This window comes from Labrus mixtus, chromosome 17 (genome assembly GCF_963584025.1).
Source record: "Labrus mixtus chromosome 17, fLabMix1.1, whole genome shotgun sequence".
Lineage (NCBI taxonomy): Eukaryota > Metazoa > Chordata > Actinopteri > Labriformes > Labridae > Labrus > Labrus mixtus.
In genome coordinates, this window is record NC_083628.1 from 16356315 (window position 1) to 16428403 (window position 72089).

General features: G+C 38.7%; 4 protein-coding genes across 6 annotated transcripts in view; 2 read left to right on the top strand and 2 right to left on the bottom strand.

The window, feature by feature from the left end:
* LOC132992587 (putative cytochrome P450 120) overlaps positions 1-3874 on the bottom strand; it is a 21900-nt gene extending 18026 nt beyond the window's left edge. The window contains exons 1-3 of one of the 2 annotated variants that reach the window (XM_061062014.1): positions 3453-3874; positions 2434-2511; positions 612-696 (exon numbers count right to left, since the gene is read on the bottom strand). In XM_061062014.1, the coding sequence (XP_060917997.1) occupies positions 612-696; positions 2434-2511; positions 3453-3642 (353 nt within the window). In that variant the 5' untranslated portion in view covers positions 3643-3874. Of the gene's footprint in view, positions 1-611; positions 697-2433; positions 2512-3436 lie in introns of both variants that reach the window. The other variant, XM_061062015.1, reaches the window with a different exon arrangement.
* Positions 3875-8089: 4215 nt separating this feature from the next.
* si:dkey-247m21.3 (5-hydroxytryptamine receptor 4) lies at positions 8090-52171 on the top strand. Its single transcript, XM_061061632.1, has 7 exons — positions 8090-8250; positions 24515-24596; positions 24877-25050; positions 26091-26291; positions 26398-26551; positions 27426-28090; positions 50207-52171. Exons 2-7 carry the CDS (start codon positions 24574-24576, stop codon positions 50298-50300), a joined length of 1311 nt encoding a protein of 436 aa, XP_060917615.1. The 5' UTR covers positions 8090-8250; positions 24515-24573; the 3' UTR covers positions 50301-52171.
* Positions 52172-57000: 4829 nt separating this feature from the next.
* Positions 57001-68120, top strand: slc26a1 (solute carrier family 26 member 1). Of its 2 annotated transcripts, none has more exons than XM_061061138.1 (8): positions 57001-57138; positions 62169-62640; positions 62907-63113; positions 63722-63968; positions 64189-64420; positions 64742-64925; positions 65406-65693; positions 65811-68120. In XM_061061138.1, the coding sequence occupies exons 2-8, from the start codon at positions 62233-62235 to the stop codon at positions 66390-66392; spliced, it is 2148 nt and encodes a 715-aa protein (XP_060917121.1). In that variant the 5' UTR covers positions 57001-57138; positions 62169-62232; the 3' UTR covers positions 66393-68120. The 2 variants fall into 2 exon arrangements, with proteins under 2 accessions (XP_060917121.1, XP_060917120.1); XM_061061137.1 differs by lacking the exon at positions 57001-57138 and adding an exon at positions 58800-59008.
* Positions 68121-71499: 3379 nt separating this feature from the next.
* The window catches only part of LOC132992588 (progestin and adipoQ receptor family member 3-like), a 7156-nt gene continuing 6566 nt past the window's right edge, over positions 71500-72089 (bottom strand). Inside the window, exon 7 of the mRNA XM_061062016.1 lies at positions 71500-72089. This exon is cut by the window's right edge and continues 1952 nt beyond it. The gene's annotated coding sequence lies outside the window, so the exon portion shown is untranslated.

Sequence of the window (72089 nt, forward strand, 5' to 3'; positions counted from 1 at the left end):
AAGACAAAATGGTCCCTCAGCTGGAAAGTATCTGCGCATGCAGGTGCGTCACCGCTTGACAACCTGGACGGTGATAATGCTCGTAATAATCGATGTAGAACACTATGCTGGTGACAGCCAAGAAAGACTGCTAGGATTAAATGCTATTTGACTGGTGAATAAATCTAGTAATATTGGCACATATCTGCGATAAAATTAGCCAATACCAATAGTCACTGGATTTGCTTATAATGGCCGATATTACTGGCTGGCCGATTAATCGGTCGGGCTCTAATTAACATTTACAACATTCATTTGATGTTCAATTATTTGGACAGACAGACAGGTTATCAGTTTTTGCTAAAATAATATTCAATATATCAGACGTACATTTTGCTTTGTCATGACCAAAGATCCCTCCAGAGATGCTGTTTTCAATTGGATTTATTTTCTGTTACAAAGTATCAATTAATGAATAAACTCTTTACATTTCAAAAACTTTACATTTGTGTCACCATCATGATCATCAAGCGGGACCAAAACACACAGCTAGAGAAAGATAAGACACAGCTCGTGTGACTCTCCAGGTTACAAATACACAACGATGATTTTAATAACATTCGTTTACCTACCTATCGATGTAATCAGTGGAGGAGTCCAAACAGCTCCCAGTGAACAGGCTTGTGAGAGACAGACGGAGTAGACATGCCTCCTCCCCTAAAACAAACAGCTTACTCAGACTATTCATTGTTCATACTCGTGGAATCATAGTTAAGCAAAGCTTGTTAGTCAGCATCTTAACTTAATAAGTGTAGGGTTTGATTTATTTAAATCTTCTGTGTATGTGTGTGTGTGTATGCGCTTATATATATTATCTTGAACATAATGTGGTATTAGTTTCTTTGTCCATTGCACATAAAAGTAACTGTGCAAAGGACAGCAGTATTGAAATGATTTGTGTTCCTTGAACTAGCAGAAACTAGAGACGGTTGTATCTCTTTACACCTTTGGCTGCCTCTGCCCATTTTTCCTTTTTCTGGCTCGAACATAACCGTATTCGTCCTTCTGGTCTGGTTGGATAGTTTTACGAAACCACATCTACTGTATCAGTTGCAATGAGGACTCATGCGAGGATGGCCTGAAATGTCGTGTGATGATGGCAGAGAACAGCTCAACTGTGTGTGCCATTACAGAACTTCAGTCTCAAAGGAAATTAGAATACTTTGGTAATGTTAGCTGCCAGGTTCTGGCAACTAATGTTACTGCAGTGTTTTGATGAGGTTAAAACACAACACATCGTATGAGCATCTTCTTTTCAACTTAAATTCATCCCTAAGTTGTTCTTTGTCAATACAAATAGAATAAAAGAACAAGGATACCTCTATATAGTTTTCTAATTACTATTATTAATCATTTGGTAGGATGTCTGTTTTTTATGAATGTATCTCAAAACGTTAAACTTTACCTAAAAACCGACAAATCATGTGACCCCATTAAATGTGACCGCAAGAATGAATTGCATTCATATTTGGGTACTTTTCAAAAGTGCTTGAGCCACAGCCTTATATGTTTGTCCCTGAGTAGTTCATGCACATCAAAGGGGGATTTAGCAAAGCAAGTGTTAAAGAGATAATTTAACAATAACCCTGATATAAAGGTTTTTTTCTCTTCCCCCAGTTCTTATGACATTCCCTCGCAGATCATAATGAGCATGGTTAACTTTCTTTGGCTCATAATGAAGACAGGGATTAAAGTTGTTGTACCACTTTCACTTTAAATAAAAGTCCAGATTACAAAATGATGCAATGCAGAAGCTCACAAGTTCTGGGAAAGAACAAAGGTCAATACAGCTTGCACCAAACAAATACTGTATGTTTGTCACAGATGAATCCACCAATTATTTATCTAACTCGTCTTTTTTGGCCAATAAATGTTCCAAAAATTGTGAAAAGAGTCTAAAACCGAACACTGAGCTATTGAAGAAGAATCAGAGTCTCAGGAATGGATCATGGACTTGGGCTTGTATATCACTTTTCTAGTCTTCTGACTACTCAAAACACTTTTACAATGCAGGTCACACCTACCCAATCACAACCATTCACACACTGATGGCTGACGCTGCTGTGTAAAGTGTCCACCAGTATGAACTAATTCCATTCATAGAGCAACTTTTGGTTAAGGGTCTTGTGGCTGCAGGAGCTGTGGCTCAGTTGGTAGAGCCGGACCGTTTCTTAACCGGAAGGTCAGGGGTTCGATCCCCTGCTCCTGCAGCTATATGTCTGATGTGGGCAAGACACTTAATCCAAGCTGCTCCCACTGATTCGGCGGACGCGTATTGTGAATTGGATTAGTTGTTGCTCCAATGCTTTCAAAGCTGAATATCTACAATCTATTTGTGAAGCTTTGGTTTGTATTATTTGTGGTGTTATTGTGCGTGTGTGTGTGTGTGTTTACCATTCGTGGTGACAATAGTGTCACCATACATGTTGGTCATCAAGTCCGTTGGATCCTTCAGAAACAAGTTTGACTTCTCTGAAACACAAGATGTTTAATAAGCACACATATGAATACACTCGTATGTGCGTTCAAACAAACAAAGCACTAAAGCAGCGTGAGGGGAAAGACACTGAGGATGATCTCCTTTCAGTGAGTGTAGCAGCAGTGTACAGTTTCAAGGTGACAAAATTCCATAATATAGTAATGCTTATAAGTTCCCATTAATATGTTTGACATAAATTGATTTTTTTTTCATCTCATTCACAGTTACTACTACAAATAAAAGGATGAATAAAACACTGATGAATTTGGCATAATTTGTTGACTGAAAAGAAAGGGAACAAAACACGTTTATAACATTTTTCATCATGACGTCATGGTGAGCTGATGTTTAGGTTTTCAATGTTATCTGAAATTTCCAATATTCCAACAACTTTAAATATTTTACATTTTTAGGTTCGCAGTCAAGACTCAGGACAATAATAAAAGTATCCTAAGGTTGTTATATTTTAAAAGTGTTAATACACGAGCAAACTAGTGTAACAAACTATTAACGACTAATAATAATTAAAAAAAAACATCTTACAACCCTCCTCCTCCTCTTTGCAGCAACATCACGAGTCTCTCCCATGACAGATCACACTAATCCCAGGGATGATTTTACTCTATGCAGAGGAACATTTCTTTTTTGTTCCCTTCTGACTCATTGTCTTGAGGCAGAGGGGAAAAGGTCAATTTAAATTTAGACTTTTCATAGAGACATTTCCTTTTAAAAGTCTATATCTCTGTAGTGATACACCTTGTAATATCATCAAGTTTCAATAAGTAGCCTCAACCTTAAAGGAGGCTTAACAATGAATATTTCACCCCAATAATATATTAATGACCTTGTGTGACTTTTTTTTGTAGTTTGAAACATATTCCTTCAGCTTCATATTAAGATTATGGTGCATTCACGTACATAAAACACAGCCTACCACACAACAGCTCTCTCATCCCTTGCACTGAGCAGATGAAGGCGGTCGGTCTGTTCAGCAGGCGGCACTGAAACACTCTGCTGTGGTGTTTCTCGATCCTCTGCCGGCAGAAGCTCACCGGGTCCCGGTAAAACTCCAGCGACTTGTCCCCGAGCACCGACACACCTGCATTTCCTGGTAGTTTCGACATTCAGGGCCGACGTGGAATACGGAGTTCTTCTTTTTTTTTTTTTTAGGTTAAAGGTTGAATTACTTTTGCTCACACAACAGTGACTTTAAACTTTATTTAGACTCGATCCTGGTTCCGCGTAAATCCTGTTATCATCGTCTGTTAATCATTCTAATCCGAGCGATCTGTGTATCAAATTGCTGCTATCTCATTGTTGGCAGTGGCACTGTTTTCTCTGAGGTGACTGAAACTATCCAGCTGCACCGGCGAGTGAAGCGTTCAGGTGCGATCCGTAATTCAGGACCTCCTGTTACTAATGCGGTCGTTACCGGTTGGTTAACACCTGCATTCCCTGCGGCCCCCTCGAGCAAGTCTAACGATAAACCTGCAGCAAATAAAGCGAAGTTTTAGTATTTTCTTCCCATTTTTCATTTTATTAAATGTCACTTTGTTGTTCTCAACCTTTCTTTTCAGTTCTTTTAAATACATTTAAGATACATTAAGATGGAGAAGTTGAATTGATGAGTGTTAAAAACATTTTAAGGTTCTTTGTAGGTTACTCAAAGATTATGAGGTGATCTAAATTAGATTTACTGAAATTTAATGTATTATTTTTAATATATTTTTCATTTATTTAAAAGTCTAGATTCAGATTGTGTCATATTGGGGTGAGTTTGTTTGGTGTCATGGGCTGTCCGGTTATTTGATTAAAGGCAGGGTTGGTAATTTTCTCCTTGTAGACTTTTTAGGTTTTGGTTGAAATTGTCTTTAGGTCCTGACAGAAATTAATAACTTGTGTGCTCTGAAAAAGGAACAAAGAAAATCAGTCATGTGTAGCAGTTGTAAGCATGTAAAAACCAATGTCTGCCACGAGGTACCCATTTGAAGAGCCAATCGTGCCTCGCTGTCTCCCTGTTAGTACTCTACCCCTTGCATGCACTAGCCCATCCTCAAGAGTGTCACAGGTGACTTTACTTACCGCTGAGACAGACGCTAATGCATGTAAGTGAGGGGGCGTGGCTTTTGAGGGTGCACAGAGGGGAAGGGGGTGTAGCAAAGCACTGAGGGAATGCTACTTTTAAAATCATGCTAGTTTAAGATAACTGCCAACCCTGCCTTTAATTTTCATCAAGCCACCAGAATCACATATGGGTTTTCAAAGCAATAGTCTGTATTTTTTCATTTGTGAAAGAAATGATAGATCTGATATTGATATGCCCTGATATTCTTCCCATGGGTGTTATGAATGATTGTTTTCTGAAAGGTTTTCAAGGTGAAAGAATCTGAAATAATTCCAAGCCTTCTATGTCTTTGGGTTTTTGTAAAATTGAAAATAGGATTCAAGGTTTTTCATGAGTGCACTCCAGTAAAATTTGGTGGCCATAGAGTCAAGAGTGTTAAACCAGGGTGGTGTTGGACTGGGGTCATTGAAAAGGGATTGCACACCTTCTCTTGTTCCAGCGGGTGAAAATAAGGGTGAATAGGTCTGAGTCGTCCGACAGCTTGGTGGAAATTGGACATAAGGTTGAAGACTTCAGTGAGAGATGTTGTTGGTTTTGTTAAATATAAAAGTATATCATCTGCGTATAAACGGTTTTATTGTGGAGGTTTTTTCCTGTTATAATAGTGTTTCGACATAAATGATGTGAGAGGTTTCATGATAACAGCAAGAAGTAAAGGAGAGAGTTGACATCTTGAGATGTGATGATTGAGACCTCATCACGCGATGAGGTGGGATTATTGATGATGACAGCTGCTGGATGTCAATTATAGAGTGTTTTGATTCACTCAGTGAATGATTCTCCAAAATGCATATAGAAGAGGTCTGACTAGTTAACTCTATCAAAGGCTTTCTCTGTAAGGTCAGTATACCTAAAGTATGTAGCTGCATTAAAAAACAACAGAAAATCAAACCAGTTAAACGCAGTGTTTTTTATGTAGCCTACATATAAGGCCTATGATATTAGAACAATGGAACAATGTACGATGTGTGATTACCAAATAAATATTTCAACGACGAAATGAAGTGTGGTTAATTGACGAAAATTAAAAAGTGTATATCAGTTATAACTGAACGTTTCTTTAAGGCGTAGAGTTATGCATACTTAGACAAAATAAGCAGCTGTTTGACTTAATAGTTGATTTGACTTACAGGTAGGCCTGTTCACCTGTTTGTTCACCATGTGGCAAGGCTTCACTTTAGATGCATCCTGTCACTGACCTTGAACTGTTGTCTTGGTTTTATGTTGTTTTTATTCTTTGGAATATGCTAGCTAAATGACAAGCTATAGATGCGCTTGATGGATGTGTTCCAGCAACCAAGATTCATTCTGCCTGCCTCAACACCAACTCTTTGCCTGCTTCTTGATTATAGCGGTAGCTGTAGTAAACATCCCCAATGTAGCAACGGTCATCGTTAGGCTTCATAACGCCTCTTTAGAAACTAGGGAGGGAGATCAGTGAGGATGTTTAATACTGTTTAAGAAGGTCACATTCAGATTTGAATTTAAGTATTTTTTTTGTATCACTCTACATCAATGTTGGATACATTTCCCTAGTATTGTGAGGAGACACTCAGATGTAGTAACCTTAACATACAGAACAAAATAATTTTGGAAAATAAATCTGTTCATGTGAAGCTTTTCACATCACTTTCCACCACTCCTGGACCTTTCTCCACAATCACTCAAGGAATCTTAAATCTAATGTTCGCCTTCCATCAGTTATTGAATCCACAGTCTACTGCTGCTGTTGTTAACTTATTGCAAAAATCGCTTCATTGTCATCGACTTTAAGAAGGCCAAACACCAGCACATCAAGGAGCAGTTAACGAATAGAGAATGATCAAGTTAGACTTGTTTCATTAAATGCAAGGCTTCACCACATCCTCTGCGCAGCTCCTTTTGCCATTTCATCTCTGCAGCATTCCTTGCTGCTATGACCTGCAGCAGCTGAAGGATGCTTACACTCTGTGGAACCTCTCCTGCTAATCCCACCAAGCAGCACTTCAGAGATCACTGCAGGACGAAGGTGCAACATCCAAGAGAGCTGCTGCAGAGAGTTCAAGACGTCCTTCATCCCTTCTAGTTGGCAATTGACGGCACTTCACTGTATTAGCTTACTGCAGAAGTTAATACTGTTTTGTGATAATATTTCCTGAAGGCAGGCGCATTATCTCTCTACGCTTGATAGCAACTAAAAAACTTAAATTTAGTCAAGAACTGCACTTGAATTGTGGTTATTTTCTATTACTTGAGTATTGTAGTTTTACACAACCTTCAGCATCTAAAGCAGTTAAATCCATCATGCAAATAATAGTTAAACACTGAAAGGGACCATTTAACAGTACTATGAATACTTCACATTTCATTCTTTTAGTAACTGACTATATATTATACTGATTGTATATTATGCTTTAAAAAAGTGTTTTTAATGCAGGACTATGACTAATAATAGAACATTTTTACATTTTGTTATTGTACTTATAGACTCGCATACAGAATCAGCACTATGTGTAAACTAGCCTATGTGTTATGTTCAATTGTATTCTATTTTATAGGCTATACCCTTTGACTTGCATTGTAACCACGCGGTTGACCTTTTTTCCGCCACCATATTGCTGTATTTAAAACTCTGAAAACCTATCTTTAGTATCCTCATTCACCTCATTGAATAGTGTATGTAAACCTGATTATGTCCAATGGCTGGCACTGCTGTACATAATTATCATTGTCTGAAAACTGTGGAAAATACCGGGAGTGACTCTGCGCTGCACAGCTCCTCAGAAATCTCGCAGAACAAGAGCAAACATCCGGGTAAAAAAAAAAAAATAATTTCTCATATCATTTATAGACCCTCTAACAATCATATTTTAGTTGAAGGAAATACATTTGACAACAAAATATATAGCCTATCTACGATTCCTCAGAAAACATGATCAACCGCTCGGTTGAGTTGCCAGTCTACGCAAACGGCCTGGCTCAAGTCACTAATTTCTTATTTTGTTCACCTTTTCTAACCATTGCTACTCATTCAATTTGTTGAATACATTATAGGTTATTTTAACAAGTTCTACTCTCTGTGATGTTTATATATGAAAGAAATAAACATTTTGTTGCAGAAATGAAAGAAATCCATTCATGCCTAAAGTAACCCTAAACAGGCAAGTCAACCAGCTTGCTTCCTGATTGGGTAATCCAAAAAATATAACCTGAAATGTTGCTTAATGAAGAGGCAGGAACATCATTTTACCAACAAATATTTTTTTGCAAATGGATTTCTTAGTGTGGAAGTCAAAGGGTACCAAAAGTACCTTTCGGGTGAGACTGACAGTGCTGTAGGTCTACCTGTATCTGATTACATTGTGGGGCCACACGATGGCAGCATCGTCTCCTCTCTCTCTTCCTCTCGCTTCCTCTCTCCCTATCTCTCTCTCCCTCTTCCCAAATCTAAATGGCACGAGGCGGACTGTCGCTTGTGTCACTCATCTACAGCTCGTGCAGAACGCTCTGTGTGAGCTCGCGGCCTTTTTATTCTGCCTTTCTTCATTTGTGCATGACCATGGGAGCCACTCGCACGCAGCGGGGTGCCTGCTGTGTCTGAAGTACAGCGGAGAGGAGCACGGCACAGGTGAGCACGTTAGACTGTGGAAGAAGTTTTGAAGTCTGACCGACCGAAAAGAGCACGGTAGAAAAATGTTTCTAAGATGAAGTGCAATTGTAATGGATGTGATTGAGTGTTTTTGCTCTACTGTTTTCGATAGATATACTCCACTAAAGCCATTGGTTAAAAATGAAAGTTTAGGTTTTAGAAAATGCACAGTAGTAACAAATCGAATTTGACCATTTTTCTCAGGTCACTCGCTTACTTGAAACAGATTGTGCACTGTTATGTCGTCAGTAGTTCTTGTCAATAGTATTGCAAAAGTGAGATAACTGTTCTGTTGCGCTGTAGATTGTGCAGTTCTTTCTATTTGACCTGTTTTAGTGCTTATTATCAGTGGTGTAGTGCAGGGTATACGCAGGTATACAGTCCCCATAGGGTATACCCACTTCTTGACTGACAATATACAATAGTATGCTGCATTTGTTTTCCTAGGATGGGGAAGAGATGACTCTCCCTATTGTCTCTAATTGGCTAGTACACACTAACTATGCAAGTCTTACATGTCACTTTTTATAACAGGGGCCTTTCATACTCTGCTGGACAGGCCACTTAAAACAAAAATTGGGAGGGGGGGGGGGGGGGGGGGGTTAAGAATATACCCACCTCTTTAGGCACTAACACCACTGCTTATTGTGACTATAATAAGAAAAGCTGAGTGACAGATCTTTTGTTTGTGATACTTGCTGGCTGTAAAAAGCTCATAGTGTCATACTGTGTCCTACATTCAAAGATTGTAATATTCTAGTAAATAAAGGTGTAAAAAGGATGGAAATGTGAAATTCTTTGTCTGAAGGTGTTTTTTCCATCTCCTTTTTTAAGATTTGTTTAGGAATATGCCTTTATTAGAAAGAGTAGCCTAGTGACTAGGAAAGGGAGGGGATGACATGCAGCAAAGGACTGAGGGCTGGAGTCAAACCTGAGGCCCGATCCATTAATCTTTAGTTTTTTTAATCAAATCAGTAACCTTTTCTTGATTGTAACATTAGGTCTAAGTATTTTTGTAATTACTATCTTTTAGGTGATGCAACAACATGACAAACATCACAAGTGTCATAAAGACAAACAGGAGTAAGAATACAAAGACGGAGACAATAACATTGAAAGCTTTACATAATGCACTTGAGCGTTAAAACAAGACAGTTCGATCTAATTCATTGCTGTGTGATAGAAGAGGTTTGTGCCGAAGAATATAGGTACCCCATATGTCAGAGAGCGTTAGATAAATAGATAGGTTTAAGTATCTAACACCACATGAAGTAAAAACACAGACTTTTAAACATCATCTTGTTGACTCCCACTTTTTTTTTCAAATAATCTCGTAAATAATGGGCTAATGTTAAAGCTAAATACTTCATTGTTCTTACATTGATATATACTGTATATTATTGTTGCTGATGTACATTTAATCGTGCATTTGGTGAATACAAAGTGTATATTCTGACCTGTTATCCAGCATTTTATTTCTGTGAAGGTTTGGATAAGAAATGTTTCTTGAAATGTTAGAAGTGGACAGTGGGTTAAGTGTTTCATTCATTGATCACAATTCAAATATTTGCCACTTAAGTGCAACTCAAAAAAGACAACCAGGATAACCCACAGTTTATCCAATAGTTCTTCACAAGTTGTATAGATATTATGAAGGACTGATGCCACTGCTACCACACAGGATGCAGCATTTTCAAACAAGGCTGATATAGTGCTGTCATCCAAAAGCAATTCCCTGTAGGCCATTGTTTAAATCCCCTCTCTGCTTTTGAATCACTTTCAGGTCTCTGCCTTGACATGAGTCTTAGACTAAATCTTGTGCAAACCATTATTAGGTTGCTGATATCTTTTGGCTTGTCTGAAAACACAAAACATACAAATAGAGTCCACAATGAATGACCTTTAGACAACACTGCATTGGTCCTGTTCAGGATTGAGAAGAGGAACCAGTAGATCCTCAGAGGTTATTTTCCAGGTATAAACTGTCCCATCCGTAGCCTTGTAACCACTGGCAGCATCTGGGAGAAAGACGAGATAAATGAAAGACAATTTGTGAAAGTAGTAAGGGATAGTGAGTCACTATTGCTTTACTTATTTTTGCAACATTAATGAATCTGGAAAAAGCACACCAGCCTCGCGCACTAATTGAAAACCCAAAGCAAGGAACAAATCAAACACTGACTAAAGCCACACTTTACAGGTGTAAACATCTGTAAATGAATCAGGCAGGTGAAACAAAGTAGTGCAGAGAGAGTGGGAATGTTAAGTAGACTCCTCCTGACAAAAAAAAACAAAACGTGTGTTATAAAAAAGGTTGTAGCGCCTGTCTTTGAGTTAAGCGGAGGCAGATCTCGTCTGTGTGATCACCTACTGAGTTGTCCTTATTAGCTTCTCCCTGTAGACATGTAAGAGAGAGCCAGTGCCTTCAGGCTAATTTTAGGCTGCCTGTACCATCTCTAACTCATTAGCCTGATTCCAAAGATCATCCAGCCTTTATTCCTTATCAAAGTAACATAATCATGTATTTTTGCCACTTGGGTATCGTTATGGGCAGCCATCAGTCAAGTCAACACAGTGCTGTCAACATTGATATGGAAAAACATTTTTTATTGGACAGTTCATATTTTCCTTACGTTTTTTTTTTTTTTTGCCAGGCAACCATTAACTCCTTCATTTTGATTCTATTCAGTTGTCTACAAAATATCAGTGTCCTCAGAGCTTATTCGAGAGCCATTCTCAGTCTTACATTTTTTTGTCTGGTGTGAAAATATCAACTAATGACTGCGATAACCAGACCTATTAAGACACATAAGAATACTCCTACTCTTCTACAAGTGTTCTGGTGCTCAGCAGGTCTCAGTGTAGAGAGGAGGAATGTGGGGTTGTAACAGTCAGGATGTTGTTAAATGTGTTTCATTTTTTTTTGATTAGCAAATAGAATCGAACAAAATTAGTATTGTTGAATCTGGTAACAATTTTGATCATCTAATCACCTACGTTATACTAAGCAGAAAATGCAAATATACAACACCTCTCAGATATGGATATTTTCTGTCTTTTCCTGTTCATTTTAAGATGGTGCCTTGGGCTCCAGGAAACTATCATAGTGATTTCTCAGTATTTCATCACATTTTATAGACCGTAAGCTTTCCTTATCACATCCTTTTCTGTATTTTGTCACAAAAAATAGAGAATAGGAACATATCAAAACTGTTCACCTTTTTGTCATGAAGTGAGTTGACACTGCTGCCAGCTAATGAGTGGACCTTCAAATCCTTCGATTCGATTCGAACAGCCTGGGCCATTGGAGTGTGTTTTTTTTGTTTTCCATTCTTAGGAGCTTTGGGCAGATTTTATAGAAACAGCAAGGAGTTAAGAAAAAAGCTAATTTCTTTAATTTACTTTTTAGCAAAAAAAACGTTTCCATTTATACACATTCCTGATGTATAGTCTGAGTGAACAGGCGGCAGCGCTGAAGTAGTGCCATGTATAGACTCGCTGTACAACCCGCTGAATTTCACACAGAAACGGGTCATTAAGCGTTCATATTTCATCGTGTAGTACGGTCACTTTGTTTCAACCGCTTCTTCGTCTTTTCTCTGTTCACTCCCAACCAGTCTGCGTCGTGCAGGTAACAGCTGGTGACGGCGTGTGACAACAATCAGCACGTTAGTAACATTTCATCCTGCTGCCGTCTGTTGCTGTAAACTTACTTATCCAAACTCTGCAAGTGTTTCCATTTGAGAAGGTGACACAGTGTTTGCAGACAGTCATTTATTTGTTTGACGTTTTCGCTTCCTTTTCATTATACATAACGCAGAAACTGAAATTTCCCCCACACCACTGATTTGAGAGACGGCGGTGTTTCCTCACAATGTTGCCTCTTCTCACCGCTTGCTATGTTAAAATAATTTGTGAAATCACCAATACTGTCAGCTTTCCCCAGCTTTTAGAGAAATACAATGCCTGGAAGCTTCTTTGTACGCAAAACTGAAAACACTGCAATTCACAAGTGTTTATTGAACCGTGGATGCTGTAACCAATGGTTCAATATTATATTGAATATTGCTGCATGATCCCTATAACACACACAGCGCTGACACTGGATGCTCAAGTTTAATTAGCAGTTACAAAAAGCAGCTTTTACGTTTGTGTATTCCCATTGTCATGGTAACAGTGATTTTTATTTTATTTCAAAGAGGTACCGTCACCAGTTGGTCACGCACTTTGAACATACAATTGAACATAATAAGAAATGATAGTTAACAACTAAGCACTGCCACTGCAGCACAAGTCTATTTGTTGAGTTTAAGAAATGTGACGCTTTCCCCAGAGAGTCAGTTCAGAGGACTGAATCAAGAGTGCTAAAAGTAAGAGGGGAGATTAAACAAGTGACAGAAATGATGATCTTATATTGTATCTGTATGAGAAAAACAAACTTCATGTTTTGGTTATTATTCTCTTTATTCTTGTAATTCCCAATATATAATGCAGAAAAAAAGATTGCAATGTCAGCGCTTTTCTAAATGTTGCAACCCTACTTCTCAGTAGTTGTTGCAGTTATTGTCTAGAATATATGAATTGGTGTAATCTTTGTTTTTCCTTGTTATTGGTTATAGTTATAATTGCTTCCCTGAACATATTAAAGGGACCATTTACCGGCAGCATGTGCGCAGGAGGAGGTATTAATGGGGACGGTGATTGTATGAGAAAGTGGAAAACTGATCAGTCCTAACTAAATCCATGGGGAGGCACACATTTGGTGAAGGCCCTGGGTAGGCTTTATTTCCACAGCCTGCCTGGTTTTGACATTTGTTCCCGTTTAACTCTGCATGTGTGTGTGCCTCCATGCATCTTTGTGTGCTATTCACTTCTTTCTCCATTAACCCCCTTCATCCAGTGAGTTGGCACTCTTATTGTCACTAGCCTTGCACGCTAAATTACCCGCTCACAACCCATTACCCTCACCCACACAGCTTTATTCAGAAGACACGCTCCATTCACTCAAGTCATGCATGCAGGAGGCTAGGCTGTGATTTGGTGTGTCCCTGTGAGCACATGGAAAGTTAAAAGCCTCTTCACCAAGGGAGGAAATTAGTAAAGAAGTAGGCTTTTTATCAATTAAATAACTGTTGACACTATAGATTTGAAGATATGTGCAAGTTTGATCAACCGTACTGGAAGGGCAGGTTTTTTTTTTTTGATGGTAAGCTTGAGTCAAGAACATCTTGAAGTATGAAATCTGAAAATTGGTTTTGTTATTTCTTTTTATTCACTCAAGTCAACAACTCTGTCAGCATCCTGATTAAAGAAAAGATTGTAGTTAATGGAAAATTGCTGTATTTCAAACGTCAGTATTTCAAACTTGCTTCTTTTTGCATAAACAATTACTGTACAGTGCAATGATTGTATAAGAACTTGTATTTGTTTGATAGTCTTCAAAGTTTACTTATTCAATTCATATAATGAAAAGCAAAATTTAAAAAGCAAAATGTACGGTAATGCAGGGTTGGGGGTCAAAAAGGGGCTCTTTCCTGAAGTTTAAGATTAAGATTTTGGTATTTTAAATAGAATAGGATGTTTGAAATAATTTCAATGATATAAAATAAAACCACAATGGATTTGGGTAAAAATCCACCATTCTATTAACTTTAGCTTCATGACTTTCTTCTTAAGTCTTTAAACTGAAAACAGGCCTTTAGATGTTGATTGGTTAGTGAGAGCAGTTGTTGTTTGACTCTAAAGGACACAAAGCTATCAAGTAAAGTAGAAATGATCTCATATATGATCTCTAATTTCATGAAATGAGTTGTAATTCTGCTTAACTGACTTTGTCAAACAGGATGTCTCGATACAGCAACTATTTAAACCGATAACTCAGAAGGTTATGAGTTCAAAGTGAACTTCTGTCAAAGTAGAAACATTGTTCCGTCTTTCACGTGTACTTTAGATCATTTGAAATGTTTTTTTTCTATTCTTTTATGAAGCTGGCGGAGCCACTTTTCAGGTTCATTTCAAGTTTCTCCCTCATTAGGTCATAATCCAGCATTTAAATGGTGTTATACTGTTGTGTAAAGAGAAACATGTGAAGTGCTGGTTTAATTAAAGACATCACGTGATCAGCAGAGGTGTGGAGTGCAACTCAAGGCAGATTGGGTGAAACAGCAAATTGTGGACTTTGCTTAACAAATTGGAAATGGTCAAAGGGGAAGACCATTTAAAAGTCTTTTTTCACTTTAGTAGACCCCTCAAAAAACAGATTTTATGGTAGCCTATGTACAGTTAGTTCAGATCCTAAAGTATTTCATTGACACAAAAAGCAGAAGCCACTCCTTTTTTTTTTTGTCATTTGGCAACCGTTGTCAGAAAAGAAAAGGCACTCTCAAGCTTAGCTTTATTTTGATTTTGACAGTTGACCACTGGACATTGAAGTGGTGAAACATTAGCATGAGCAACAAAGAAGGAAACAGTCAGACAAGCTCGTTTAAGACTACCGCTTGAATGATTCTTCCACATTGGTTTAAGTGATATGAAACAAACTTCTGGATAGTTGAGGCGTTATTTTGAGGTTTCGATTGTCGACCAACGTCAAGTTAGCAGTTTCTTCACGTATATCATCTTTTTCTATCATATACATACAATCATTTACAGATCCCCTGTTTCCTGCCACTGGTGTCAGTTTTTGAAATATTGTAGAATCAAAACTCCCCAGCTCGGTGTGTGTTTATACATGTGTGGAGGAGAGGAAGCGGATGGTATATTTTGCTTTTGGCTGATCATCACTGACTTAAAATGACAGGGGTTCTGCTTTATGTTTTGTGCTAAAGTTCTGCAGCTGAGAAAAAACTACTTACCAAATAAATTGTTCATTTTCCCCACCTGTCAGTGAATCCAGTTGAAGAACCTCTGAACTTCAGAATTATATGAGGTATCCTCTATGTTGTATCTGTTGCTCATTCATTTATTTACATGTCTGTAATGTAGTAAACACAGTTTTTTTTTTTTAAAGCAAGGAAATAGCAGAAAATGGGAGGCATCATCTGCAGTTTTAGCTTCGGTTAATTTTCAATCTCCTCGGGTTTCTGTTGTCATAATTTAACCACAGTTTGAGACAAACTAGCAGCAAACTAATGCGCAACATTTGATTAAGTTCATGGTGTGAATGGTTCTTTAAAAAAAAAAAAAAAGCTTCTGCTTGATTTGGAAAAGGGAGTATGGCATTTACTTATGAATGCATGTCTCAAAATTTGAGTAAGCAGCACCTCCACCAGTGAGCCCCCGGTCATTCTATATACTAACATTTGGCAAATGTGCACACTCTAAATTTATTGACAAATGCAAATGAATAAGAGTGAGTGCTAAGAATGAGATTCAATGTAGCAAATAATCACGTCAGCTGTAAAGAAGACGGGAATTCAATACAGCTCCACAGAAAAGCATGAGGAGTGCCTATTTCCTTCCTTGTCTTTCTCTTTATCGCTTTTATTTTTATCTGCACACACTGAATGCATGCAATTACAGAGGGACACATGAGAATCACCAGCTGAGGAATGCAGTAATGATGTAGTAAATATTCTATCACTTGGGACTACCTTTCTGTAGGGGATTCATACACATACTCAGAGCACAATCTTTATATATACTATTTTCATATACTGACACCACCACACACTACTTCTGGATTATGGATGATAAACCAGAGGGAGTATTTAGGTCTATACATTTTATTTAGAAAAAAATCCAGGACTTTTGCTGTACTATCAGTGTGTGCAGGTTGGAAATAAAACATTGATAGTATCATAAAATATCATCATATTGAAGTTTAACATTTTTGTATGGCGACAACCCTATGACTTTTAATCCTAGACCATAATGTATATCAACACTAATCAGCAGCTTCTTTGCAGACAATTGTATACATTTTACAGTCTGGGGAGAGCATCAGTCACTGCATGAGTTTGTTTAAGAGCTGGCCTACCTTACTCAAACATTTAAAAATACAGGAGGATAGTCTGCAGAGCATGATACCTCTCGGTCTCCTTGGCAACAAGACCAATGAAGACTCCTCCTCCTCCTCACACATACAAACAAACAAAAATGCATATGAGCACACAAACACACTGTTCAGCCTTCTCACAGTCTGAGGTGTGAGATTATGTGATAAGTATTTTCTTTCCACCTGTCAAGAAAACAAAAGCGTGGCGAGCTAAAGAGCATTCAATTTGCTCTATTTGTTGTGTTAGCCGTGACACAATGGGCACATTTCTCACTGTTTGACCAAAATAAAGTGATTTTTTTTTTACTTTTAGACTTTCTGTTACTATAAAATTGATGTTGGCTCACACTTAGTGACATTTGGTCAAGAGTCCCTACACTACAAATAATTAGTGTTTACATTCTTTATACACTTGCCATTGTTTATGTAGTGTGGAGTTTTGCCTGTGTGCGCAGGATTTTCTGGCTTTATTAAGTGCAGTACCACTTTATTATCATTTCACATTTTCCTGTGCTTTAAGGCGTGCCAGAGGGTTATTAAAACAGGGTTATAGAACAGGAGCAGGAAATACTCCAGTCCTGATGTCAAATTAAAAATAGCCCTCAGTGTCTTCTCACTGACCTCATGGCACACTGAGAGTTGGAGGGTAATATTCTGTGTTAAAAATAGGCCTCTGGCTAACAAAATTCAGAAATCTATAACAAATAACTTTAGTTTTGTGTGACCTTCTTCATTGTTGTCAAAATGCATGTCTGCAGTGTCTTTTTTTGCTCCCACATGCCATTGTTTGAATCACCACAAAATGTGCATTTTCAATTACACATTCTGACACCTTTCAACAACACCAGTTGTCACTCATTATTCACAAAAAAAAAAGATTGATATGTTAGCTGCTAAAGAAAACGCTAGTCTTAATATGATATTGAAGCATAATGACAACCTTTTTCACAGCTGTCTTTGACAAGAACATTAACTTTATCTTGAAGCCTGTACAGTCACGTTTCAGACTTGCAGCAGGTAGGCAGTTTGTTCGGCCTTATAGATCAGGAAGTATCCCAGATGGCGAGTGAGCATCTTCTAATTACAGCTCACATCAGATGAGTCAGTCATATCCTCCTACATCGTCTGTCTGCCTGCCTGTTGTTGGTTATCACTCAATTTCCATCCTCATCCATCCATCTATCCATCCATCCATCCATCTATCTATCTATCTATCTGTATATATATATATATATGTATATATATATTAAGCAAGCATTATAACAACAAAACAAAGACTGTGGCATGGGAAAGTGGCGAGAGAACAGGTGGAGCTAGAGCTGGGTGATTTATTGAGTTTTTAAAGCAGTTTTCACATATGCACACTAACCCTAACCCCTAACCCGGAAAAAAATTTATTCTGTAGAGAATGTCGAAAAGAAATAGCACCGAAGAGTTCAAGCACAATGAACCTCCTCTACCATTTACAGAAGCGCCACAAAGGTCAGTACGTGTTTGTAAAACTGTGTACTACAGCCCAGAACTTAATGCTTTTGCAGCCTTCTGCACCAACAAAAAGCCTTGTTGAAAGCCTAATTTTCCTGTGCTGTGCCTCACGAAAGAAAAAATGAAAAGTGGGGCGAAGTTACCAAAGCAGTGGCCTACCATATTGCAAAAGACATGGTCCCCGTTGCATCGTTTGAACAGGATGGTTTTAAACAGCTGTTTACAACCACTGACCAAAGGCATCAGTTGTCTAGTCGGAATTACTTTGCAAGAGAACTTTTGCCAAACAAGTCCGCTGAGGTCAGAGAGAGCCTTACCACCTGGCGTTCAAAGGTGTCTCATTTTCACTCTAAACACCGATATGTGTCCCAGCAGGACTTTGGAGCCTTATATTAGTGTGACAGTACTTTTCATAGAAGACTGGGAGATGAAAAGTGCACGTCTCCAAACCACTTATTTTCTCCTAGATCACACAGGAGTGCACATAGGACACATGGTAACATCAGCGGCTTCTCCTTCAGTTGGATGAAGAGAAAAGAGCTGGCTGAAGTGCAGATGCAGCTAAATCTTCTGGGTCACCAACTGTTTTACTGAGGCAGCCACACGATGGGGATCAATCTGCAAATGACTGAGAGGGTCTTGGAGCAGGAAAGAGCACTTGCTAGAGTCCTGTTTGCGGTCAAGAAAACCAGGCGTCTTGTCCCTACCTGGCAGGACATAGATATCCTGGAAACAGTCCAGAAATCTCTGAAACCACTTCAAGACTTCACTTATGGTCTTTCAGTAGAGGAGTACGTGACCCTCAGAACTGTTGAACACTAGTCTCCTTGCACTTGAAGAAGCGATAATGAGCTGTGACAATCCATCAAGACCAACATTGTGGATACCTCAACGACAAATACACAGATCCAACCACCAGAGAACTGTTGAACATCGCCTTATTTGTGGAACCAAGGTTCAGGGCCAAATGCATCCTGATTGAAAGATTGGATCCACTGAAACAGGCGGAGTCTCTACTTGGTGATCAGGGAAGCTGCCTGTCTGAGCTGCCCAACCCAGCTGCGCCTGAGCCTGTGGATCAATGAGAAGCAACTGTGGCAGCCACAGCTAAAAGCAAGAAATCACTGGCAAGCTTCTTTAAGCTGCAGCCACCAGCAGAACACTCACACAGAGGGTGGCAATATAAAAATGACCTTCTATCTACCTGCAAGTCGGTTTGTCTAGAAAGTAAGGCGGTTCCTCTCAAATGGTGGAAGGAACATGAAGTTACATTACCAGCGCTTTGTGTGCCAGCGACCAGCTCCCCTTCAGAAAGGGTTTTCAGTTGCAGTGGGAACATTGTAACCTGCCACAGGGCATCCCTGAAGCCTGACTCTGTTGACAGGCTAGTTTTCCTGGCACAAAATCTGTAATATGTACAGTAATAGGCCTGACCTGACATTTTTGTTCTCTTTACATTTCCATTGTTGTTTGAGATTTGCACACAAATGGTAAGAGATGCAGATTTGATCTTTTGGTTAAATCTTTTTACTTGTATTTGTTTCAGCAGAAACCATGAAGATATCACAGTGATATGTATATCTCTATACAAAGTATTCTGTACTGTCATATAGTTAATAAGTTGACTCTAGATTTTAGCAGTGGTCTCAACCCAGACTGATATCAGGGATATAGTAAAAGCATTTAGTTGGATTTAGACATGTAATAGAATATTCACTATAAGGTTATTAGTCGTATATGAAAACATCCTCCTCTGAAATGAGTCAAAAAATATTTTACAATAAATTACTTTTTTGTGTACTCCAAAATATGACTATAGGTCATAATCGAAATGCAAATTCCAGTGGTATCAGAGTGGTTGCAGTCATAAACTGTGAGCATCCTCAAATTTTCATTTGATCTGTCGGTCATATCGGAAAAATATCAGCGGTCCCAATCCGGCCATGAATCATTTTTCTTTAAGATTTATTTTTGGTTATTTTGTTCCTTTAATGTAGAGATAGTGGATAGAGTAAGAAATCAGGGAGAAGGTGAGTAGGGAATGACTGGATTCGAACCTGGCCACCCACTTGGAAGACTACAGCCTCCATACATGGGGCGTACGCACTAACCACTGCGCCACCAGCGCCCCCTGGCCATGAATCATAAACGGTGGTTATCCGCAGTCACTTTGATCACATTTGAATCATTTCTTTGTATATCCTACATACTTGAAGTCATATCTCAAAGCTCATAGCTTTCTGGATTTGAACACATTTGAGGTGAGACATCATTTTGGTAGTATTGTGATGTGCTGACTCCAGAAATATAACAAATACCAATATAACAGTAGCCGATTGTCCTTTGAACCTAACTAGCCTTTTGAATCTGACAAGCATGTCACATCTAAGAGATTAACTGGTGCAAAGCCAAAATCTTTTCAGTAAACATTGTGCTCAGAAATATCAGATGTGTGTGTGTGAGTGGTAGACAGGCTGTTGTAGGGACAAATATGGAAGTGAAAACTCTCATGAAGAGGACCAAATTAAATGATAATCCCAGTATCCCAATATTCATTCAGCGGTAGATTTTTGCTCTCAATGGAAGTGTAGACTATAAGGTAGCACCGGTCCAACCAATCCTGATCTATTAAAACCTGCTTAACTGGTATACTATTAGTAATCGCACAAGGTGCAAACATGTGACATGACACTAATCCGTTTGAAGTGGGGTACAGCCAAAACTAATCATGTTAAAATGAGAGAATTGATATGCCCCCTTTGCATCTTGCACCTTATTCGATGTAAAGACATTCAGTCAAGTTCCCTAACATTGTGGCTAGTTTGAATCAGTTCGTATTTTTTAGAGCTTTGATCATATTAAAAAAAGATGGAGTTTATAATGATCCTTTTCAGAGGTTTATATTAAGAGTCTGTCCATATAAAACAAGACATTAGCTCCCAGGAAGGTTCAGACAATAAACGTTTTTTTCAGCGTGCCCAGTATCGGCTCCTCTAAAAGCATGTGTTTCTTTGCACATTAGTTGTCTGTATGTGCAGCCTGCGTGGAGCGAGATGAACTAGATTTAAAAGTAGTAGAAGGGGTTGTATGCGGTCGTCAATGCTGTGCAAATTGCGGCAATGTCAGTGGCTTTTGGTTTTCAGTTGGGAAACGTTTGTGATTTACAACACCTTGTTTCTGTTTTAGAGGTCGAGCGTTAACAAAGTGAAGGTGGTGGAGGATCGCAGAATTGGTTTAAAAGCACTTCCATTTAGCAGTAACAGTATGGATGACTGAATAAAAACTGAAAATGATTGTTTTGTAGCAGATATTATCACATCAATAAAGCTCTATCAGCAATATAACACATAAAAATAGATAAAAAAGCAACCAGTCTTCTTCTTTCCCCCTGCTCTCCAGATCTCATCCTGTTCAGTTCAGTTCTGTGTCAGTCACATGTGAAATTGACACGGTGAGCTGTGAAAATACGCCTCCCTGGATGCACATCAGACAGGAGGATCACAGTAACCTGTCTGAAATATGACTCTCCCACATTCTCATTCTCTCTTTCTTCCTTTTTAAACCTCATTTAAATTCAGATTGAATCAATTTTTGCTTGTTCCTTGGATTACAATGTGTGAGAAACTGAATGGGCAGTGAGTAGGCTAAATGGTGGGTAGTGTTAGTTTTGTTGTCCACTGGTGACATACTGTGTTTGAATGTGAGAAAGAGCAACAGAATCATGATCATGACGCGTCCTCTATGGAGGATTTAAGATGCAGACTGCAATCAGTCAATGCTCTATTGAAAACTGGCTGTTGTAATGAGCGTGCCATTCTAAACACCATCGAAGCTGATTACAATTCTTTGCCTGAATTATTCCTTTAGCAACATGACATTTAATTATACCAACAATCGGTCTCTATTGTCTCCTAGTCTTTCATGTGGGTACAAGCTCAAGTGCATAAGGGGTCAAGTCACCCCTAAATATCTCAACATGCTTGTTACGTTAGATTTTTTTTATATGTTGATTTTTTGCCAAAGAGTGTTTGCAGGTTTTCAACTATACATTCTCAAATTCTCTTTTCACTTATCCCAAAAACATTATCATTCACTTTTCATGTTGATCACTTACTGTAGTCAAACACTCTGGATCTTTGCAATTAAATACTGCATTTGTACATTAATTGTCATGTTACAAGTCCTACAGCCAATTTTATCAAATGGAGGCTGAACTGTTAAGTAAGAGCCTTTATAACAACTGACGGTTAACGTTTAGGATTCTGGTTCCCAACTTTGAATGTACCAACACAGCAGCTGCTTTACTTGTTTAATCACTAATATGTCTTCATTTACAACAGATGAATGTGATTGTGACGTTTCGCAGTTAACTCAAGTTGGTCCAAAACATTTGGTAGGTAGATGTTTTTTTATACTTGACAAAAGCACAATTCATTATTCTTTTAGTAGAGAACATCCTGGATAAACCCGGCATACCTCCAAGAGATTTAAGATATTGCCCCTTGATTACACTTCTGACTGGGTGGAATTTACTTGATTACTAAACATCAACATCATCTAGTGTGCTGGTGTGTGGCTGGTGTGGCATTTTATAATCTGTCTGATGGTGCTTGTGTGTTTTGCAAAAGAACATACCGTCTGATGTTATGCTTGTGCCTGCCTCTCTGTTGTCTGAAAGGAATATGTGTTGCTATAAATCACCTCGTACATTTCGTATTACCTCTACTCTATTTCAGCTTTATTCTCCTTTTCAGGACATTTCAAGGAAAAAAAACCACACTATTTTCACAACCCTGACATGTCAACAACGAAATTGCTGGACAAGTCAGAACTAGGCAATTTAGGTTTTTACATCTCTGTGGACCGGCAGGAAAATCAAGACCAGTCTAGACTGTACTATAAATGTCTTTATCCTGATTTGAGACATGAGAAATAAGCCTCTGCCAAGATTCAGTTTTGTTAGTGACTGGTAATTACATGAGCATGGTCACAAAAAGCTCAAGGAAATGAGAGTTTCTTTTAATACATCTGCAGATGTGACAAACTGTAAATAATGATCTGACTGGGGGAAGTACATGTTGTTGACCGGATCGCTTTCCTGTCAAAATCTGTCAGCTTATGATATTGACTCTTGAGTGCAATAAGGACAGGTATCTGTCATAAAACAGCAGAGACATGGCAGATGTTGTAGTAGGTGCTTAAAGCCGATAAGGCCTGGAACGAGGCCAGTGATGGCCTATCTGCTCTTCCTTAAACATATACTGTACGTACAGAAATATGACTCAGAGCATGACTCTAGCCATTAGTGTTCATTTTTTACACAAGTCAAACATTAATTATTGTAAATGCTAGAAGAAACAGTATGTCCTTGTATATTTCCTGGGTTCAATTCATTTCTGCATATAATCTATAATAAACCTATGCCATACCAGCAGTGTAGCTTGAGGACAGATGGTGGTGGAGGGCTTTATGTCTGTCTGTCTGTCTGTCCAACACCTTGGTCAAGACTGAAACATCAAATTGATTGCCATGCATCCCGTTAACAACATTTGAGTTACAGATCATTTAAATTTATATTTTCAACAATTTTGTGAGTCCAACAATGGGTTATGACATACCTTCAGATCTGATGAAATTCCCCTCAATTTTGGTGTTCCTTGTGCACCTTACTCCCATGTTAGCATGCTAACAAATGCTTATGAAACAAAGTAAACACAATAGACTCAGAAGCAAGACACCACTGAGGCAAAGTAAAATCAGGCAGGTGTTTATTGGTTTGAAACAGGAAAAACAACCCATACGGAGAAACGCACGAGAATAAGCAATATAGGAAGAGGGTACAGCAGGGAAAACATGACAAACTGGCCCCCTGAGAAAGGACATGGGGTTAAATACACAGACAATCAGGGGAAATCTAGACGCAGGTGGGTTCAATCAGAGTGGGGCTAACATCAGGTGGTAAACAGGGAGCAAGTAACAAAGTAAAACAGTAAATGAAAATATGAACGAGCAAAACAACTTAACGTTTAGACAGTGTCAGGTATTATATCTGATTATGGTTTTAGTATTTGTGTCATTGTTTGCTAGTTAGCATGCTTACTTAGCATGAAGCTCAAAATATCTGTGGCCAATGTAGGCGCACAGAGTGGCTAACATTGCTCCTATACTCTTCCTTTTTTGTTTGAAAATTCACTTTACCATTTCACATCACAAACACAAAAAATGTTTTTAATCAATTAGGATGACAGACAATTGATGTTTCTGTTTACAAATGAAAGGAATTCCCACCTTCGTACAGGTGTAAGTCACAATTTCCCTGTCCTTTTTAGTGAGCTGTCCTTGAGGACAACGAGGATCTCTACCAGCCTCAGAGATTCAGCTCAGGAGCCAATATTTGACCTTTGACAATCCTTGACAGAGGAATAAGAAAGGAGAATTTCCCTTGTGGTGCTCCCTTTAGCGTTGTGTTATCATTGCATTACAAAGACAAACTAACATGCTGATGGGATCTGGCAGACACAGCTTCTGCTCGTCGCAGCCTGTTTGTCTTGTAAATATCAAGCTCTTTCAAGCTGTGATCCAGTTACTTATTTGAGGAACAAATAACACATTTTTGGCACCTTGATACCCTCATGACAAGGACTAACAAGAAGAAATCCAACCCCCTTTGTATGAGCAAGCTGGCTACTATTTTCTGAAAAATGCAGTATTATTGCAACAGCCAGCAAAGGACATCTTGAATGTGTTTGTGTGTAACAACAGGGCCAGAGCATGGGGTGACGAGGACTATCCTCTGCTGATCTCGATGCAGATGACCAGTGATGGCCACAGCATCACCTCAACAGTAAGTCATAAAATGTAAACTCTAATATATGCATTTTTTCAAAGAGAGTCTTGTTTTATATAAGGTACCAATTGCTCAGTTATGGAAGTGTTGCTTTCTTATTGACTAGAAAGGCCCAGCAGAAATGTGTCATCACAAAATGTATAAAGTCAAAGTTAAGCTAAGGCTTGGCACTCCAGTTTGATCATCTCGTTGTAAAGTTTCCTCTTCTCTTTAATCTTATCTTCCCCTCCAAAAAATCAAATCGTAATGCTGACGGACATTCTTTTTTTTTTTGCAGTTTGTTGGATGAAGTAATAAACACTGGCCAACAACAGGAACATCAGCAACAGGAAGAATTTCTCAACTCACTAGAGACTATTGTCCTCACCATCTTTCTGTCCATCATCATCATCATGACGGTGTTTGGTAACTTGCTGGTCATGGTGGCGCTCTGCAAGGACAGACATCTACGGTGAGTTTGTTGTCTTTTCTCAATGCTGAAAGCCTTACGAGTGGTCCAATCTGGGGTTTAAAATCACTGCCTCAAGGTTTTCTCTCTGACTTTTGACTTTATGTTCCCTTCCTTGGAATACCTTTGTACTTCAAGCATTTCTTTATTTCTCGGTAAGCTAAAAATTGATCTAAAAAGTTGCAGTTTATAGAACATAAATATGTTGACTTTAAGTATGATGTGACTTAAATGTGACAAGTGAGTCAAAACAAACCAAACCATGGCATTGATTCCTGCTCAATAAATTGAAATACACATGATCCTGAAAGGTATGTGAGAACTGTTCTTTGTATGTTCTTTACTTCACAAGTGTTAACATACTGTAGTGATAAACAGCCAGCCAAACTCTTTTTAAAGAGCATGCTTGCTCATTTAATGACTTCTTTCACAGAAAGACAAGTCAGGATGACAACAATGAATCAGAATGCAAGTAGACGTAAAATACGAATACCGCACTTAGTAGACTATGCTAAGTCCAACACCTATGGCATCAATAAGTAAACTTGTAACAGCCTAACATTTACATAAAAAAGTAAGACTATTTGCCATGCAAAAGTTACATCTGAGCACTGGTAGCAACATAAACAACAGAGTGCCGCACAGATAATGTATTTACCTTTGTGCCAACCCGGAGGTTAGCATTGCACAAGTTCCATGGACAAAAAGATTATGGGTTTTAACCATGGGTTTTTGGATTATTGCTGACAATAAGCTCTTGTTCATCGAGACAATTTTAACACATCATTTCCAAAGCTTAAGATACAAATGGCTAAGGTAAGATACAAATGTTAGGCTATAAAGGAACTACACTGTGGTCGACTGACTTCAATCACCATCCTTAAGGTACCAAAGGATAGATAGGTTAGAGAAATTAGTTAAATATAGTCCATTGAGGCAAGAGGATTAAATACAACATTAAGTATACTTTGGACTTTTAATGATGACTTTTGTGGATATATTATCATTGTTTACTTGTTTCCTGATATCTGCTTTCCTGTTAGAAAGAAGAAGACTAACTACTTCATTGTGTCGCTGGCGTTTGCCGACTTGCTGGTTGCGGTTGTGGTGATGCCCTTTGCTGCGATCGAGCTGACCACTGGCCAGTGGCGTTACGGAGAGATCTTCTGCCTGGTCCGAACGTCTCTGGATGTTCTGTTAACTACAGCATCCATCCTACACCTCTGCTGCATTGCACTGGACAGGTTTGTGTGTATTTGTGTGTGAAATAGACGACGGGATGGATTTGAAGCTCATTTGTAGGCTTCATATACAGTATGTGTGTTCCTTTACATGTGTTTATATTTCCAGGTATTATGCTATCTGCTGCCAGCCTCTGGTTTACAGACACAAAATGACACCCATCAGAGTGGCAGCAATGCTCAGCGGCTGCTGGCTCATCCCCACGTTAATCTCCTTCCTACCCATAATGCAAAGCTGGAACGCAATCGGCATTGAAGACATTGTAAGTCTTATATTGTAAAGTTGGTCAGAAAACAAGGAGGGAGGGATAGCTAACAAGTTAAATAAAAGGATAGTTACATTTTCATCATATAAATTCTACTGAATTTTTGCATCAAAGAAGTATACTGTATATTTAAACAAACTATCACTGTTTGGAGTTTGTTACCTTTATCTCCTAAAGAGATAGATCTTCTCTCTGTGAGGGCAAATGCAGTATGAACCTCTCCAAACTCATATTCTGGGTTTTCTAATAACATCTCCAATCCCTTGAACAATGAAGAGGTAATACAGTGATCACACAACAATTCCCCAGTCCCTGTGGAGCCTCTCTTGCTGCAAGCAAAGACAGCACAGTATTTTTTTGCTGGTTTGGATACGTTGTGGCGTGAGGTTATTTCAGAGCTGACTTGCAATGAGCTGCGAGACTCCCAGGGGCAGAGGGGATGGATGAACTGATTCAGCCAGAGTTTCTCTGTATATCCCTCAGACAGCGTCCAAACAACATGCTCTTGTTTGAAATAACTGAGGTTTTTTTTAACCTCTTAAAAATGATTCCCGCCCCTCATTAAAACAATAACCCTTCATTATATAAAATCACATGCAATCGTTCACAGATAGACCAGGATGTACATCTAAGTTTGTTAGCTGAGTGCTAACACAAAATAGAAATTGCCATTAACAGGCTAAATAAATCCACATCACGATTTTGGTCATTTTAAGTAAAGGATCGCTCTATTTCACTTGACAATGTCGTCCACACAATGTGGAAATGAAGTTAATGAAGTATAATTGGGTGTTCTGACTTCAAAACTTGTCTGGTCTCTTGCAGATCTAACACATATTCATGTAATTTTTTTTATTGATCCCATTCCCAGATTGAGGAAAGGCGAGCTCTGGCAGGGGGCTCCAATGACACCAGTTGCGTATTTTTGGTCAACCGGCCATACGCCCTCATCTGCTCTGCTGTGGCCTTCTACGTCCCATTAGCTCTCATGGTCCTGGCCTACCAGCGTATCTATGTCACCGCCATGACCCATGTGCGGCAGATCGAGACACTTCAGCGGGCTGGCTCTGCTCCTGTTGCTGGTACAGTTCCAGTGATTATCGTGAGGTCCTCTACATCCTCAGATCCTGTGGAGCACTATCGCTTAAGGACACCAACGGGCTCCTCCCATTCAGACCATGCTCCCATAGCGAACAGCCGAATGCGTGTTGAGACAAAAGCTGCAAAGACACTGGCAGTTATAATGGGTTGTTTCTGTCTATGCTGGGCACCGTTCTTTATCACCAATGTGGTGGATCCCTTCATCCATTACTCAGTGCCCTGGCAGCTGTGGACAGCCTGGTTGTGGCTCGGTTATATTAACTCAGGGTTGAACCCCTTCCTGTACGCCTTTCTCAACCGAGCATTTCGGAGGGCCTTTCTGGTGATTCTATGCTGTGGGGATGAGCGGTACGCGCGGCAGGCCAGCTGCTCCTATGGACACGCCCACAGAACATGCTCAGCTGCATCAGTCAACGGGACGTCAATGGCATTGAGGTAAAAACTCCATAACACACACTCTGGTGGGCTTGACTGTAATATTTGAAACATATCTGTTTGTCTGTCAGTTCAAACCAGATATCAGCAAAATAAATTGTGTCAGTAAGTTTCTACAGTTGGACCAATCGGCCAGAGGAACTGCTCTGGCCGATCTGTTGAATTGAAACTCTGGGTTTCAAGTACTGGGTTACCATCTGTATAAATTACAGACAAATTACATTACTTAATTGGCTGCCAGGTTAGAACAATTATTTCTGCTTTATATCAGAAATAAAAAAAAATAGATTTAAATTTGTCTATCCATTAACTATAGACTACAGCAGCAGTAATGTAAAACATCCTGGTGAAATCATAATCCAATGAAAATGTGGTAATTGTTGGGTTATTATCTGAATTATAATTCACAGATGTAAAAAAAAATGCTGTGCCTGCCCTAGAGATGCAGATGGCACATTTTACTATAAAAGGAAATGTGTCCTGCAAGACTTGTGTAAAATAATGTTAATAGTTACAGAGAGTAGAGTATTTTCATGCAGAATAGTAGTGTGTATTTATGATTTGCTGATGAGCTGTGTCATACACTTTTCTTTCCTATCAGCTCCAATCAGCAACTATGACTTAAGATACAATCCAATTTAACTTCCTTTAGCCTGAATGCAGGAACTCTTACATTAGAAGCTGGGTATGGGGATGAAGAAAGAAACCACCACAGACTGTAACAACAGAATATTGCATTTAGAGTCAGTATGAATTTCTTATAATCATTTTATGAGAGCTTTTGCTGTGTTATTACACTTTTCAGATTTAGGTGGTAGCGTATTTTTTTTCAAAATGCAAATAGTAATGCCAGTCAAGGTATTCTGGACTATCTTGCATTTTATCTCATTTATTGGCCAAGTCAATTTGCTGGATTTGGTCTAGACTGAAATATCTCAAAATAAACTAATTGGATTGCAAAACTATTCTCCATACAGATTTCTCTCTGCATTCTAAATACTATTTTTGCTCACCTCTCTTCCCCTAGTGTATCAATATTTGTCCAGTACTTAGTGTATGATTGCTTTATCATGTGCTTAAATATTGACATTCCCCTTAGCTTTACAGAAGTTGGTCTTTGAGTCTCTGCTAATTTCCTAATGCTAGCATGCTATCCCACTAAGCTAGCATGGTGAACACATTGAAAGGACAACTTTACTGATAATCTTTACCAGATCAGAGAAGCAAACAGGTTTGTTGAGCTGACCTGACTCACACTGCCCTCACTTTCTATTGTCCTTCTCAACTACCATCACATAGGTTTGCTTTTGTGATTGTTTTGAGATTTGTAAAGTTCACAGCTCTCCATGCTGTCCCATCCTGGATTACAGCTAAAGATTTGATAGTTCTTTGAATATGGGATCCCACGCAGAAAGTTTTCTTTTGTAATGTTTTATTATCTCTTGTGTAAGTATTACATAAAGAGGATATCCGGTACTTTTTACATAATTTTAACCCTGACTGTAAACGTTATTATCTTTATATTTATTACCCTTATAAAGTCTTCAGTGAAAACTGAACGCTACTCTTACACAATGCTCATGCCCTATTGAAGTTATGAGTCATCATATGACATCTCTGTGTTTCCCCTACCATTATATTATGTCTCCCCCCCCCCCCCCCCCAACGGCCCCCCCTTGAAGGTCAAGTTAATAAAAAAAAAAGTTTTTTTTTTTTTTTTTTTTTTTTAGATTTGTTTTTGGGCTTTTTGGGCCTTTATTGTAGAGATAGGATAGTGGATAGAGTCGAAAATCAAGGAAAGAAGTCATTTAAGGATACCTTTCCGATAGAACCGCTGTCATTAAAAGTAACTGCCCCCCCCCCCCCCCCCTCTCTATGGAGCAGTATAGAGTATAGTTTAACTTGGTGACATCTGAGGTGCTGAAATAGTAATACACTTCAGGAGGGATTGACTGATTGTTTTTCTCCAAATGTGTCTTTTCACAGATCTTTAATGGATACAGTATATAGACAGAACAGTTCCAAAAGTTTTTCACAGTAGGATTTCTGTTGAAGCTAATAGCTGTGATTTAGTTGAAATCTGTGTTTGTGCTCTCAGCCCAGTCAAGTGGGGATGATGAAGGAGGTGACCTGCTTGTGTCTGCACTGTTTAACTTTAACACAAGTGCCTCACTGACGCAAAGGCAATCGCACACACACACACACACACACACACACACACACAAAAAGTGCACAAACGTACAAACCGTAAAACACAAAGTACGCAAATTATTTATAAAAATATGGACAGTTTGAGAGAGACTCTGACACATTCCTGGACATTGTGGACATTCCACATACTGTATGTGCAAATGAAACTTACACAGTGATTAGTACTTATCCATGTTGCTTTGTGAAACCTAGGGCGTGTGTGTCTGTATTTTTTGCGTCAGTTTCGGGTTTTCTTAATAATGTGTGTATCGACTGTGTGTTTCTCTGGTGTCTGTGTGCATACTTTAAGGATCTCATTTTGTATGTACAGGAAACAGAGAAGAGGAAACAGAAACAGAGTTAAGTCCAATCTGATGTCCCCTCTTAAAATCTGTCTCGGACAGAAAACAGACTCAGACAATCAGATTACAGCCAAAAGGAAGATAAAGCTAGTGGAAGAATCCCGTAGAATAAGTTTGGAAAGATGTTTTGGGTTAGTCTGTGGGTGGATGGTGTGTGTTCCTATGGATGTTTTTCTGTGGTAGAGTTACTAGTCCTGATAAAATGTTGATTGAAAAAAATCATTAGAATGTTTTTATATTGTGACAAAAGGGAAAAAAATCTCTATTTTAGATATACTGTTGCAAGGAAACAGCATGGATATAAAATTCTTAAATCTTTAAATGATTCTTATTGACATCTGCTTTCTCAATTTTATATTTGTACATCTTACATTGTTGTTTTTGCTTTTGATTAACTGTAGATTCCTGTTTTTCCTACAAAATGTGCTCAGGAAAGAGACAGCATCAGAAACCCTTTTCACACATACAGAAATCTCCTGGAAAAACTCTGGAGATTTGGCTACCTGGAGGTTCTTTAGGCTGTGTGAACACAAACAGCCGCATTTTTCACGCAGATTTTACCCGGAGTTTCTCCGGCCAGACCCCTAGTATTTTATCCGCAGAAAATCCGAGTGAGCTGATGTCTGAACGCGGCCGCATATACTCCGGATATTTCAACTCGAGCTCACCTCGAGCCAATTGGAAGAGAATGATGTTTATATACAGTGACCGGCGACCACTACGACCACTACGATCTCCGTGCATGTAATGTTCTCCTCTCTTTTGTGAATGTTGTCATTCCATTGGATTACACATAGCATTGATATAAAGGCATTGCTATGAAAATCCTGTGGCTGTTTCCCCCAGTGGTCCCAACTACAAACACAGACAGAGAAACACACGATGTAGACACTCACAGCATCAGCAGTGGATAGTAAAAACTTGTTTGTGATTAGAGTCATAACAAAGACCCTGTGTTGTGCCCTCTAGTAGAGAAAGTAAAGAAGACATCCCTACTACCATCTGAAACAAACAAAAGGTGTTGGGTACTTTAGCTACTCATTAGATGATACTTTACAAGGTTGTTTAAAAAAAAGTATTTGTCATACATTTTGTACAATTATCCATGCAACCATTTGCAGTTCAATTGCTTTGTAGTTTTATTCAAATTAAAGCAGAACTTCAAATCTGAGTTGAAAAGGTCATGTATAATGTCTAAGGCGGTAACCACTAATGACATGAATGAGATACACTTTCAGTCAGAACACGCCCCCACAGCAGTTTACTCCTTTTCTCCTGGGCTGGTGTGGCAGGAAGCTGATTGACTTATTGGACCCGGCACTCAAATGCTGTGCAAAAACTACAGAAAATACTTCCCTAAGAAACTCAAAATAAGTCCTCTAAACTGCACATAGTTTATTTGTTTGTCTTCCTTGATTTTCCCAAGGAACTTCACACCCCAGAGTTGTCTATAAGCAAAAATCTTCACCTGAAAGGAACAGCTTGGTCCTGTAGTATTCCCCACCATGAAAAGAGAGATACTGCTGTTGATTTACAGAACAGACTTCATGATTACATCTGGCAAGTTGTTGAAGAGACTTCAGGAGAGCAATATATTGAACGTTTTTATTGCACCATGCCTTATTCTAAAAGGAAAAGACATCAACAGATATGCCTTTTCATTTTGAGAGTATGTAGTCTATGCATTATTTGACTCATTCAAAGCTTTAAATGCTCTATTGTCCTACTTTTTGACTGAGCCAAGCGGCCTCTGTTTACATTCTTTAATGCTTTTTTAACACTTCTAGCTTCATCTTCTTACACACCATACACGTTTATACATAGCTTATAATTTTTTTTACTCCTTTGTAATCTGCACTTTGCATGACAAACCTTTTTTTCTTTTAAAAATTGCAATTTATTACAGGGCTCACATTTATGCTTTGAGTCTGGTCATTGTCTCAATATTGGCTCCAAATATTTGACAAAGAGCAGCTCAATGAATGCTGTGAGAAACAAAAGATTTTCTTGTGCATGCATGCTGTGGCTGTAGGCGCTGCATGTTGCTTTTTTTCTACAGTAGTATACATTTATTGACGTTTAATCTCACTTCTGTGGTCCCTCTGTAGTTTCTCTGTGATTCTCTCGCTGTCATCTTCCCTCCTTCAGAGCAGCTGACATCATTCCTTAAAACAGTGTGGGCTGAAAGTGTGAGCTTGCACTCAAAAATAAAGTTTGGGAGTGAGTCAAACAAGAGTGAAAGGTGTAAGATAAGAGTTTGATGCAGGCTGAGTTTGTACAAAGTAGACCTGCCCATAGCCTTTACAGACAAACCTGTACAGCGGATTTTGGTGCATATCAAAGGAGAAACATCTATATTTAAACTGTTGCGTTGTTAATTCCTTTCTGGGAGCCAATGTGCTGTTATGAATCCTTGTCCCCGATAAGTACCAAGTGACTGATGGGATAAATAACATGCTACAACTCTTAATGTCAAACTCTTCCTGTAGCAGTAAATCAGGCTCAGTGATCCGTCCTGAGTTCACCTTCAGTCCTATGAAGATCCCAAGTCCTGTTAACCATCAAAATAAAGTCGAAAAGCCGACAATGTAATCAGCCTGTACAATCAATGTAATTGTTATGCGATTCAACAGATCCAACTCCTCCCAACTGGCAGTCAAAGCTAAATCAAAACATGACTGTTTGTCGACCTAAAAACGGCCAAATTCAAAATCCCACTAGAGTGAGGGTCATGTGGGAATACGAGTAAAGGCGCCTGAAACTCTGGCGCGGTGCTCAATCAATGTTGCATTTCATTTCCAAATGTTTCTGTGTTTTGATTGTTAAGATAACTTCAAACACTCAAGTCCATTTAAGGGCTTTAGGGATTCACAGCAAGGCACACAACAAATGAGGTAAGAGTGTGTGAAACACTCAGACAATGAAACAAGGAAGGTTTCAATTCCTGTTGAGATATATTAAAGAAGGATTCCACTAATTTTCACAGACACGCATTGGATCATTCACTAGTCAAGTTTTTCTCAAGTGTTGGGCGGCTGTGGCTCAGTTGGTAGAGTCGTCGTCTCTCAACCGGAATGTCAAGGGTTCGGTCCCCTGCTCCTGCAGCAACATGTCCGATGTGTCCTTGGGCAAGACACTTGACCCTGAATTGCTCCCGCTGCTTCGTCGAAGAATGGGATTAGTTACTTCTGATGTTCTCACTACATAGCAACCTCTGCCATAAGTGTTTGAAATGGGTGTGAATGGGTGGGTGTGACATGAGATGTAAAAGGGCTTTGAGTAGTCTGAAGACTAGAAAAGCGCTACATGTATATAAGCTGAAGTCCATTTACCATTTGAAACGCACTTCAGATTGCAGTGTTAAAGGGACAGTGTGGTGATTTTGAAGTTTGGTTGTATGCGGTATTGTCAATAGTCAGTGTTTTACCCACAGGAGATGTCGTTCAGCTTTTCACCTTTATTAGGAAACTGTCTGAAAGGAGTGCCGACACAGAAGCTGCTGCAGACGGGGCCAACGGGGTAACACCCAATTTAGCTACTTAAAGTGCCCCAAAATAAATGACAATGCAAAGCTGTTTTCACAGTTACACTCCTGAAAATATCTAGATCATTTCAGGAGGACTGCTCCTGATGTTCTCCTGGTTGTTCACATATGCACGTCACAGCAGGAGACTAGGGGGGGGGGGGGGGGGGGGGTTCTCCTGAGGTGAGAGGTGATGTTCAAAACATTTTTGCTATACAATGCTTTAATGAGAATATTTGCCTTGACATCAACGCTGCGTGTAGTTCAAACGGAATCACAATATCAACCAAACAACGAGGTGCATAACATAGTACTGAACATAAAACGTGATGCAGCAGTTTATTTTACGTGCACGGGGATCGTAGCAGTCGCATGCATACAGTCTATGCACTGACTCCAGTCACAGGACATAAACATCACCAGCCTCTCCCACTCCCTTGAGGTGAATTCTGCAGATAATATCTTGCTGCATTCTCACAGACTTGCTGTGGAAAAAATACAAGGGGCTAAGTGCAGTACATAACAGTCAGGATGGCCCCCTGTTTTGAGAAGCTGACTGGAGTTCCTACACTGAAACTATGTACCACTTCAGACTTGATCACAAGTACCATGTTCCTCAGCCACTTCAAAAAGTCCTACATGTATATATATTTTTTTAAATCAGTTGAAGTTATTATTTTTATTTTTTGATGAATTTTCACGGCTTCACGTTCAAGCCTGCCAGCCCTTTCCCATGTTTCCAGCACTATGTTTTTGAACCTCACATGAACAAATGAATTGTGTCAAGCTGCCTCTTGGGAAATATAGGCTCCATAAAGCTTTACCCTACAAGTATCCAAACATCAGGATATTTTAGCCTCTGCTGCTTTGAGTTTGACATTTCTCTTCATTTAATATGCCTGATAGTTGCCAAGTTCATGAAGGAACAACACTAGAACAGTGTAATATGCTGGTAACAATTCAAGTCAGTTAAAAGGGAAATAAATGTTTTGAGTCGTTGTGGCAAGTTCATTGTTAAGACCCTGGGAGATGCTGTGACCCTGGGTTAATTCAGTTATTGTTGTGTAATTTCCTTAATTTGCAGCTTGACGTTTTTTTAATCTGCATTGAAATCAGGACTTTAATCATATTACAAGTAAACCAAGTCCCTGAGCACATAAGTACATAATACCTTGGGTCCCCTTTTCTTGATTCTTAAGCTTTGGTAGTTTATTTGCCTGCCGTACATTTTATGCTTCGTTAAACCGAGGCCTACTTTAGCCCAGTCTGTGATTAATCTGTTTGAAAAAACTCTGGACAAATGATATTAACTATGTATTTTCTTTATATGATTTATGTGATATGAGTGTCCCCTAATAAGATTTTTTTTTTTAAGTTGTCTGTTGAAACTTAACAGGCCAGAGAAAACATTCTTTTATGTAGGCAAATTGAAAACTTGACTCAACACAGTGGCTGGAGAAATATAAACACTCAAGTCTGTGATTTATTGTGAGACTTGTATGATTTATTACTCTTTGATTGAAACCTTGCTGGGTCCCTGTGGTTTTTTTTGTAACTTTTTCTTGCCCAACAGATCTGAGGCTTTTTTCTGAACATGGTGTTAATGTTATTATTTTTTCCAATAATCATGCTTCTGCTCCTTCTCTTGCCATTCCCTCTTTACAAAGTGTGTTTGACTGTTTAAGGACAAACTATGACTATTTTTTCTCTGTGCCATGGGTGGGCAACTAGTGGCCCCCGTCAACCCTCAATGTGGCCCTCAGGTCAATATTTACATATCAATTAATTGGAAACATGAAGAAAACAAGACAAAATCCGCCATGAAATCATGAAAACCAGAAAGATGTCCACAATAATATTTGATCACTGGTATACTGTATGTTGAGTTACATTTGAGACATAATTGACTGTAATCTTTATTGTATCCTACAATTTGACCCCGGGGCAGTGAGAATTAAATGACTAAAGTTGCCCATCCCTGCTCTATGCCATGCTTTTTTTCAGTGTTTTTTGCTTTTAGGTCAGGGTAAAGAACGATAGAGATCATTGTGAGAGAAAGTGAGAAATGATGTGCAGTAAGGGTCTAAACTGGCCATTTGCTCAGCAGGTTTTAAACCGGGTAAATGTTTGTTTTTATAATCTTTAATTGGGGGAAAAAAAGGATGTAGAAAAAAAATAAAATAGGACAGTAAAAGTTGAACAATATGACTGTTGTCCTGATTGATTCATTTGGCACTTTGGACTGTTGACATCAGCTGTTGTCAGGTATCTCAATCCTCAGGTTGGACTCGGTTTGGATGTGGTTAGCTCATCTGTGACTCTAAATGAAACTCATCCGTCCATTTTTCTCTCCGTCCGTCTCTAGCTCTGCTCCCCTGTGTAATCGAGACATTGTTTCCTTGGTGACAAATTGGTCCGTAGAAAGGACCCACCTGGCCTAATCAGCTCTCTGAAATTCAATTAAGGCCGTCTTTTTGTGTAAAGCACAAAAGGCCAGCTTTGTTTTTTGTTATTTAAAAATGATTTTGTGCCTGGGAGACCTTCCAGGTGTTATTTCAGTGGCTTCAAACTCAGAGTGTGCTCCGGCTTTGAAACAAGAGCTTTATTATTTACTTAATTATAATGTTTTAATTAAAATGTATTTGAATAATATTATAATTAGTGTTTTCCAGCCATGATTGTTCTGTCATATAGATATTATCCCACCACTATCTGTCCATGTTAGGCCAATAGCATAATACATTTAGAGACTACACCCATTGACAACAGATCTATTGACAAAGACGTCTTGAGAAGTAAAGCACAGTTGTAAATATTAGATGATGTAAAGTAGATAACGGCTGAATTCCATTTAGCTGCCTCATTTCAAAGACTTGGTATTTGAGATGCAGCCTCTAAGAATGCTCATCTCTTTTATCAATTATTATCTTCACCTTTGATTTCCTCAATTACAACTTGGAGCGATGGAAAAACGTGAAAACAGCGGCATGTTATCACTTTTTAAGTTGCCATGGCAAATTTGTTTGCAATCAAAACGCTTATTCACAAGTCTACAGATGTGCGTTGTTTTTTTTACACTGATTCCAAGTCAAATGTCGCACAAGATTGTGACAAGTCTGGTATAGCTTTCAGTTTCATGAGGCAAGTGATTTAGTCATATATCATTGAATTTTCATAGTAATCAAAACAATAGAATAGCACTTTGAAATAGAAAAACAAACAAACCTTCAACAAAACTGTTACCCTAATATCCCTGACATGCTTTTTAAAACCCAAAATACTGTTATCATAGAGTATTTGTTATGTAGATTAACTCATTCAGACACACTTGTCCTGTATTATTTTGGACTGAAGTTGAAACCTCATTATAGTCATATTTTGATAAGGGCTGATGGCTATTTTTAATCCTTGACTGGCCTCATATCAGTTCATGGCATCACTTTGACAATTTTTTACTATTATGATATAAATCACTGCAACCCTTGGATTCTCATTTAGATCCATTGAAATGGGCGAGAGCTCTGGAGTGCTCCATTATCTCTCTTGCATGGGGAAATTACACTGAAATTGAAAATGAGAGTATTTCTAAGAAATAACAAGGGATGACAGAGTTTGTCTGCCAGTTTGGTGATCTGTTGTTTTGTTATTCACATTCGGAAGATGTGCATCACACTGTCATTGGCAGATTATTTAGAACTGCTTTCCCAGAATTGTGGAAGGAAACAACTCCTCCAACATGACTCCCAAAAAACTTCACAAAGCCTATGCTAACTGTCAGTAAAAAACAAGTTTCTGAGAAAAGGCAGAATTAAGTCTATCAGAGTTCCCTATAAAAAATACTAATCCAGTGTTCTTCTTCTGGTGATTCCAACAAGAACCCAAGGAAGAGGAGCAGATGAAATGCAGGATTTGATGATGAGTAAGGGTGCGATCACACCTGCAAGCAGTCCAAACTATTCTGGAAATGTCAGCTATGTTGTGTTTGTTTTTTGGTGATTATGACCTAATTAATAATAAATCACATGAGTCACAAGCAGTTTATTAACAGTTCAGTTTATTTACACGGCACAGTGTTGATATCCAGTCCTCCTGCCAGGTTCTTCTTCTTTTTTTTTTTACTAATAAATATGATTGAACAAATGTGATGAGCACCAGCTGCATATCTGTGACCCATAATCCCTTGTGTTTTTAGTTTACAGTATTTCCTACTTTATGGGTCTTTTTTGTAGATGTTATAGTTGGTCTTTTTATTTTGTAGTGTTTATAATGAAACTGAGACTGGCTGATCAGACTTCTGTTTACTACAGAACTGTTGCGTTTCAGTGGAGTTGTAATGCCAGAAATCTCCGTCAGTCTTTAACTGCTGACCTTGTTTTAGCTTCAGGTGAATCACATGCTTTACATTTCTCCGTATGCTCGAGAGAAAATGAACAGACTCATGTCTGATACAGACAATATTACAGCTCAGTCTAAATCTGACATAAAGACAGCATGTGCACAGCTGATATTACATTCAAGATGAGGTTCAAGCTTTCGTAGGATCTGTTTGTTCTTTTTCTTCATTTTTCTTCCTGATCATGTGTTCTTAGATGAAACTGTCTTTAGAGCACATTTCCCTCATGGAGATGTAATTCAGTACATTCAGTCCAATTCAGTTCAGTTCGTGAAATTGTTTTCTGTTTGGACGTTGTGTTCTTAGTTAAATCCTTAAAGACTCTCCCTGTTTGCCAAAAATTAAATTGACTCTGCTGCCCCTCACTGCTGAATAAACTCAAAACTCTCTGTGTGTGCCACTGCTAGATAAATGAGGGGGCGGAAATTGTTCAGGGAAAAAGACTCTTCAGACACTTCAGGTGGCACAGCAGTCAGATAAATGTAGATATTAGGACACAGAGAAATGATTTTTTATTGAAGACAGAAGGAGATAATAGCTTTGGATGGAAAGGCATGTATTGATGTTTTTATTTAATGATGTATCTATTTCAATTTTTACTTATATAGATTTACATTTAGTTGGCTAGTTGCGTGAAGCATTCATGAGAAAGTTGTCCTTTTTTCAGTGCATTCATATTCAAAGGGAAAATATTATGAAAAATCCACTTTGACAGTGTTTTTTGAACAGATATTTGGGTAACCTGAGTGTCTACTGACCCACAAAATGTGAAATAAACCCATCCAGTTCTTTTGTGTTTGTGGTCTGCATAAGTCTTACAACACAGAGCAAAGTGCTCCATTTCGAATTTGCTCAACTTGCGATGTCACAGTGGGATTCTGATCAAATAAATCCCCTCCTCTCCCCTGGTTTCTCCACCCATGGACTCCCCCCAGCCTAGAACAAAACTTTTGTGCAGGTCCGCCATTTTTATTCTCGCTTCAGAGGACTGATGTCTACAGGAAAAACTCAGGGGGGGGGGGGGGCTCATTTCATTTAAAGAGACACACACACCAAAACGGAGCTTTCTGAGAGAGCTGGTTTATACAGGGTCACAAACCTCCTCTGGTGCTTGATTCGTGTTATATTTTGACCAAAGCACAGCACAGATGTTTCATTTAGACCACGGGGGACTGTTTGAAAAGGTGGAAAAGGGGAATAATATGTCCTCTTTAATATATTAACAAACAGCCATGCAAAGATGCACAAGTGAACACAAGTTGATGGTCAATAGATAAAAGTTGTATGATAGTCCCAGGTTCCTTCATTGAATTTTCCCCTTACTAGCAGCATGGTGCTAAGAAGGACATTGTCTTTTTATCATTGAATCAACCACTTTGAACAAACTGAATACTTGAAAAACTATTCCATGGATTACCATGACAGAGGACACACTCTCAGAATTTGTTTATAAGATGACCTGTTTTATTATGTGTAAACACTTTGAAGCATTTTGAAGAAAAAAAAGCTGTTTCTAATGTAACCAACAGATTTACAGTGGCCTAAACACGAGGACAGAGCATGAAAGACTTGATGAAGTGAGATGTCCACTGAAGCCAAACTAGGTCAACATGTGTCGTACTACTTTCATTACACTTGTTCATAATCAGCGCACACAGCTGATGTTTGTGTGCACTGTATTTATTCAGGGAAATTTGAATTGGAGGTTTATTGAGGGCCATCTTCACACTCGGTCACACATATTCACACAGCTCAGGCTTTCCTCAGCCCTCTGCTGTTTGCTGCTGACCTGCTCTGCTTTGTGGTCATGTAAAAACTGTGCTTTCTGAGGAGGAGAACACCACCTTATTAATTTACTTCTTCCACATTCCCACCTCCTTTCTGCAATCTTCTTTTTGCTCTGCTCTCCAATTAACCAGACATTTAATGGGTTTTTGTAAAAAATGTTTTTCAACTATTTGTTTCCTTAGCAACAGCAGCAGGTAGGAGGAAATGGGTTGGTTTTTTTTTACATGGGGTTAGTCATAAAAATGGGCCACAGACTGATTTTTTTAGTAGTTGAAAGATAAGACAATAATACTTGTGATAGCCTTTAAGGATGTTTGTCTTTGGGAACGAATGTCAATCCATCCATCCATCCATCCTTCAATCCATCTATACCATTTATCCTGCTCGATATCGTCGGGGGCTGTAGCAAATGCCAACTGTCATTGAGTGAGAGGGGACTTTCTGCACCTTGTATAGGCCCATTTTTAAAGCAAAACTCAGATAATATTAAACTTATAGAGAGCTTAGAGCTAATAGGAAAACATAGATTGTAAACAACGTATTACTAATTTGAGTTGATTTGGAGATGGTGATTTTATATGATTCCAAATAAAGAATATAAAACATCAAACACACATATTTACATGTTATTTTACTTGGGAGACAAAAATTGAGTTTAACAGGACGAGAGTAAAACCATGATGAGATTAAAAGATTCTAAACCTGTTGTTGTTGACAGTATTGTAGAAAACATGATTGAAATGTTGTATTTTAAGTCATATATTTTAAGTTATATTTCATCTAATGAGGTGCAATGAATTGTTTCCATTCCATAGTGTCGCTAAGTATAGACTTTAAAGTGAGAGATTGTTTTTCAATATTTTGATTAGGCCTACAAGTTTTTTTTGAAAATGCTCATAAAACAGTTGGATAGAAACTGGATTTGACTTTGCCATCAGAAACAAGAGATGGTATGACCATCTAAGACAGAACCATGGATGATGACTGTGAGATTGAAGGGAGATGTCTCATTGGCTGTCAGATCTGCCATAATGCATCAGGGCTGATGTTGTTCTGCTGCTTTCCAGTCAGATTTTGGCAGCTCAGCTCCAACTGTTTGAGCTTTTGCCAAAAGGTTAAATCTCAAAAGTTGCATTCTTCATTGTCAAGTCTGACTGACTAAACTGTGTGTGTGTGTGTGTGTGTGTGTGTGTGTGTGTGTGTGTGTGTATGACAGAAAGCATGTTTTTGGTCTGAGTTTTACAACAGTCCTCTGCCAGAGGTTTAAAACCTCCATGAGCACAGTTCAACATTTTTGGTGCAGCCAGATAAAACTCTAGGCTAGACATGCCGATCACTTAATTCAATTTAATCATAATTAAGTTTTGTTGAAATTCTAGATTGCTAGCTCTGACTTCTCATTGGCGACCTGTTCGTCTGTTGAATTGTTGTTACTGACATGTGAATGTAATTGTCTGAATGCTGCTGTGATGTGTTTGTTTCCTTTATGTTGTCTTGGCTTCTTGCAACGACTCACTACTTAGGTTGTGAGGTTTAATAAAGTTGTCTGAATCTAAATCTGAAATAAAAACAACCTTAACTCTCGGGTAAAGCTAGCTGCAGTGATCAGTAGTCAACACAGAATGAACTACTTTAGAGAAGATAAATGCAGTTGTTAGACTACTTTTTCCACATTATTTAGATATTGTAAATCACACAATTTAGCTGATAACAGTGAATGAATGAAGCAGAACAGAATACGTAGGAGCTATTTGAATCTAGGCTTGAAAACAAATAAAACCAACTAAAGGATCATGCAACTTTGAACTCTCTTTTTCAAGTTTGTTTTTAGCAGATAATCGGTCTTACCAGTAATGACTTCATGCATTGTATATTCAGTGTTACATTTCCATAAATGCTTTTTTTTTTATGAAGCCCAGGATGATGTTAGGTTTAGATTACAGCCAATAAAGAAACCAGGCACACATATACTTACCTTTCATTTGTATTCACACACACATGAACACACATGCATATGCAAACACACGGACAATAAAGTTTAAAATAGAAGCAACATCTCACTATCAGGGAGTCCGTCTCTGAGCAGGAGGTGAACTCATTTTGCTTCAATGGGGGAGAGTAAGTAATACAGTAGGATTGACTTTTTCTGGTCTTGAAGATTTGAAGGATTTTTGTGTTTCCTTGAGGCCACTACTCGCAGTGTGATGGGAAACTGCCCAGACATATAGATACATATGGGCAAATTTAATATCACATCTGTTATTAGAAATTCAATATTTATGTTTTTTTCATGTAAGATTAAGATTTACTTTATTGATCCCCGCAAGGGGAAATTTCTGTTTTCACACTCTGTAAGTCATGCAACACACACATAGAATATGAGTGAAATACATATGAAATATACACACATGCACACAAACAGGATCCTATGGACATGCACTAATGGAGAGATGTCAGAGAGACGGAGCCGCCCACAGCGGGCGCTCCTGAGCTGATGGTGGGGAGGGGGTTTGGTGCCTTGCTCAGGAAGTGATCTGGCAGCTCTCCAGCTACTAGACCAACTTCCATATTTGGTCCACACCAGGACTTGAACCGGTGACCTAGAGACTGAGCTACTGCCGCGCCCTTCACAGAAGCATGTGAAACAAAATAAATGTTTTGTTCTTATTCAGGAACCCAAGCTTATTAAGCAGTATTTAAACAATTTCCTCATCATAGTATGACATAACTCTTAGACTATAGTTAAAGGAAGATTGTGTGACTTTTTGATCCAGTAGATGTCGCCGTTGAGCACCATCATTAAACCCAAACAAACTGCTGTTTGACACCGCCGCTATTCTGAAGTGTCCGCTCTCCTCCATCAATTAGAACGCACCATAATTGTCTGGATTTCCTGTGGCCTGCATTGTTGTGTTAGCAGGCTAATTGCACATAAATTGACCCAGAACTACTGTGATCTAAAGAATCTTACATGTAGTAGGCTGTGTTATTCTACTTTTCTCTAGCCCTTGACTAAAACAGCTTTATACACAAGACCGTCCTGTTCATCTAAACACGACTTAAACACGGCTCTGACAACTGTAACAGCTGGCGGTTACTCGTGCGTCTCACTCATCTTAGACCATGGGTCTCCAACCTTTCTTCATCTGAGAACTACTTTGAAAAAATTAAAGTGGCCAAGAGCTACTTGCATCAAATCGCTTGCATTTATTTACATAGCGCACATCAGCTGAATTAAGCTACTGTTTGTACATGTGTGAAATTGCAATAAGCCAATTCTTCATCTGAATTCACATCAAGGTCCAAGAAAAAAACATGAATATTTTACACTTCTTATTGTGCCACATAGTAAGCTATGTTGCTGAAAATTCACATCAATGTCCAAGAAAACATTACTACTTTACACTTGTTTTTATGGGCCAAATATATGAATAGTGGGAAGAGGTGCATTTACTGTCGCTTTTAAATTTTTTTAACACAGTCGGTCAACCTATAGGCGAGCTACTGAAAACCTGTCCGTGCTAACTGTTGGAGACCCTGTTGTAGACAGAGTCGCACAGATTTCTATAACAAAAATAGACTAAGGTCCAGATCTGGGTGAGACAGAAGAAGCACGCTATTTATGATCAAATTTAAAAAGTCAATTTAAAGACATATTTAAATAACATTTCATATATTTATGAAGCCGGCACTGATTCTGTGTCACTTAACCTGCTGGGAGATGGTGTGAAGTCATACAGAGAAAGGAAAACTAGCAGGAAACCAAACATGTTACACAGAGGATTTCTGTCCTGGAAACCCAGATCAGGCTCCAAAAAGGGACAGCAGTGTGAATTCATTCTTAAGAGCAGTTTGTGTCTCAGCTGGTCAGTGTCAATGTTTTTTTTTTTTTTACAAAGGGACAGACATACTGTAGTGATCACAGAAAGTATGTGTGAATTTGGGCCAGGACTCCCGATCCTTTTTCATCACTATCGTCAAAGCAAATCAGTTTAATGAACTTGTGACACACACACTCCCAAAACCAACACCAGACAGTTTTCCACTGTGCATTTACATTTTTGTGTACATTAAAGTACTGTGAATATGATTATTCTTGCCACAGTTTCTGATCGTTATAGTTGACTTTTTATTTCTAAACTAATATGGTTTCCTCCTCCATGTTTTCATTTGGCTTTGTCTCAGGAAGAGAGACGAGAATCTTCATTTTGGAATGACTGGAGGTTATGGAAAGAAATGTCTGCCTGAGAAATTAGGTTGGTCTGGATTAGAGCAGCAGATATCGTGTTCATTTCCCAGCAGGAGAAAATAGGGGGGGGGGGTTATATTGTTTACAGCAGTGTATGGAAAGTAAACTTCATAATGAGCTTCTTTATAAACCTCAATGAATTATTAATGTGGCCGAGTGTCCTGTGTTTGGAACCACACTCATGTCAGAACAAAAACAAATCAAAGTTCTGTGATACATGGCGGGGTAATACCTTCTCAAATATATTTTTTGTTTACCACAGGAAGAGCTCATATGTTGTATCAGAGATCCTGCACTGGCTGCTTCCTGTTTCTGTTTTTAGGTCTTTGTTGGGTTTTTAGGATTTACAGTCAAAACAGTTCAGGTGCTCCTAAATCATATAAACTAGATCCCAGCTTAGTTGGATTTCAAGTACACAGTTGTATCCTTTGACTCCCAGTTGATCTGTCCAGCATATTTGTTGTTCTGGAAATAATGAAGCCTTGCTGGCCCAGATAGGAGGCACCGAATGACTTCACACTGCCAACTAGCCACTGAATTTCCCTTGAGTCCTGGATCTGTCCAAGCAAGGCTCCAGTCTGTACGTGCTCTTCTACAAATGTGTTTTTGCTTAGACATGTATTTGAGTGTGTGACAAAACAAAAAGGACGGAGAAGTTTACCCATGTGTTCAGCCTGTGATCTCCAAAACACTATATGCATTTTTGCTTCAGCAAAGAGCCATGTTTAAACTCACAGGATTTGTAATAAATGAGCAAAACGTGAAAAGTTCAGGTTGATATTTTCAAAATAGCCAAATGGGGTTGGTCAGGGGGCACAGGCTAATGTGTTGCATGCAGGCTAACGCTAACCATCCCTGCTCCTTAGTTTTCCTGTGGGAAAAACCTGTCATATCTGCTACCCTGATCAGTGCTCCCCTCTCGCGTCAGGCCTCAAAGCGAGGAGACAAGAGTGAAATTTGATTATTTAATGTTCCCGAAAGATATTAGCATGAAATTAAAGGAACACAAACCGCTCCTCTATCTCCACTCGATCTCGCTGAAGGTCACATTACAGAATCAAATGTATTTCCACACAAGTGACTGGACGTCTGTGGTACAGGACGGCAGTAATGTTTTGTGACTCGAGAGACAAGAACTCTGCTGTGAGAGTGGTGCACAAAGTGTAGACAGTGTGTGTGTGTGTGTGTGTGTGTGTGTGTGTGGATGGTGAATTGTAGTGTTTTTTTTGGCAGCAACAACAAGATAGTATTTACCACACAGAAGACATGCACCTTTGTAAAAAATATATTATTGATTGGAATGTTCTTTTCAACCTCTGTATTTACTTGAACCCTGTGTTAAGCCGTAACAAGGACAATAGCTGGATCTCCCTTTGGTACACGAACATCCATCCATCCATTATCTACACCCTTTTCCCCATTCAGGGACATGGGGGTCCATACAGTCTCTAAGAGAGAGGCAGAGGGGAAGAAGGGACCCTTCTGTAAGGGCTACAGGACTTACCACTGCACCACCTTGCAGCTATAACATACGCAAACATATAGTTCAGTGATGAATGCAGGATCATACTCATTATAGTAATAGAAAGCCAGTTAATCAATTGTCTTACTTATTTCACACAGACAACTCATTTTTGCACGTGTTTGAAATGCTGCAGCAGAACATAGTTTGCGTTTGGCGTCTAGACTCCGACCTCGTCACTCCTCGCAGTTTTATTCTACATGCAGAAATTTGAGGAGCGATGGGATGACATCGTAAACCAACCCCAGTCGGAGCCTACAGGTGGATGCTGGGGTGGAGGGTGGGATGATCAAAAAGTGCATGGTTAGTGCAAGTTAGAGCTGCGTAATTAAAAGAGCAGAGGGAGAGACCTGAAATCTTGCTGCTTGGATAGACTGCCAATAGGAAGGATGTGTTGTCAGGTGATTGTGGATAATGACGTATGTCAAGTGTGAAATCAGTGCAGCTCAAATCGACTTCCTAAACTTGCTCGCAGGCGTCGCCTCGTACACGCCAAATCTCAACATAAGTCACCACACAACACTCGGCAGATCGACACTACTATGTTTTTCATTTGCTTCTGTGCATGTATTTCTTGATCTTGATCTTTTTGCAAGAGAAGTAAAGGAGGCAGTTTCCCATCAAAGACAATAAACGGCCTGAAGCTTTACACTGTTGACACAGCGCAGCCCGGAGAACAGGAAACTGCCAACACAACAATACAATAAAACAATGAATGAATAATGAAAAGTCAATCAATAATCCGTGGCACACTGAAAATTACTTTACTGTAACTTTATTGTGACTGTTCAATGCGTTTGGCCTGTAGGTTCCTCAGCGAAACGCGATGTCCACTCACAATAAAGTCACAGTAAAGCAATTTTCAGTGTGCCACGGATTATTGATTTATTTTTTTATTGTATGTTCCTGCAACCGAGCCGCACCTGAGAATGAAGGTTGGCTGTGAGAGGGTACCCTGTTGAAAAAAATAATAAATAAAATTAAACAAGTTTTGTTCAAAATTCCTGCTGTAAGTTAAAACACCATTTTTTATCAAAAAGCTCTCATATTAAGGAGTCCAACTTTTATCAGTTATCACAATCTATCCCTAAACCTGCAGCTTTTTGATGTGTGTCTTTGATCTATTGTTTCTATATGTATTCATGAACAGTTAGATGAATACATGAACTGTACTGAGCTCATTTTAAACCGTCTCTTTTTCCTTAGACCTGCTTCTCAGAAGCTTCCACTGCAAGAGTTTCTGGATTTAGGAAACAATAAGTTATCTGTTAATATGTTGAGCCAACCATTTAATAAAATAAGTCATTCAATAATAATAACCAAAGATCTGATTTCATAGTGTACATTGCTAAGGAGTTGGTTAGGTGAAAGGTGTCAAATAAGGAAAGTCGGCATGTCTTGTTGGTGAAACATAGTTTTAATGATTGGTCACAGTTGAATATCATTGTGCTCTGGCACTGCTTTGGGTGTGTGAAGAATACATGATGGCACTGATCTCAATAAGAAAAGACATGGATTACATGCTGAATCATTTATTGTAAATCCCACATAAGAGGGAAGACACTTTGAATCCAGCCAAGAAAAGTTGACCTTTCAGCCAAAATGAAAACTACTACATATACTAGCACATAAAATGGGCCAACAACCAAATGTAATCTAATCAAAATCATACAAAAACATTTACGATTTCAGCGATTGGCCCCCCTTTGCTTTCTACATCCCTTCAGTTCACTTTAGATTTATAACAGAAAAAGAAACAAATGTGAGGATCCCCGTGAGAGTAATTAATAAAATACCACAAGTCATTTCTTCTTTCTGTCTTTCTGATCGCTTTGCTGTTCCCTACCCGACTGACATCACCTCAGAAAACCTTTCCATACCCTCAGACTAAACAAAATGCACATGTACTGTCAGAGAAATCCCACACCCATTCGTTTTTTCATTTTTTTTTCAGTTCGACTTTGTAAAAGCAGAGAGCGAGACAGATTAGAGGAGACGTTGAAGGGAAAGCTCTGGTGGGAGTTAAACCACAAAACTATTTAAGTGTTAGTCCAGCGGTTTCATCATCAAACTAATGTCAAAAGATTTGATATAACTTGTGGGAACGTTTCAACTCCCCCTATCCTCTCTTTTTAAAATCTAGTCAAATCTAATGTTCTGCTATGAAGCTGAAAGGCTGATTTTGTTTTCTTTCTTCTGATGAAACTGGCCAAATGAAAGCCATGCTGCTCATGGTTTAAAGCTGCCACACTGAAAAACTAAAGGGAAGAGTTGTGCCGTGTGAGAATTGGACTGAGATATTTAATGTGTATGTGTTTAAGTGTCATGTATCATCTAATATGTACAATCTAAACATCTGTGTCAGCCTTATGGATACGATTTAAAGATAACATGTTCATGTTTTGCTTCTGAACAGAACCATATATGTAGGTGCAGCAACGTGACCCGAGTCTCAACCCAACGTGAATTCATTTGTGGTGATAAGAAGTATAAACAACATCTTAACTCTATCAGCGGCATGGAGGTATTTTGGTCATGTGTGTGTCTTCGTTTTCAGTTTTAAGCAGCAGTTTGAAGCTGTCCCCAGATGTTATGGAAATTAACTGATGCTCAATGTTTAAGTATGGCTGTGTTTAGAATTGACTGAATGTGGGTTTGATCCCTAAGACATTTTATGAACAGTTTATATAAATCCAGTCAGGGTCCAGATCTCTTGGAAGAGCAGGGATAGTTTTTTGCTTTTGAAAAAAGCCACGGACGAAAAACAGAGATTTGCATTAGGGTCTATTTTAGGGATTCTCCGTGACGGATCAATTAAGATAAATTCAATAAACTTCTAAACCTCCTTGAGGCAGTAGGAACAGCTTCTGGCAGAGGTCACTTACTGACCTGGATCTTCCTTTTCTGGACTACTTAATTACTTAAATGAAAGAATGTGTGAGAGTGTTTAGTGTGAACCAGTGCACTTGAGGTGTAAACAAGCCGTTTCATTCCCTCCACAACACATTTGCAAATGCAAATTCTTTGTGTGCAAATTCTTTGTGTGCAAATTCTTTGTGTGCAAATCTTGAGTTACATTTTTTGTGTCGAGGTTTTTGACCTCAGACTCCCATTCCAAGTTTTTCTAATCCTGTTATACCTACATTTCCTCCTCAGAATTTCAGGGTGGTACTGTCTAGTCCTGATCCCTCCCTTTCCCTCATGTCTATTTGGAATATCATTCTCACTCTGTGACACACAGACAAAGAGAGAGAGGGAGACACAAACTGATAGGCAGTGTTGTGTTCAGACAGTAAACAGTCTAGCTATAAAAAAATACATATTTACCCTTCGCCTCCTGACCCCAGACATTCCTCCACTGTGTATTGTGTGTCTGTGTGTTTGTGTGTGTGTGTGTGTGTGTGTGTGTGTGTGTGTGTGTGTGTGTGTTGTCATTGTGGTCAATACTAACTAATAACTGGGACTTTCAGACAGCTCCTGTTCAGTTGCATGTTTCCCATTGTGTGTGCAATCTCTTTCATTTCATATGGCTTGTGTCGAGGGGAATCATTTGATTCTAAACCTGGAAAGGCAGACTGCCACTTACAATAAAATTGATATAACTTAAGGTACTTGAAATTAAAAGTGTATGTCAACAACCAAAAAATGCTTCTACTAAAATAAAAATCTTGATGTAAAACAAGGGCTTCAAGGGCGTGTCGGACTTGGGGGTTGCAGGCCAGCCCAACATCCTAAACTGTGATTAGCTGTTGTCCTGGTCAGGTTAGGATAAATAATTACATAAATAATAAAAAGCCATAAATAAATACATTTGCTTTTGTTGGAACTTTAAACTTTGACTTTGAATAGTCCGCCTTTTGAGAATTTAGCTTTGAATATTTATGTTGCTGCTCTGTTGTGTTGTAATTTTTTTAAATTAAAAATCCTATACAATGGAACCTCAACTCTGTGTGATACCTTGTTTGATACTCTATGCCACCTCTGCATAAATCCCTGTCCCAAACGGGCCATCCCCGTCAACAAATTCTGGACAGCCACCTACAAGGTTTTAGGTTTGATTTACTAACAATTTTTTTTTTCTCTTTTCAGATTGTCCTTCCTGCCTAACCGCAGCTACAGCGACAACGGACGGACCATGCTTGCCAATGAACATGAGTCCCAGTACTCTCTTGGACCCCTATGAGTCTGACTGGACAGATTTGTGATGTCATCAGCTGATATGAGAGACCTTCTGGTGTGATCAGTCTACAGTGAGCCAAATTGAACTGTTAAAGGAGGATATATCACCTTGATATTCACTCTATGATCCCGCATCAACAGGGACTAACATTGTTAAAACATATGTTGATGCTGGGCATCAGACACATACAGAACGTCTAATCGAACACTAGCTGGCTGTAAAACAGACAAAATGAATCATATTGATCAAGAACCACTGGTTGAGGAGTACTCGTGTCCATTGACTGAAGAGCACTGACAATATTTTGAGATTTCTTCTCATTTTGAGACAGAAAGACCTGTGGAACATCTGGATCACATCATGGCAGCGGTCCTACGCCACAGATCTCAGAAGACTGCAAGCCGAACTCTGGATAAAGTGATGGAAGAAGCAAGAGACCAAGACGCCATTCTTAGCGTTATGATCTAAAGAATAAACAAGATATTTCATAGCTCATTTCTAGCTGCACAATCAGCTGACTACAGTTATCCTTAGATAGGATATTAGTTTATTGTGGAGCAGTTTGTTTTGTAGCCTTCATAGCTGGATGAAATATCAAAAGTGGACATTTTTATTGGATACTAGAAGTCAGTTTGTGATGAAGTGCAGCAGCGTATAAACTGTTCTGTCATTGATCATTGGGATGGACCCTTTTCTAAAAACCTTTCCTGGCAAATTCTTTAATGCACATGCCTCTTTGGGTTTAAAGTTTCACATCTGTTACAGCTAGGGACAAAGCTCAGCATCTCTACAAGAAGGTGGAAAATACATTTGCCATTTATGGGCATCCCTGTCATCCTGCGAGAAGCTACAGTGATGTATATTGGAGTTGGCTTTCAAGGCACTGAAAGTACAAATACATTATCCTACTTGATCATGTACCTCATGTATCATATGTCTCCTCACAAGGTTAAAGTTCATCTGACAAAATTATCTGGTATAAACATTGTCATTTAAAGTGTGGTCCTCAAGTTCTAATATTATTGTTTAAGATCTATTTATTTCCCTTCAACCTATACGTTCTTCATTTTTTCACCAGCTACATTGTCCAGCATGACTGTTTCATTGTTGGGGGCTTTGGTCTAAATTTGATATTTTCCGATTTAACAACACATACCATTACTTCGGAGACATGTTCAATTAACCCATTTTTACAGGGCAACATAAATACAATAAAAATAAAGCAAAGAAATGTGTATGTGCACAAGTAGTATTTGCTGATGAATCCACTTTGAAAAGAGAAATCAGCACTTTAAGAGAAACATTGTGTTAATGCAAGGTGAAAAAAATCCCTCAATTGAAGAACATATGGCCTGAAACCACAATGAGGATAAAATGGGCAAAAGCAGCTAAAGCAGCTACAAAGGGCAAAGAGCTACAGAGTAGGATGTGTTTCTCTGTGGGTTTGGCAGCTGTTGTCACCCGCTCACAATACTCAGTTCTATTTGAGCCAAAGTATCAGTAATGTCTGTATGATACAGGTTTAACTCTCCTTAAAAGTGTGATGCTTGTTCGCATGTCTACATTCCCTCTGGCACATTCTCTCCTTCTATCAGAACACATTTAAGAGTCAAATACACAGAGGTGTGAAAGCAACTCAGCTGCCTCCTTTCTGTCATCACTGATATTTGCATTTTAGGTTCATTCTTGATCTTAGTATCTGCCTCAGAGAACCACAGTTATCTCACTCTCTTTCATTTTGGTTTTGAAATGCACAACCTCCTTGTGGCTTGAAAGAGCTACATGGACATTCTGTCAGTGTGACAGCTTTTTATAGTCCATTTGTTAGTGCTTTGTTTTCTGTGATGGAGATGAGAAATAAACAGTGAATTTGACTAGGTTTGGTGTAGACTGATTCATTTCTGTGCTATCTTGAAAATACGGAGCTTTCATTTTAACCTGTAAAATATCTGTAGAGACCCAAGACGTTGGATACCATCAAAACTTTATTGTCTTTACACTTCATAATGTTTGCTAGCCAGTTTCTAACTTTGACTGTCCTTTGCTGCTGGGCAGGAAGGGCATAGTGAGCTTTATTCTGTTTCAATAAAGATGCCTGCTACAACAAGAGCTGAATAGAGTGTTGAGAGGAGACAAGAATGATAAGTTAGCGCCAGAAGAGCCAGAAAACCAAAACAAAGACACCAATATATTCCAAAGGACCGATCACACCAATACAAAAGAAAAGTTAAGTCATAGTTCATTTTGGATAATGCAATTTGGTATAAAAGAAAAAAAAATAGGATAAAGCAGTGGATTGGCCCAAAGATAATCATACAGATCTTTTTCTTACCGTTCAGGGTTTCAGCCACTTTGCTAAATCTTCACGATCAGATGAAGATAGCTTAAACATAATTAAAGTGACTGAAGAGTACAAATTGTAATTAAACAAAACTTTGTTTCATGTATATTGCTGAGCTGAGCAGATAAGAAGTGTTTTCACAGGAAAGTTTGAAAACTTTGCTACTCAATCATTTATAAAATAACTCTGCATCTTTACAGATACAATTACATTAGTAAAACTATGAGAAATAATTCGTTTACAGCGTCTTTCTTCCACAGGAGATAGTTGATTTGAACTCTTGATAGAATTATTTAACTGCACAGGTTTGGTTGTTAAGAATTAAGAAGATGACTTTGTATTCCCACACTTTTATAATATAATGCCCCTCAACGTTCATTCAATGATTATCCAGCGCTGTCAAATCTCTTTTCTAGGAATCACTGGTCAGCTATACAATATGGTTAAAACTCATATTTCTTTAACTGACTTTTTCATCAAATACATTTATCCCATGTTATACATTTAAAAAGCTATTGTAGTCGCTTAATTACCCTTGAACTATGTGATGGGCTCCTGTCTATAGTAAGACAACATAAGCATCAAGCTTTGACTCATAGTGTTTAGTGTGGGCCTGAAACACATTTTTAGAAGATGATGATGATGAAGCAGAAGATATCCTTTACTCATTCCCACAAGGGGGAAATTACATTTACACTCTGTTACTGAGCTACACACACATAGGCTGAAATACACACAAAAACAGGATCCTAAGGACATGCATTTACGAAGAGCAGTTGGGGGGTTTGATACCTTGCCCAAGGGAACCTCGGCAGTGCTCAGGAAGTGAACTGGCACCTCCTCAGATACCGGTCCAATTTCTAGACGAACCGGGACTTAAATCGGGGACCCTCTGGTTCCCTACAGACTGAGCCCCCAAGCCTTTTTTTTTTTTTTTTTTTACTGTTGGCGATAGCAGGCTGCAGTTACAAACAGATCCTCTCTTCAGAAAAGATTATTTTATAGATACAAGTGAAGTGTCCATCATGAAATCATTCCCTCTCAGTCAGAGATGTGTTGGGCTGATAGGGCAGGCTAATTGGTGCTGACGTTAACTGGACTGGACCTTAACCAATCCATTGAAGTCTAGCGGAGGAATTCATTGTTCTGTGAGCCCTTTCAAAACTCACTGACTCCAGTAGAATCTCTCTTGGCTTATTTTCTGTCTGCAGCACGAGGGATCTCAAGGCTTTGTCTCTTGGCACAGCAGGGTCGGAACCAAAAAGTTAAAACAGGAACGAAAAAATTATTTTTGTCTCAATGAGACTCACAGATCCAATATTTCATCCTTCTATGGGCTGCTGGAAATAAGCCTTGTTAGTTTTGGTTCCTGTGTGAATCCAGCTGAATCTGACTTTCTAGCAGATGTGTCCAATAAAAAAACAATTAGCAGCTAGGATTGAAAGAGTGCTTCCTTAAATAAAGTTATCAATGATTTGCATTACTTATCTTCTTCCATGAGATCTTCTAAACATCAAAGAACTAACCCTAAGACCCAGCAAGCTCAAGATGGTTCCAATAGAGGGGCTTTAGATAGCAACCAGATGGACATTTGCCAAATCAAATAAGTTATGTCTTTTTAGTTTTTTCTCCAAAAAAAAAAAAAAATGAAGAAAAAAACAGATATAGCAAACATTTGACCTTTGTGTCACAGTTCAAACCAAGCTTTTTAGTGAAGCTTCTTCTTTTTCATAATGTAGTTCGAGCGCCACCTTCCCTGAACACTAGCACACAGCTCCCCTCAGGTTTTCTTCTACAGATTTCCCCGACAGAGTGGATGAGACAGTAAACGAGAATACCTGAAACCTGCTTTTCTTACGTATAATTCTCCAAAAAAGAGACAACCAGCTGCCCAAAGTGAATACATTCACAAATATGAAACCAGTGTGTTTTTTTAGTGACCTGATTAACTGTCTTCACAAAAGCTTAAATAACTTCAAGATGTTGACAAGATACATAACAATAAAACATGGAGATACATGGAGATATGTTGCCTCCATTTAACACTGAGACCCACACCTTGCCTTTAAATATTGTGTAACCGTTATTGTGTTACCATCCTGCCAGTCAGTAGCCTGAAGTATAATTAAATGCTAATCTAAGCCAATGATGTGATTAGCACATACTAAACTTGGTGTGAGAGTGTGTTTTCGACCACAGAGGGAAAGAAGCTTACACACCCCACCTGCTAATTTATGTAAATGTATGACGGAGAGCCCCTTGAGATTCTTGTTTATCGAGGAGGTCCAACACAAATCACACAATACATGTGACACAGACATATTCAACAACACATACAAAGGCTCTCATAACCCACCAGCATATCATTCCCATAATGTGCCACTGACACTAGATGTCGCCATAACACCAAAGAAAAAATGGCTTGTGAGGTGAGTTCAGACTATAACCTCACGTTCCAGAGACACTTAACAGTAGTATGTCTCTCTCACTGATCACAGTTTGACTTAGGTGTAAGTAATAAAATAAAGAATGGCAGAATTCCATTCAGCTGCTTCGGTTTCAGGGTACCAGTGCTATGCATGATGTCACACTGTCATGGTTTATTGGGACTCTTGAGTAGAACAGAGGCGTCATAAATGTTTTTTAAAAGCACCTGGGATTTTGCTACTTTGACATGATAACATTTTTCTAGCAAAACACCGACACTGATTGTTTTGAATTGATTGGTTTCAGTCTTAGTTTTTTGTATGTATTGTGTATTAAGTTAATAGGTAAACCCATGTTTGTTCAACAGATGGTGAATTTTTAACCCCCAAAAAGGATGTTGTGAAAGAGCTGCTCTGCATGTTTCTGGAGCTTTGAACATGAGTGGGCTGCAAACTTTTTGCATTAACGTTTATGTTTCTGACAAGCAAGTGGTACATCATCAACTCAAGGAGGTAATAAGTTAAATGCATTAACTATTGTGCTCCATGTCTTCAGAAGGACCCTTGAACTCCTTGAGAGATGTTAAAGGTGAAATGAAGGTTAAGTGGAGGCTTTTCATGGGGTTATCAGGATGCATGTTTGGATCTCAAATGTTCAGAATGTGTTCAGATAAAGGTCTGACAAATGCAACCCAAGTTTTCTCTGTCACTGGTTTTATGTTTTTTTTCAAAATAGGTCAGGCCCTGCTATATCAGACCAATAAACCTTCTTGATATGTGAAATGAACTGTATCTACTTCATTATGAAAATGTGTTGATTAAAAATGATGCATTCATAATGAAACATAATGAACAATGATTTGTTTTGTCATTGTTTGAGTTATTGTCTTACCAGCTACCTCTGGTAACCCATTTTTATTTTACCCCCAAAAAGACATTTCTACGGAAGCGTATTGCATTCATGTGGGGACATTTTTTTTTGCCTGGTTTCTTGTTATTACGAGATCTTTATGTCGTAATAACGAGATCTTTCTCGTTATTACGAGATAAAGATCTCGTGTTTATCATTGTGAGGAACATATTGGACAGTGTAACAATGGGGCTCATTCGTTTCAAAAGATCTCATTTAAAAGTTATTGGAATTCACATGAAAAAAAAAATGAAGACATTTAACGAGAAAATTTGTGATTTAATGAGATTTTGTGAGGTTTGTTGATAATTAGAGCAACAAACGAAGCCCTTGGCAGACAGTAAACTAAATGTATGGATGCATTTCCACTTAGGGCTCTGTAATAAAGAATGTCCCTAGACATATTACTAACACCTTTTTACATAATGTCAGAAAAGTGCAACTGGTATTTGTTCTTAGTTTGATGCATTCAAACTTGCATTAGAAATTGTTAATTCCAATTTATTTAAAGACTTGTTTATGCATCTTCGAGTTAACTGGTACAATTTAAATAGGAAAGGAACTAAATATAGTAAATACACTGCTTCCTGTTTTTTTTACAATATCCCACATTACCATATATGTGCATTAAAGAGTAATTATCTGTCTGAAATGCATCAAATTCTGTGCAAAATTAGATTCTTAATTGAAAACATCTTATTTCACTAAAAGTAAGCTTTAAACTGGAACAAAGTCACTTTTTGTCCTCGTAAACATCTTTGAATTAAGAAACATTCTGCCATTCCATCAATACTTTCAATTAGGACAGTAGTAGATCAATAATCTTTCAGAGGATGTCCATCCACGCGCACACATAGGCTACATCAGCAGTAGCTTAGTCACCATGGTAACCACCATCTACTGCCGACAGTCCCTCCCTCCCTCTGTCTCCTCTGGACTCCCCTCCCCCGCTGCACAGTTCCAATCCGCATTCAGGAAAGACACGGGGGGTGCTGCTCCCATCATGCTTTGCAAGAGGAAGCCGGAAGAAGACAGAAGCAGACAGTGAGCAGTGGAGTGGACAGTAGAGTATAGAGCAGACTGATGGTGTATACAGAGGAACCACACAGGGAGGTATGGCCAAAGCTGCCTCCTGTTTACTGTCGAGCTGCTGCTTCTCTGTGGGTGAGTCGCCCTCACTCTATTGTCTCTTCTCAGGAAAACAAACAAAATGTGTCCAAAAATGAGGATGCAAGGGAGCAGACATGCAGCCAGATGGATGCTGCCGGTGGATTTAAAGGGGCAGTGCAGTAATCCTCCTGAGTTAAAAGTAGATTTTTGCTTTACAGTTAGGGAGGAACAAAGATGACATGTGAGGCTGACACTCTGAACATCTTATAACTGTTTACAGCTGGGTTTTTCCAGCTTTTCACAGTTTCCAGGTCTTGCTGATGAATCGGATTAAAAGTGAATACACAAAGACCCAAATAAAGCTCCCTCTTCTTTCACGTTTTATTTGTGCGTTTGAAATGAATCCTATCATAGATGTACTGTCTTCATTAGAAGAACTAGATGTTAGATGTCTGTCGTCAGACTAACAATGATGCCATTCATTATAGTATGTGAGGCACACAGCCTAACACACCCACACACATGCAAGCACACACACACACACACACACACACACACACACACACACTTTTGTCAAAGAAATGAATCTAATAAAAATAAGAAACCTAGTCTTAGACTAGAGTCTAATTTTATTAACAATACAGTTTTTACTGCCAGTATTAGGCAGAGAAATATATGTTTTAATCACACACTTTGAGAATAAGTCGGAATGTTGATGAAACTATTTAAAATGTCGAGAAAAAAGTTGAAATACCGAGACCACTGCACTATTGTCTTATCACCTTGTATATATCAGTGTTTGCTTATTTTATGTTTGTATTTAATGTTTACTTTTTGTACATTGAGAGCTCAGTTCACCCAAGACAAATTCCTTATGTGTGTAAGCATACATGGCCAATAAAGTTGATTCTGATTCTGAGAATACAATTTTGAGAATTGAGTCGAAATGTGCAGAAAAAAGTTGAAATGTTGAGGGTAAAAAATGTTGAATTGTCAAGAATGAAGTTGGCAAACAATTTCTTGAAATGTGGACCTTATTCTCACAATTGTGTTTCCATAATTTTCTCGACATTTCAACTTTTTTCTCCTAATTTCAACTTTCATGGTCAAATTTGCAACCTATACAATTAAAATACAATGAGGGATAAGGTTTACTACATTACTGAAATCAACAAAAGCATTACCACACCTTTTTTTTTCAACCACTTGGTTATTTTCTCATGTCTGATATGAGTGTATTCAAAACCAATTTAGTTTGGTTCTGACACAGGTCGTGCAGATAACAGTGGCTACTTGCACCTCAGGTACAGCTTATCTCATGTTTGCGATGTAATCCACTCTTTCTAAAGGGTGCATTTAGTGTAAAGTAAACAGTGTGACATGCTGACATACAAGTCTACTCTGTGCTCATTTTCACATAGCAATCACAATCCCAAGTCCTGGTTTGATAAACACTGTGAATGCCTCCAGCTCAGACAGGGGCACACACACACACGCGCACACGCACATGCACGCACACACACACACACACACACACACGCACACGCACGCACGCGCACACATGCGCACACACACACACACAAACACACACACACACACACACACACTAACAAACAAACAGGACTGGTCCCACCCCCTCTGGGTTAACAAACCAATAGTTAACAGGCCAATAGGCGAGAGCTTGAGGGGAGCAAAGGGCTGCTCTTATCTTTATATTTAACCAGCAGTGATCACATTTGTTGTGTGACTGTTCGGATGACAACAGAAACTGACAGAGAGAGAGAAAGACGGACAGAGTATAGAGAGAGAGAGAGAGAGAAAGATACAGATTTGCAGAGAATGAGACGAGGTTAGAACAGTCACCACAGAGCTGAAACATCATAGACTTGTGGTCTTGTTGGTTCCTGAGGCTGTGACTCTGCAGGTGAGTTATTGCACATGACTCACTGTGTGTTCTATTCATTGGCATTAAGAGGTACAATAAATGATGAGCTGTGTTGCCATCAACCTGGAAAGCATCTAAATAAAAAATCAAATTTACAATTTTTCATGGGCTTTTTCTTTAATGATTAATTTACCTTCTCTCAAGCGTTGTTTTTACTTTTCAAAGTCCAATCAGGAGATTAACTTTCAGTTTGATTAGATCCTTAAAAAGAGTTTCGTGACAAGGACATCATGCCTTTGCTGCTTTTTGAAAAGCGTTTGTGATTTGTAAAAGCAGTTGACCTGCCTGAGCCATTTCCCAATTGACCTTTTAAAAGCACGAGAACGCTTTGTCTTTCTACACGAGTTCATTTCAACATGAGTCACCTCATCCATTCTTTAGTCAGGTATCGCACAAGAGTGATGTTTGCAATAACTGTTTCAAGTCCTGCATGTGGCCCTTATTATTTTCTTTAATGTCAAATCAATTTGAAGATGTCTTTTGACTTTGCAATGTCAGCTAAACACAGAGGTGTAGACAATCATCTCCGTACTTTAAAAAGGTTTTTCTCTGAACCACCGTGATGCAAACTTAGAGTTGGAAAGGGTTTTGCTGACTCGTGTGCAAATTTTATAGATTTTTCTTGGGTCAAGACAAAGAACATCTAGCTTTCTTTGTAATCTTTATTATTGTTTTTTACAAGTGAAAGGTTGCAAGGGTAAGTAGCTCTGGCTAAACCATGGAGCAAAACCATAAAGTTTTTATTTAGTCTGGGTTGCTCAATAAAAGATATAAAATAGACAAGCATTCAGATTTTGGAATATTGTGATAGCAATGTCATTCAGTTCAGAGATAGATATCACTTATCTTGAAAAACTTTGGCAATCACAATCATACTGTCATCCACTCTCATTTCTACCCACGAAAGAGAAACGTCACACTGCAGTTTGGTGCAAAAGGCCGATCTGTTTTAAGTGTGGAGTCACTAGTATACAGCTATATTTTACATGTAAAAATAAACAAAAGCTAGCATACCCCTCAAAGACAGCTTTCAGGGCATTTCTAAGCACTGGTGGGGTGCTTTTATATCACATGATTAAGGGCGTGGAACATTGATTAGAAATGCTTCACAGAACGGCTTTAATTTGTTGTTTTCAGTGCTGTTCAGACTGACTTAGAAGTAGATTTAACATTTCAGTTGCAAAAGGTCCTCAGTGTGACTCCTGTAATGTTCGACAGTTAATCAGGTGTCTCAGTTTCTGTTTACAGGCAGCTTTGTTCTGTTGGGGAGGACTGTTAAACAAAAGTGTGCTGGAAAGAGTTTCTTTTGCTTTAGATTTTGTACCTCAAGGCAACACATGTTTCTCCTGTGTCCTTAAGAGTGAATAAGTCAGGTTCTGATTCTACGACTCAGACTGCATGGACACTGCTTTGGTTTGCCAAATTCTGCCCTGCAAAGTAAATTGTAAATTGATGACCTTCATTTCATCTTCTTCAAACCTTTATTTTACCAGGCAGAATTGCTTGAGATCAAATGACCTCTTTTTCGAGCAAGGCCTGACCTCAACTTAAACATTCCTGACGGGAGTGATTGTCTACATGTTTCCTTTTTTTCTTTATCCGCTCCTCCTATCAGAACATGGGAGTTGCCATCCCTGCCACAGGAAGTATAAATCAAAGCACATGCCACTGTTGCTGTGATGGCAGAGGCTGATAAAACATCATTTAGAGAGTTTTATGGTTTCTGAGACACGGTTATCTCAGCTGAGACACATCTGCTACCGGAGAGAAAGGCTCTCTGTAAGCTGGTGGTCACAAGCTACATTCATGATGCTTAAATGAGGATACATTACTACCTTTCTATATAAATCACAGAAATGTCAATCAATTCTGACATTGATATGAGATAGTTAATAAAGCAATGTTTAAGAAATTGTCACTTTAACAACAGAGTAAGAAAGAATAAGGGTCCATGTTAGTATGTTTGTAAGTTTGTTTCAGTTGACACTGGAACAAAAAGGTGGTTATAGTTGTTTCAAAACTAGCACACTTGAAGGACAGATAAAAAGTGGTTAAAGCTCTAATATGGGGGAAAAAGAGCACATTTTCAGATGTCATCCGTGGCAGCATGTCTGTGAGGCTGTGACTAGGCTAATCAAAGCTCTAAATGCTAATAAAAGAAGCATTGACACAATGACAATCATCCATTCATCGCGTTGATGTGTAAAGCTAATTTCCCATTATAACCATTGAGCTTTTTAGAATTCTAACATTGTCTAATAAACTACACATGGGAATGTCAGCAATGTTTAGCAAACAACTTGTTATTCCATAAAAGTCACATAAATTTACCAGTTTTCAATGCAATCCATCCAATGGTGGAATTGACACATTTCAGTCTTGGTAGTATATTAATAGAAACTTATGGACTATGGACACAGCCACAGGTCCATTAGTTTGTTTTCTGCAGTTAATAACCCTCAAGTTTGTCATTTTACTGTCACCATCTTGCTTTTTCTCAGCAGAAGACACCATCATCGGCTAAGAAGGTTTAGCTGAAGCAAAAATGGCTAAGCAAATGTTATAGATTATCTAAGTTATACAGTTAATCATTCTGTGGTTCAGTGCCTATTCATTAACTGGCTCAATCTCAATCCACATACCAGACCACACTAGTACAGAGAAGATAGTTAACCCCCTACATTGCTGCTTAGTTATATACTGTACTAACATGTGCTCTCGGAAAGAAGCTGATTATGGAGGTTATTAGTCCAATAACAGTAGATTGAATCTTGATTTGTACATGTATTTTTAAAGAGCCCATTTAGAAGTCAAGAACTGACAAGAGAGTTGAAAAGCGAAAGTATTTCACCTTTAAAAATAACACAGATTCATGAAATTTTAATTGAAAATATATATGAGGAATATATGTCATCATTGAAACCGGGCACCTTTACACCAAGCAACAGTCACTTTTTAAAAGGTCTGGCATGGAATCCCTACAAGAATGTAAAAATCTGTGTCGTGTTTGCTTTTATACAACCTAAAGAAATTGTGTTAATGTCTTTTGACTGAAGTCATCTGACCTGTTTTTCTTTACTTTTTTCTCATTCATTTACTTTCCTTTCTGCCTCATATTTCCTCAATGATGATCTATCAGGAGCTCAGCTGACCACGTTATCCACCTCCTCTCACCTTGCTAACCCTCCTACCTCCATAAGATCATGGAGGAGGTCACCAAGGGCGCAGAAACCACAGTGGCTCCACAACCTCTCCTGGAACGCCGGGTTCGCCAGCGACAGCCTGCAGTTGCAGTCCTAAAATCCAATTTGAAGAAGAGCGCAACCTGCTCCGCACCCCGAGTTAGATCCACCCTGACCGGGTTCTTCCCTGTGGTGCGCTGGCTGCCTAAATACAAGCTCAGCGAATATGTCTGGGGCGATGCGATGTCTGGGCTCATCGTTGGTATCATCTTGGTACCGCAGGCTATTGCCTATTGCCTGCTGGCAGGAGTGGAGCCAATCTATGGATTGTACACATCTTTTTATGCCAACATCATCTACTTCTTTATGGGCACGTCCAGACATGTCTCTGTGGGGATCTTCAGCCTCATGAGCCTCATGGTGGGACAGGTAATGGACCAGTGACAAGCAATGATCAAACAATTTAGTTCCTCACTGAAATTTGTCACAACACATTGTCTTCTTTTGGGCTTTAATTACTCAAAATACTTTTTCTTCTGTTGTTTTAGAATATAAATAAAAAATGGGAAGACTGGTTGAGCGTTTCATTTATAATCACTGTAAAAATAAGGATCATTGACCATTTAATTCCTGACAGCTGTTATACTTAAAGTATTGGGTTTTATTCAATCTTTGTTATTTCTACTTGCCTGCAGGTGGTGGATAAGGAGCTGGTTCTGGCAGGTTTTGATCTCAATGAAGACTCCAAAGCGTCTGGTCTGGATATGTATAATGCAACAATAGGCACTAACCTTACAGCTGGTAATCTTCACACTGTGGAGCTGTTTGGCGTGCAGTGTGGGAAGGAGTGTTACGCCATCAGCATCGCTGCTGCACTTACATTCCTGGCTGGCATTTACCAGGTAAAGGAACAGTTGTGTTCTGATCAATGGTCCAAAAGACTTACCAAATGTTTATCCACAGAAGAGCTACTTGTTTCAGAATAGGCTCTTGTTTTGTTACCCTCTAGTCGGAAAGTTTGTAAAGAACCAAAATTATACTGGTTTTAAGATTTCAAACTATCCAAAATAAATTCCCAGTCATAGTCCTCAACAACAACAAAAAGATACTGTTATCAATGCTCCCTTATCCGGATCAAGGCGCAACAACAGGTTGTAGACATGTAATTATTAATCACAGGACATTGTTGCAAAACTGAATTGGACAAAGTAAGTTTTAAGCTAAAGGTGGTACAACATCAACAGACATGAGAAATACAATTCATCTTATGGGGATATGTCTTTACCAAAAACCATGGCACTGCATCAAATAAATATTGAGAAATTTCAGCAAAATGGAACCTCATGTTGGCACATAAGAAAAGATCAGAGGATTCACTGTGTAAATTATCAGAGAGCCATCAATGTGGAAAATTGAGTTGGAATATCTAATTTGATAAGTTACACTCTTTCTCATTCTACTCTGTCTTCTAACGCCACCTTCATTTGATTCCCTCTGTTCTCTTCACCAGGTCATGATGGCTGTATTTCGGCTAGGCTTCGTTTCTGTATACCTTTCAGCTCCTATGCTCGATGGTTTCGCAACGGGGGCCTCCTTCACCATCCTGACTGTGCAGGCTAAGTACCTGTTGGGTCTAAAGATTCCCCGTCACCAGGGATACGGCACAGTTGTTGTCACCTGGATCAACATCTTTGCTAACATTCATAAGACCAACCTGTGTGACCTCATCACTAGTGCCATCTGTATATCTATATTAGGTAAAGATCTCTATTTTACATATTCCTAATCCATTGATCCATTACTGCTTATAAACTGCTTTACCTGCTTCTGCTATATCGAACACATTTCCTTGAAATGTAAGATATTTTTTTATATATATATTGATTTCAATTGTTCTGTGATGGTTTTGAGAATATACTGAATTCAATTCTTAATAGTCTAATGTAGATTAACACTATGATTTGTTTTATATCATAGTGGCAGCTAAAGAAATCCAGGAGCGCTACAAGAATCGTCTAAAGATCCCCCTGCCAACTGAGCTGGTAGTAGTGGCAGGAGCTACACTGGCTAGTCATTTTGGGGAGCTGAACAGTCGGTACAGCTCCAGTGTTTCTGGTCACATCCCAACTGGGTTCAGTCCTCCCCAGGTGCCAAGCTTTAGCTTGATGCCACGAGTGGCACTGGATGCCATTCCTCTAGCTGTCATCAGGTAATGCCTAACAACTCCAACAAAACATTTGCTTGTCAAGAACATTGGTCTCTTATCTAGGTTGTTGATTTATTTGGTGGATATCCATATAGCAGGGATTTCTACTGACATTTCCCCTTCATCATTTTTACTCTATAAAAGTGGCTTGTTTGAATGATGTAACCAATCTTCAGGCAGCATTTATATACTTCCTTCTAGAAAGATAGTAAAGACAACAAGTGAGTCTTAATTTTAAAACCTTAAGCGATAGAAAATAATTCTTGTTCCTCAAAGAGCAAACACATGGGTGTCATTGTTAACCTATTTCATTTTGTTTTGTAGTTTCGCCTTCACAGTGTCGCTGTCTGAAATGTTTGCCAAAAAAAATGGCTACACAGTTCGTCCCAACCAGGAGATGCTGGCTATAGGCTTCTGTAACATCATCCCCTCCTTCTTCCATTGTTTCACCACCAGTGCAGCACTGGCAAAAACTATGGTGAAGGACTCAACAGGCTGCCAGACACAGGTACAATTCATACTTTTTAAAACGCGCCAAATACATCTTTGGATCGTTGGTCAGATTTTATTTTTTTTTGAGATTTCAGACAGTTGGTATTCTTCCTTTTAGGCAGACTTTTTTTTAAGATTCGTATTTATTGAGCTGCCTTTGGCTGAAATTCTATATTATATGATACACTCTTTGTTAATCTTGTTAATCCGGTTTATTATAAACTTAATATGTGTTCACAAATCTGTACAAAGCTTCTGGAAAAAGTGTTCTAAAGACATTTCCCTTAATTGCTTAATAAGGATGAATTAAATAGCAACTTGCACAATGACAACAAAAATGGATATCCCGGGGATTGCACTTGCAAAGGCAAGTCGTTTCTAGAAGTGTGTCCTGAGGCACGTGTAGAACCCAATGTTTATCTTACCTTTGTGGGATATGTTCATTAATATGTTCTGTCCCCCTCTTTGTCTCTCTATTTCTTACCTCCTCCATCAGGTATCCAGTTTGATCAGCGCCCTGGTCGTCCTTCTTGTCCTCCTCTTCTTTGCACCTTTCTTCTACTCTCTCCAGAAGTGTGTTCTTGCCTGTATTATAATTGTCAGCCTCCGGGGGGCACTGAGGAAGTTTAGGGATGTCCCATCTAAATGGCGGGCCAGCCGGAACGACGCCATTGTTTGGCTGGTTACCATGTCAACCACAGCTCTGATCAGTGTGGAGATGGGCCTCCTATTTGGAGTAGTTTTTGCAATGATCTGTGTCATCTATAAGACCCAGAACCCTAAGGTGAGTTATGGACCTAAGGTTATTTGAAAGCTGATACATTTGAGAAAAATTCCAGACTGTGAAAAGTATTGAAAATTGAAGTATTCACATATATTCTTTTCTGGTGTCTGGCATCAGGTCTCTCTCCTCGGCCAGGTCAATGATACTGATCTTTATGAGGACATGGAAGAGTACAAGAACCTCCTGCCCCCACCTCGGGTTCAAGTCTTCCGCTTCCAGGCTCCACTGTACTACGCCAACAAGGAGTCATTCCTCAAATCCCTCTACAGAGCTGTCGGGGTTGAACCTTTCTTGGAGATGACTAAGAGGAAAAAGGCAGAGAAGAAGGCTAAAGACATGTCCTCGAAGCAGGCCAAAGCAAATGGAGAAAAAAACAATGGGGAGGTCATGATTGGACTCGTCCAAAGAGAGCTTGATTTCCACACAATAGTTTTAGACTGCTCTGCCATTCCCTTTATAGACTCTACAGGCATGGCTACCTTTAAAACGCTCGTCAAGGAATATCAAGAGATCAGGGTCAGTGTAATCCTGGCAAACTGTAACACCTCAGTCATTGATACCTTGCAGAACGGACAGTTTTTCGGGAACAATGACGAAGATATGAGCAGCCTACTATTTCATACGGTTCACGCCGCAGTCCTTCATGCAAACAGAACGTTTGCAGCAGCAGAAAGCAGGTCAGACGATTCTGTAGTGTAGAGGAGCTGGACGATAAAAGGGAACAGATAAAATATAGAGGTGTATTCCATTTCTCCATCACCTTTCCCATGTGAATCTAAATGTGCAGAAATAATGATGATGCTAATGATGCTTTGAATCATAAAGTACCCAAAATAGATTAGACACACATCATCTGCCTAACGAGCATTCTGATGAGCAGTATTCCATAAATTTACAGTTTTTATTTTTAGGTAAAACATTTGTAAACTGGTGCCTTATGATTGACAACTAGGAGAACTAAGCAAACGTTTTGCTGGATATCTGATAGCTCGACAAGAGAATGCCCTTCAACAACACAGTGCCTCTAAAATACCCCCAAGAGTTGTGTTTTCATACCAGTTCAAACTTCCTGGTTAGGCAGCTTTTTGTTAGCTTCTACAGCTTTTCAATCATGTCAGTGTTTCCAACATGGATTAGCTTGTTGCTAAAGCTAGCGATGGTGTGTTCATTTGTTCCCTGATCAGCCATACAACAGGTTGCTCACTCTGGTGAGCGTCCCCACAGCCTGTAAAGAAGAGGCTATGCTACGGCTATCAGTTACAGAGTTGCTGTCTAGTTGTGGCATTCATGAACAGGTAAACACTGGTGGAGTGTTCTAGCTGACAGGTGGAACAGAAGAGCAAAAACATCAAAACGCATTAAACAAATATGATTCAAAAGCTGGATCCATTTAGACCACATTTGATGCACCTATTTTTGCTAACTGTGTGTGTCATTTGGTCGTTGAAGTCTTTGGTATTGCCTCCTAATTTGTGACCACTGCAGCACAGTGTAGCCTTCAGAAAACATGTTTTAAGATATTTAAAGTGAGGTCTATTGTGATGGAAGCTGTTTGAACTTTTTTTATCACTTGAAGCAGGGCCAAAGTCTTCAATGGCTCTTTTCTAGGAGCGAAAAGAAATGCCACCCTCAGCGGTAGGCCTACAACCTGAGGTGCCGCCTATTAACTTGTACCACAATATCATTTCTAAGAAGCAAGTTGAACTCTGTCTAACTTGGATACGACAAACTCTTGTGGTGGTAAAAGAAGCTTTTCATGATGATCAAGGTCTGAGCCCTTTTTCAGACTCATACGCAGAGACAGTCTTGACTCCAGTCTATCCTAACGTTCTGTAGGCCTACTCGTGTCCTGTTCCCTGTTGACTTAACAAGGGCAGCTCTCGGTGTTCTGAAGGTGTCCAGGTGCTGGATGTGACAAATCATATGGTGCTCTGAAATGTATTTTTTGTGTAAACTGATGGCAGCAGGTGATGCCACATATATAATCCACTCACTTCACTCTCTTTGTTCAAACTGTATGTTACTTGCATATTGAGAGCAGGTTTGGTTCTTATAAATCCAAGGTTTTGTAGTGTATTTGTCTTTTTTTGTTATGCTTCAGGTAGAAAATTTAAATAATGAACATTTATAACGAGTAGTCTTACTTAAAGAGAAGTTGTACTTAAAAATTAGCTTTTTTATATCTTTTTTTAGATGGTCGTGTCAAAAGACAAGATGTAACCAATCTTATTCATTTTTAATTCTAATTCATCTTTTGTATTTTCATACATGTTTTTACTCGTCTTAATTTAACCCAGATTGTGGTTGTGAATCATATGTTTTCTAAAGGTCTGTTTAACTTCATTTTGACGTCGTGTTGACATTCAACTACCATATAAAAACACTGCCTTGAACCTCAGTGATTTAATTAAACTGTCAAGTTTTTAACGAAGACTGTAATTATTGATCATTGTGTCTGTAACTTTATTTTTTATCATGGCTTTATCATATATAGAAGAAATATATAATACTACTCCTACAATAATAATAATACATGTATGATGAATGTATTTGTTCATATGAAACAAATCTTTAAGTGATACAGGATAAAGTATATATAATAAAAAAAATATAGCGAGGAGAGGTTGAAATGAAGAAAATATTATATATAGTATTAAAAGCAATGGTAAGCAAACATTAAGAAACATGACATGACTATTTAAAACAAATAGGAGCAAGCCGTTATTAAACAGCATTAGCATATAAACAAGTCAAAGCAGAAACAACTAGTAGGAGCTTTAAAGGATAAAAGTCTTTTGATAAATGATAAATGGACTTTTCTAGTCTTCAGACTACTCAAAGTGTTTTTACACTGCATGTCACACCTACCCATCCACACACTGATGGTAGAGGCTGTTATGTAAAGTGACCATCAAAAGTAACTAATCCCATTCATACACACTCATACGCCACCGATGAAGCAGCGGGAGCAAATCGGGGTCAAATGTCTTGACTCATCAGACACGTAGCTGCAGGAGCTGGGGATCCAACGAACTCTACCAACTGAGCCACAGCCGTCCTATTGAATGTCTCAACAGTACAGCGAGTCATTTGAATCTATTTCAGCATCTATGTACAAACCACAGCAAATGTTATCATCACTATAGTCACACATTTTGTCCCACATTACAGCATCGACTTCTAAAACCTTATAAATACAAGGGTTTCTTAATTAACTGTTATAATGGATCAAATGAATTTAATTATAATATTTAGTTAGAATCATGATTATAATTTATAATAATGTTAAAAGAAAGCATCCTTAAGGAAATCCTAATCTGCTTTAAGGATTTAATAAATGTTTGTACTTTAGTTTATACTGTATATAAGACAGGTGTGATGCTTACAGACGAAACATTATTATAATTTGGTTTTCATATTGTGTTACCTTTGGACATAACAAGGCTGGCTGTTCCCCTTATGTTTCCATGTTTATGCTGAGTAAGCCGATGGCTGGCCTTGAGATGTGCTGTTGATCTTGTCATCTAACTCTGGTAAGAAAGCGATTCAGTTCTTTTCTCAAAATGTCAAACTATTGCTTTAACATTGCCTTTATGTTAGTAATCTCAAATCTTGCACAGGTGCTGAAAGGTTCCAGATGAGTGAAATACTTAAATCCTGTTTTTGTAGCCGAAAGGATCATCACTCAAATATTCTGCTATTCAGTCAAAAACATGATTAAAGTGTCTTCTAAACCCAGTCAAATTAAAGTCATTCCTAACAGTAAGATCAGCACATTTCTCATTTCTCCTTTACACAAACATTCATTAGTGCAGGAGGTCATTCAGTGATGGTGTGTCATCCTCTCACATAATATTGAGTCACTCTGGATGTCAGCATTTCTGTCACGCAGGAGGTCAATGGCAGATTGAGGGAAAGAAAAACATTCCATCTTGTATGTAAAAATTATGAAGACACTGAGGAACTCCGAATAACAAAGTCGGACAGAAGATTCAAACCATATTTCAGGCCTCTGAGACAAACACTGTGAGCAGGTTTTGGACCCATGACATGTTGAGAAAAAAAGTCCCCGTGTTCAGATGGCGTGTAATTTTAAATCAGTGACGTATAGCTCGTATAGCTCTCTCTCCTATAATAAACAAGGTCCAGACTGTTTTAGTTACAGACAAAAACAATAATTACACATACCGATGTAATGTAAACTACATCCACACATCACATGTAACGGGATTTAAAGTTCTTATAGCTGATGATATCATGTGTCGCTGATGTCAGGGGGTGCTGCAGCACCCTTAGCACCCGTGGGCTAGCTTCTTTCCGTGTCCCCGATGCTATGTCACAGCTAGCTTGAAGGCTTCTATGATATTATTAATAATTATGTATTAAACAAACGTTATTCTACCTATTGAAATCCGTTTATCCACTAATCTGGAGTCAGAAAACAAAACCCAATACTTATGGTGCTCTGCTCACGTTTCTGTCGGGCTGAATCTCTGACAGATCTTTGTTTACTTCTGCCCCCGGGAGCCGGGCTAGCTGCTGCTGCTGCCGGTGAACCTGCAGTTGCCTGTATTGACGGGGCCGCACCCGCCATCAGTCTCACCCGGTCCCGGCTTCGGTATCCCATCCTGAACTCCATCATATCGCCAGGCACATAATCTTTCTACTGAAAATGAGCACCACAGACGACCGTGTTTTTTGTGACAGATCACAGATGCAGAAATAAAGTCGTCCCGTCTCTTCAACTGCACAAAGCGAATCCAGGCACGTAAGCTAACTCCATGTTTCTTCCTATTAGGGAAACATTATTTAAACAATATTTAACCATCTTAATGATTGGTCAAATTAAATGTGATACAATGGAAGAAACACAATAAACACGACCCGAAACTCCCACTACCACTCTGGATCAAAGCAGAGTCAGAGAACGCGAGTCCCCCATGCTACGTCATATGACGCCATGTTGAAAAAAAAGAGCGTTCTAAACAGCTATACTGAAAACGGCCACTTTCTCCTCTAATTCTTTGCCCTTTTGTGTTGTATAACACAAAAAAATCAAACATTGACTTATTCTACAGCCTTTATCAGACAATGTTAAGTGTTAATTTACTAAAAAATTGTGAATCATTTGACACTGGGTTAACAGAACCTCTATAGAGGTTAATGGATGGATGAATAGGTCAAATGTGTCCATAAACATGGATCCTGTTTGAGAAGTCAAACGTTTGTTCAGTGTGATATGTCCAAAGAGGACTCGGTCTTTGGGTCATGTATGATCTTGTTCCTCCTGTTTATTTTATTGTATGATATTTTGTATGCTGTACTGTTCTGTCTGTTGTTTGGTTCTGTTTTATGGGCATCTATTGTTGAGTTTTATGTACTTTAAAGGCCCATCTAGGGACAGGCAATGCAAATTAGCTCAGGCTATAAATGCTCTGGTGTGTAGCAACAGTTTTACTCCATACTTGTCCCTATACAGATAAACATGACATTTTTAAATAAAATATAGAATACGCTGATCTGCATTTTCTATGAGAGTCAACACATATAAAACTTTGTGTAAATGTGCAACTTCTGGATCAATGCTGCCCTCTACTGTTTTAAACGTAAACATCAGAAACCAGCAGATGATGCTTTTTGAATAACATCATTATGGAATGGGTAAAGCAAATCTAATTGATTTTTTTCATTCTCTCCTACTTTTTATTTTTTATACTAAATGTGTTCTGAACACTATAATCATTTTGTATTCAAATAAATCTTGTGTAGTTCTGTGCTATCAAAAAACAAAGCCTCCGGGAAAACGTACTCTCCAGCATTCTTTATTCATTCAAAAGGTTTAAAAATATATTTCCACATAGGCACTAAAATAAATATTTCAAATCTTGTCAGTGCTTGTGTTTCATGGTATAATTGATATTCAAGAAAAACACACATACACGGGACAAAACAATCAAGAGATCATTCCAGAAAAACAACAAGCAGGTCATGATACTCAAAGGGTCAAGTTTTTTGTTCAATGACAAAAACACTTTTCAAAAAAAGGCAGAATTAAGTCATCTCATTCCACACCTCACGAGAGCTTGTTACAGCTCTGCAGGATGTCGCAGTTAATCATCTCAACTCAAATTCTTTTTTTTTTTCAAACATTAAATGTGCTACAAATATACCATACTGGCCTTGTGGAAAAAAAGAGCAAAGATGATATCAATCATGTATCTTTTTTTTATGGAGTATGTTTGTATCCTGACCAAAAACTGATTGTAACAGTAAGTGTGTAAACATCAAAAATACTCTGAGATGTAAGGCAAATCAAGTGCAAACAGAAATTGAAAAATTATAAACAGAATTGTCTAAAAACAAAGCTGTACAACTACAGCAGACTTTAAAACCCGT

Excerpts from the sequence above, each read along its gene's own strand:
- si:dkey-247m21.3 (XM_061061632.1), top strand. The coding sequence starts at position 24,574 with ATGGCCACAGCATCACCTCAACA. Across the intron at positions 24,597-24,876 it reads GCCACAGCATCACCTCAACA|TTTGTTGGATGAAGTAATAA; the intron begins GTAAGTCATAAA and ends TTTTTTTTGCAG. Across the intron at positions 28,091-50,206 it reads GGGACGTCAATGGCATTGAG|ATTGTCCTTCCTGCCTAACC; the intron begins GTAAAAACTCCA and ends TTCTCTTTTCAG.
- slc26a1 (XM_061061138.1), top strand. The coding sequence starts at position 62,233 with ATGGAGGAGGTCACCAAGGGCGCAGAAACCACAGTGGCTCCACAACCT. Across the intron at positions 62,641-62,906 it reads TGAGCCTCATGGTGGGACAG|GTGGTGGATAAGGAGCTGGT; the intron begins GTAATGGACCAG and ends ACTTGCCTGCAG. Across the intron at positions 65,694-65,810 it reads ATAAGACCCAGAACCCTAAG|GTCTCTCTCCTCGGCCAGGT; the intron begins GTGAGTTATGGA and ends GTCTGGCATCAG.